Here is a 66,379-nt window from a genome sequence, read left to right on the forward strand (position 1 = left end):
TTCCTGGCTTCACGCTCAGAAATTGCTCCTGGCAGGCACGGGGGACCACATGGGACGCTGGGATTCGAACTGATGACCTCCTGCATGAAAGGCAAACACCTTACCTCCATGCTATCTCTCCGGCCCCGCCAGGAGCTATTTCTGAGTGTAGAATCAGGAGTAACAACTGAGCGCTGCCGGGTATGACCCAAAAACAAACAAAAAAAAAAATCACCTGTTCATTACGGCCACTGCATAATGTGGCCACTGCATACACGCAGATCTTGTCTCTAAATATAATCCCACATACTCCTTAGAAAAGTTGTTGTGAGCTGGGGCACACATTTTCCAACCATGGTCCCCTTTTAATCTTGTTTCCTTCCTATTCCCTCCAACTAGTATAGTTGGTCCCATAATCTTGTGCCATAACATCCCACCTTTATTTTTCATCTATGGCACTCTGAAGTATAGTAGGGACTCACAGGAGGTCATATGGCTCACAAGTGAGAAATGCTGCTTATAGAGAATCCCAAAGGCAAGGCAAGCAAGACACATACCCAGGATGACTAGGCTACCCCCTTCGACGTAGATATGGCCCTGGAAGGACATAGTGCAGTGCTAGACCAATATGGGAAACGAAATCAACTGTTACTGTCCAAGGAACATTGTATGTGCTGGCCACTTTCACAAGTCCTTTTCCAAACAAATTGTTGGTGGGCCCAAGAGATTGGAGATGTGCCACATGCAAGCATCCAATCCGCTATCTCTCTGGGTCTTTTAAATAAGAAAGAGCTCTAAAGGCCGGAGCTATAGCGACAGTGGGTAAGATGTTCGCCCTGCACACGGCTGAACGGGGTTTGATCCCCAGCATCCCATATGGTCCCCAGAGCCTACAAGGAGTAATTTCTAAGCAGAGTCGGGAGTAACCACTGAGTGCCGCCACGTGTGGCCCCAAAACAAAACAAAAAAAGAATTCCTACTAAAAGATCTAAAAGTACACTTCAATGAGGGACAAGAATGTTTTAAACTGGAACCAGCAGTAATGTACACAATCCAGACAAGCAATGTCACCTGAGCGAGAAGGAAGAACAGGGCAAGCAAAACAGTAGATTGATTTACTACAGACAGTCCATAATAACCAGGATGCCAAGGAGCTGACCACATAGGTCCGTACTGACAGTTTCTGAGCCTGGTGCTGTGCAGGGAAGAGAAACAATGGTCAAGGAATTTAACCTCCACTGAGGAAGGCACGCTGGACATGGAGTCTATGCAGCATGTCTGAACCCAAGGCCACTGCACACAATCCATTCCATTTCCCTCTCACTTAGTCTTCATGCTTCAGAACCCACCTGATTCCGGGGCCGGGCGGTGACGCTGGAGGTAAGGTGCCTGCCTTGCCTGCGCTAGCCTAGGACGGACCGCGGTTTGATCCCCCGGCGTCCCATATGGTCCCCCAAGAAGCCAGGAGCAACTTCTGAGCACATAGCCAGGAGTAACCCCTGAGCGTCACAGGGTGTGGCCCAAAAAACCAAAAAAAAAAAAAAAAAAAAAAAAGAACCCACCTGATTCCCAAGTCATCCCACTTCACCCAGAGATGGATGGCGCCATCCTTTAGAACAGTGGTCCTCAAACGATGGCCCGCAGGCCACATATTGTATTTGTATCTGTTTTGTTTCTTCATTGCAAAATAAGATATATGCAGTGTGCATAAGAATTCGTTCATAAGTTTTGTTTTTACTAGAGTCAGACCCTCCAATGGTCTGAGGGACAGTAAACTGGCCCCTGTTTAAAAAGTTTGAGGACCCCTGCTTTAGAACATGAAATCTAGCATCTATGCACAGGAAATTTCTCCTGAAATGAAACTAGGTAAAGAATTCAATGACTGACGGAAACAGCCTCTGGTGAAGGGACACTCTTCCATGAGGCAACAAACCTCATATTTTCCTTGGTATGACTCAGTCACTCAGGACCTCATTATCTCAGACTGCTGACAAAAACAGGACAACGGCTCAGAGAACTGGGGGCATACACCATAAAGAAGCTGTTACTAGTGACGCGCACTACTTTGCAATTTTTAAAATTGTATCAGAGTATCAATTTTTGCAGGGGTCTCTCCTACGAAACTCTGAGGCCACCAGAATACACCTAGTTTTGCTGGGGGGGGGGGGGCGGGGAACAAACCTGAGAAGCCAGGGAACAAATTCTTGATCTTGTCTGTACAACATGTTATTCACCCCTTTGAGCTAGCTCCCTAACCTCCACTTAGGCATTATGCCTGATCACCTGCACCCTGCTGTGTGTTTTCTGGGTAGAAAAGCCATGGCTGAAACTTCGGAAAATGTTCCAAAGCCTAAGTCTGCCCCGTCTGACATCAGGTACCAGCTGACTCCCAGAGTTTTCCCTCCAGTGGAAAACATAAACTCAGCAGATACAGGAATACATGGACTGAGTAGATCTTGGAGTATATGAGTTCAGAAGATCCAGGAATATATGGACTCAGAAGACCCTGGAATACATGGACTCGGTAGATCCAGGAATACGTGAACTCAGTAGATCCTGAGATAAGTGAACTCAGTAGGTCCTGGGATACATGAGCTCAGACCCTGGAGTACAGGGCACTCGGTAGGTCCCAGAGTACAGATTCAGTAGACCCAGGAGTGCGTGAACTCAACAGAGACACGTCACCACCCACCCGTTAGCTCCCCCGGCGATCGGAACCCGGGCTCGGCCGGTGGGAAGAGAGCGAGAGTCCCTGAGGCCCTGCAGGAGCTTCCAGAAGCCACCCGGCCGACAGCGGGGAAGTCCGCGCGGGCCGGGCCCAGCTCCCGCCCCCGTGGCCGGGCCGGGGCGCCAGAGGCCGGGCGGGCGCTCGGGGCCGGGCTGGGGCCCTGCTCGAGGGTCGCGGCGACCCACCCGTAGCGCTCCCGGCCACGCCCGCGCCCGACCCCGCCTGGCCCGGCCGCGCCCGCTTCGCCCCCCGCGCCGCCGCCCGACCTCCCGGGGCCCCGCGCCGCGCCGCGCCCGGCCCTCACCAGCGCCGAAGCCGAAGCCGAAGCCGAAGCCGGAGCCGGAGCGGCCGCCGCGTCCGACCCCGCGCGGCCTGCGGAGACGTGGCGGAGGGGCGGGGAGCGGCGCGCGCCGACCGGGTCCCCGGAAACAGCCGAGGCGCGACACCCGCGTTCCGCCCCGAAGTCCTCCGCCTTCCGCGCCCGGGGCCAACACCCGCCGGCTGAGGCTGCTCCGAGCACCCGGGCACTGCCGAGCCGCCGCAGCGGCCAAAGCGGATTCCACACACACGGAAGAGCTCGGGGCTTTGGACACGACCCGTGGGGACGCGACTTCCGGGCTCCTGGGCGCCGCTCCCGGAAACGTCACACGTACTTCCGGCGGAAGCGTGCCCGCTGCTGCACCCACGTCCCGCCTCTTCCGCCCGATAGTGGGCGTGGTTACGCAGGCGGCTCTTTTTAAGGTAGGCGTGGCTACTATGAGACACGCCTCTTTGGGGGCGTGGTCTGCGGCTCGCTGGAAGGCTGAAACTGATCAAAGTGTAGGAGGTGCGCCCCGGGCTCTGGTGTTTAAGTTTGCAGCCCTGGTTGTTGCGGTGCCCATTGAGCGGCTGAGCAAAAGTGCAATTCCCTGCGTTCGAGTTGCAGGCTGCAGGCCAACACCAAGACGTGAGTGGTTACAGGCATTTTCTCCACAGAGACTTAGAGAGCCTCAGGATGATGCTGCAACATCACTCAGGACTGGGGGTTTGCTCCAGGAAGAGAACTGTCAGGGCCGGAGTTATGACAGCGGGTAGGGAGCTTGCTTGCCTGGCTTGCCGTGGACCCAAGCTCCTTCCTCGGCATCCATCCCATCGGCATGTCCGAACCCGCCAGGATCCATCCGTCCGGAGTCGGGAGTAATTTCTGAGCACCGCCAGGTGTAGCCCAAAAGTGAAACAAATAAGCAAAAAGACCATTAAAAAAAAAATAACCTAAAACTCCCAAACAACACCTGGGCCCAGAGCGATAGCACAGCGGTAGAGCATTTGCCCCTTGCACGCGGCCAATCCGGACGGACCCGGGTTCGATCCCCGGCAGCCCATAGGGTCCCATGACTTTGCCAGATGAGATTTCTGAGCCCTGAGCCAGAAGTAACCCCTGAGCGCCGCTGGGTGTGGCCCCAAAACAAAGCAAAACAAACCTAACCATTTTGGAATTAGCCTGGAGCAGGGGTAGGTGGTTAACTAAGTCCTGCTAACCTCTAAAAGATCTAATGTTTCCCCCAGAGACCTCTTAGTGCGGAGTCCCAGCAGCAGACAGGATCTCCTCCAGCAGAACTGAAAATAGAGTTGGTTGGTGGTGCCTGTCACCTTCCTGTTCCATCGTGTAAAGCACTGCAAACTGTCTTAAAACTACACCAACTGTTCTCTGAATTGTTTGGGGTTTTTTTTGGGGGGTCACACCCGGTGACATTCAGGGGTTACTCCTGGCTCTGTGCTCAGAAATCACTCCTGGCTTGGGGGACCATATGGGACGCCGGGGGATTGAACCACATGCAGTCTGTCCTAGGCTAGCTTGCGCAAGGCAGACGCCTTATGCCCTGCGCCACGGCCCGGCCCCGGCCCATCTCTGAATTCTGGAAGTCAGACTTATATAGTATCATGGCTAAGGTCCTTCCCGAGGCCCTGTGGGAGGAGGTTTATTGGTTAGTATTAGGGATCTAGAGGTCCCCTCCATTGCCTACCTGCCTTTTATCAGAACCTTGCAGTTACCCTATGAGATAGTCCTGGGTGATCTTGTTACCTCAGGGTTCTTAATTTACCCAGAAAGAACTATATTTTCCTGGCAATTATTGGTTCCAGGGATTAAGACATGGGCAGCTTCTTCTTCTCCTTTTTTTTTTTTTGGGGGGGTCACACCCGGCAGTGCTCAGGGGTTACTCCTGGCTGTCTGCTCAGAAATAGCTCCTGGCAGGCACCGGGGACCATATGGGACACTGGATTCGAACCAACCACCTTTGGTCCTGTATCGGCTGCTTGCAAGGCAAACGCCGCTGTGCTCTCTCTCCAGGCCCTCTTCTCCTTTTTTTTTAAATAAATTTCCAGTGGAAGGGACCCATTCCAGAACTGACGCATGCAAAACATACGCTCCTGCCCTCAGTCATTTTCCCAGCCTAGCCTACAGCAGGTAATAGTTATAGCATCTTTTTTTTTTTTTTTTTTTTGGTTTTTGGGCCACACCCGTTTGACGCTCAGGGGTTACTCCTGGCTATGTGCTCAGAAATCGCCCCTGGCTTGGGGGGACCATATGGGACGCCGGGGGATCGAACCGCGGTCCTTCCTTGGCTAGCGCTTGCAAGGCAGACACCTTACCTCCAGCGCCACCTACCCGGCCCCAGTTATAGCATCTTAAGTCTGAAAACAAAACAAAAAAACCCTCACAATCAAACCCAAAATGTTTTTATATAATAAGGCTGTGATGTGAGGAGTGACTGAGGCATTGGCCTTGCCCTGCACAGCCCAGTGCAAGCCCTTGCACTATAGTTCCCTGAGCACTAGGATTGATCCAGGAATAATCCCTAAGCACTGCTTTCCCCCACCCCCAATCAACTATATAACCTGTTATAAGCTGTTCTGTTCCCCCAAAGCCTTATGTTGAAAGTCTGCCCAGAATTTCTGAACATGACTGTAATTAAGCCATTCAGTGTTCTACAAGGGCTGATATCTCATAAAAAGCTATCAAGGGTCCAGAGAGATAGAAAGGTTTTAAGAGGATTCAATGTGGATCTGTGATCAGTCTTCTATCTTTAAGACTGGAAGATCAGGGGGCTGGAGAAATAGCACAGCAGTAGGGTGTTTGCCTCACACGCAGCCGATCCAGGAAGGATGGTGGTTCAAATCCCGGCATCCTATGTGGTCCCGGTGCCTGCCAGGAGCAATTTCTGAGCTCAGAGCCAGGAGTGACCCCCTGAGCGCTGCTGGGTGTGACCCAAAAACAAAAGATTGGAAGATCAATTCCTTGTTTGAGAGATTACAGGAGGGAATATTGTCTATAAATGCTATTCTCACAACGCAGGACCCTGAGTCCTGGTCACATGGAGTCCTTTTTTGGTCCTCATGGATCACTCCTGATAGGGCTTGGGGACTGCTTGGGGTGCCGGGTTTGATATGTCAGAAGCTAGTAAGGTAAGTGCCCTATTTACTATGCTATCACTCTGGCAGCCCGAGAGCTTTTTTTCATGTTTTTGGGCCATACTTGTTTTATTCTTGACTCTGTGCTCAGGGCCCGAAGGGCTTAGGGGACCACCTGGGGTACCAGGAATCAAATTCACATCTGGGGTACCAGGAATCAAATTCAGGTCGGCCATGTGCAAGGAGAGTACTTCACCTGTTGTACAATCAGTATGGCCTCCCTCCCATTTCTGATTTTCGCATACTCAGAGACCTTATAAGATGCGGAGATTGAACATGGTTGCCGTGTGCCGCCCTCCCCACTGTGGTGGTGTTATTGCTCCAGCCCTCCTATGTGCTTCTTAATTTGTTTCTAATGTAACTTAAGAGTTCCAGGTGCTGCAGTTAGTACAGAGATAAGTCAAGTTCCAAATTTACGAGATTTGGGGGGGGGTTGGGCCACACCCGGTGACAATCAGATTTCTGGCTATGCGCTCAGAAATCACTACTAGCTCAGGGGACCGCATGGGACACCGGGGATCAAACCTAGGTCCATCCTGGATCAGCCACGTGCAAGGCAAACATCCAACCCGATGCGTTATCGCTCCGGCCCCAGTTTATGTACTATTTTAAAATAGCCATTGAGGTTACTTCACAACCCTGCTGAGATGGGAGCACTTCTGGGTGGACATGGAGACTCTTAGGCTCTTTCATGACTCTTCCTGCCTAGGCTAGCCTCACTCTGTGACTCATTAGAAATGGCAGCTCAGGGCTGGAGAGATAGCATGGAGGTAAGGCGTTTGCATTTTATGCAGGAGGTCATCGGTTCGAATCCCGGTGTCCCATATGGTCCCCCGCCCCCCCCCCCCCCCCCCCGTGCCTGCGAGGAGCAATTTCTGAGCATGGAGCCAGGAATAACTGCCGGGTGTGACCCAAAAACCACAAAAAAAAAAAAAAAAAAGAAAGAAAAGAAAAGAAAAAAGAAATGGCAGCTCAGGGGCCAGAGAGAGCATGGAGGTAAGGCGTTTGCCTTTCACGCAGATCATTGGTTCAAATCCTGGCATCCCATATGGTCCCCTGTGCCTGCCAGGAGCAATTTCTGAACGTGGAGCCAGGAATAAATCCTGAGCACTGTCGGGTGTGAATCCCCCCCCCCAAAAAAAAAGAAAGAAATGGCAGCTCAGGGACCAAAGAGATAGCATGGAGGTAAGGCATTTGTCTTGCATGCAGAAGGCCAGTGGTTCAAATCCCGGCATCCCATATGGTCCCTCTGAGCGCTGCCCGGTATGAAACCCGCCCCCCCCCCCCGAAAAAAAAGAAATGGCAGCTCAAATTCTCTACTAATCTACCCAGTGTCGTGGTCTCAGCAGTCTGACTGGCCCAATCCTTTCCCTTCATGGATAGATCCAATACAGTCTGAGGTAACTGTTCTCTTTTACCCATGAAACACAAAAGCAGGTAGAATATCTAAGGCAGTTATTTCACTTTTTGGTGAGGCAAGGGAGCAGGAATGAAAGGGGTGATAGGCAGAGTCTCTGGTAAGGGTAAGAACCTATGGTAGAGCCAGGCCACGGTGTGACCCTTTCGGTGCTGGGGTCTGAGACCCTAGGGGCCTTCTCTCTGCTGAGAAGTGGGCCCCACACTGGCCACTGAGGCTAATCCCACAGGGGTCATTAGGGATTCTTGGAAGTGGCCAGCAGGTCTCCAGAGAAGACTGCAGCCTTCCCGCTGGCACACAGAATCAAGCGGAGAAACGACATGGTGGTTTATTAGAGTGCAGGAAGAAGCCTCCTTCCAGAGTTTATCAAGAGCAAGACAAGAGCTGAAAATCGTATTCCTGAGAAGAAGCAAAAAAGTTACAATCTTGCAAACAAACATAACAGGTGATTTCAACAAAAGATAAAAATCCCGGGCCGGAGAGATAGCACAGCGGCGTTTGCCTTGCAAGCAGCCAATCCAGGACCAAAGGTGGTTGGTTCGAATCCCGGTGTCCCATATGGTCCCTTGTGCCTGCCAGGAGCTATTTCTGAGCAGACAGCCAGGAGTACCCCTGAGCACCGCCGGGTGTGACCCAAAAACCAAAAAAAGATAAAAATCCCATTTTTAAAAAAACAACAAAATTTCAAGTATTATTCAGATGACACAGCAAACTCAAGGGAGAGAAGGGCTGAAGCGAAGAATAGGAGGCTGCTGTCCCCCTCGAAGAAGGAATGAGAGTGTGGGGCAGTGCTGCAGGCCAACAGCCTCAGAGATTCACTTCCCTCCGCCTGGGAGGGGCTGGCAGTCTGTGCTTCCCGTGAATTCACGTTAACACACAGAAACATGTGCATTTTAGTCCATGTGTAAGTAGAAATAGAATCATTGTGCTATAGTCTGTGATATTTGAATCTCATTAGGAGATAAGCACCAAATCTATTAAAGTAAAACATCCAATAGTCCAATACTGGTCTCCCCATCTTTTGCCGCCTCTAGGCTGCGACTTCTGCTCCCTTCTCTTTAAACAATGTTTCTGACGAATTTCCCTTTCTCTCCCAGGAAGCTTTTGAAGAAATGTCCATTTTAACCGTAGTGGTGGAAGGTGCAATCAATCCTGTACATCGTCATCTCACCAGAATGATGACGATGCAGTTGGTCTGTCAGCTGCTCAAGGTCTCCAGAGAGTAATATGTCTCACTCCACAAAAGAAAAGTCACACCACGTGCCAGATGCAGAACCGCCCCAAGTCTCACGGGGGAACCAAATGCCATTCCAATGTCTGCATTCTGTATTTCCTGAAACTCTTGTTGTCTTCAATCCTCCAAAGCCATTTTGGTTCCTCCCTGGACACTTAGTTCTTGAACCTTGTCTGCTCACAGATATGGTTGAATTTCCTAGAGGCAGAAAAGAGCAAAGTTAAAAAAGAGGTTAACGGAGAAGGAATCAAATCTGAAACCACGTACTGGAAGAACCACACAAGGAAAAGAGGGAAAGACAGCAGTGGCTTTTTTTTCTTGGGGCACACCTGGCGGTGCTCAGGGGTTACTCCTGACTCTGTGCTCAGAAATAGCTCCTGGCAGGCTTGGGGGACCATATGGGATGCCAGGAACCAAACCTGGGTCTGTTTGGGGTCAGCTACTGGCAAAGCAATTGCCTTACCACTATACTATCTCTCTGGCCCCAAAACCAAACCACCATCAGTCCAGAATCAGCTGCTGGCAAGGCAAACACCCTACCACTGTGCTATCTCTCCTGCCCAAGCATTTTTTTTTGTTTGTTTGTTTTTTTGTTTTTGGGCCATACCCGGCATTGCTCAGGGGTTACTCCTGGCTGTCTGCTCAGAAATAACTCCTGGCAGGCACAGGGGACCATATGGGACTCCGGGATTTGAACCAACCACCTTTGGACCTGGATCAGCTGCTTGCAAGGCAAATGCCGCTGTGCTATCTCTCTGGGCCCTGCCCCAAGCATTTTAATGACATTTTAATATCATCACCAAAACATCTAAGATTTAGTCTGTACATAAGACGAATGACTGTCGTGTGTTTGTGTGTGTATATGTTGAGAGAGATGTAATTTTTTTTTTCTTTTTTGGTTTTTGGGCCATACCCGGCTGCGCTCAAGGGTTACTCCTGGTTCTGTGCTCAGAAGTCGCTCCTGGCAGGCTTGGGGAACCATATGGGATGCCAGGAACCAAACCTGGGTCTGTTTGGGGTCAGCTACTGGCAAAGCAATTGCCTTACCACTATGCTATCTCTCTGGCCCCAAAAGATGTGATTTTTATTTATTTATTTTTGGATTTTTGGGCCCCGTTGATGGTTAGGGGTCATTCCTGGTTATAAACTCAGAAATCACTCCTGGCTTGGGAGACCATCTGGGACGCTGGGGGATCGAACTGCGGTCTGTCCTGGGTCAGCGTGTGCAAGGCAAACGCCCTACTGCGTGCCACTGCTTTGGCCCTGAGATGTGATTTTTGTTTTGTTTTGTTTTGTTTTTTGGGTCATACCTGGCAGCGCTCCGGGGTGACTCCTGCTCTATGCTCAGAAAACACTCCTGGCAGGCTCGGGGGACCATATGGGATGCCAGGATTCAAACCACTGTCCTTCTGCGTCTAAGACAAACGCCTTACCGCTATCTCTCTGGACCCAAGATGTGATTTTTTTTTTTTTTTGGTTTTTGGGCCACACCCGGTGACGCTCAGAGGTTACTCCTGGCTATGCGCTCAGAAGTCGCTCCTGGCTTGGGGGACCATATGGGACGCCGGGGAATCGAACCGCGGTCCGTCCAAGGCTAGCGCAGGTAAGGCAGGCACCTTACCTCCAGCGCCACCGCCCGGCCCCAAGATGTGATTTTTAAATAAGTTTGTGTGTCCCTGTGTGTGAGGTATGACTCTAGTACTATCGATGAAACTAGCCCAAAAGGCTCATTTTGTATACAAGGATGTATTTACAAGGCAGAAGTGTGATTTTAAATGCATGTGTGTGAGAGCAAAAGGGGATGGGAAAGGTGTGTGATTTTAATATCATCAAATTGGTGCTGGAGAGGTAATACAGCAGATAGCATGCTTGTCTTGTATGCGTCTCACTCAGGATTGATCACCAACATCCCATATGGTCCCTCAAAAGCTCACCAGGAGTGACCCCTGAGTCCTGAGAGAAGAATAAGCCCTGAGTACTGACAGATGTGCCCCCCCCCAAACAAAACCAAAAAACCCAGCAACAAAATAAATCAGTTCTGTAGACTGCAACCCCCATTACCATGGCTGAAACTGAATTGAGAGAACCAATCTTCCTGCAAGGAGGCAGGTAAAGGCCGTTCCCTCTGAGTCTAAGCAATGTTTCTGTGGAGTAAAAGCCTCACTGAATAGCATGCACATGAGTCTATTTTATTGTACAGAAAGATCTGACTAGCCCTTCTTACTTAGTAGGAATGGGTAAGGTTAAAATTAAAGCATGCAAGGGGATGACTGATGGGGAGTGGGAGTGAGGGCACAAGGTGGGGACACAGTGCTTTAAAGAGGGGGCATGTTGTGTATGTAAATATTTGGGGGATTACTATGTTGCTCACCCTAATCTGTGCCCTACCCTAGGGTGTGACCTGGCATTATGCCCCCACCCTAGGGTAGGACCTGATTCTGCTTCCACCATTGGTTGGTATCTGATCCCACCATTGGGTGGGACCTGACTCTGGAGTATAAGAGCAAGGGTCTGTGGAAGGCGAGGAGCTTTTTGCTGGCTGGAACTGAATCTGAGTCTTTGGACTTCAGTTTTGTCCATCCGAATAAAGCAAATATTTCCACGAGCCTGATTGTCTGCGAGCTGTTTACCCGCCGTTTCACCTCAGAACCGTGGGCTAGACAGGGTGGCAGACGCGTGCTCCGAGCTGGAAGAAAAGGGCCCGAACAGCAGCTACCCACTCTTTTCCATCAGCCCTGGAGGTGGTCCTTATGGGAACACTCTGGATGTGCAACTATCTCTAAGGATCTCCTCTTAGAAAATGATCTGTTTTCTTTATTTTAAGATTTAAAGAGGAATAAAAACAAAATAAGGTAAAAGTAGGAGATAGTGAAATAAGCCTGAATGCATGCTCTGCATGCTGAAGCCTTGGGTTCGTTCCTTGACACTGCATGGCCTCCTGAGCACCACCAAGAGTGATCTTTGGGCACAAAGCTGGGAGCTCCTGAGCACTGCTGGATATGGCCCCTAAAAAAGAACAAACCAAATTTCTGGGGCTGCAGAATTAGTACAGTAGGCAGGTGCTTGCTTTGTATGCAATCAACCTGAGTTCCATCTCCAGCATCCTCTATGGTCCCTCAAAGCCCATCAAGTGACAGATCCAGGAATAAGCCTTGCACACTGCCAGGTGTGGCCCCCAACAAAAAATTACTAAAGCAAAAACAAGTGGAGCAGTTCATAACCATCTTAATTAAGTCTAGATGTTCCCTTGGTGAGAACCCATCAATCACTTGTTATTGGAACCTGAGCATCTTACTTCCTGCAAGAACATCAAGTACCCCGGCTGGCACAGAATTCTACCCGGCAGCATCTCACTCACATACTCACATCGCATGGTGTGCCTTCACCTGAGTGCGGCAGTTACGGCCCCAATAGCAATCAGGACGGGAAGTCACAGCCGCTAAGGGAGAAACAAAGTGTTGGTGTAATGAGATATTACACTTGCACACCAAACTAAGTGAGCTGAAGTCAAGACCCAAAGATAGGAACAGCACTGAAGCATGGCTGTCTGTCACACATCCTTCCTAACTAGCTCCCACAAACTGTACCAAGAGTTCAGGAGAGGACAAAAGTATATTTCTCTAAAAATTCAACTTACAAACTGAGGTCAGTCCAGTTGTCTATAGGATAGAGACGAGCATTTTGTTTTAGAAAACACAAGCATGCACACTGACCCAGTATCCAGGCTGACACCAGCCAGGTGACAACCCCAAACAGTCACACTATCACTTTCTCCCAGGTTGATGAGGACATTCAGGAAGAACACAGCAGAGACCCAAAGGTTTTCTCTGCACAAAAGTGAAATCCACAAAAGATGTTGGAAAAAAAAAAAAAAAAAGATTTGGGAAGGTTTCTTACCCGGCAACTCAGAAGCAGGAATGTTCTGTCGATACTGGTAAGTCAGCTCTCGAAAGCTTCGCAGGCCACAGCAGTAACACAGCACAGTGTTCTCCGTGATTCTGTAATCTAGAACAGAGCCTCATGTGGACACAGCTTGTTTATCAGGCAGCATGCTTCCAAAACTATGGGGGACATACTGACCACAGAAGGAAGGCCACAGGAAACTAGAACTATAACATTCCTGGTAGCAAAATTATTCTACTTAGATAAATAATTCACAGGCCAGAGTGATAATACAGGGTTAGGGTATTTGCCTTGCATGCAGCCAATCCAGCTTCCATTCCTGGCATTCTACATCATTCTTGAGAAATGCCAGGAGTGATTCCTAAGTGCAGAGCCAGGAGTAACCCCTGAGCAATGCCGGTGTGGCCCCAAAATCAAAACAAAAGAATTTAAACACTGATGGGTGGGACAGTGGTAAAACAATTGCTTTGCAACTGTGAACCCAAGAGTTTGGTCTCAAGTACTGCCCCACAAGCCATGTATGATACAAATTATGGTAGGATGGCCTTTTGTAGGCTCTGACGCCACTTCATGTGCAATCCCCATCATCCTAACAATGAGAAAGGAAGTAAGAAAAATAATGAAATAAATTTAAAAATTTGGGGCCACACCTGGTACTGTTCAGGGGTTACTTTTGGCTCTGCACTAAGAAATCACTCCTGGCGGACTCAGGATAAATATGGGATGCTGATGATAAACCCAGTTGGCCATGTGCAAGGCAAGCATCGATATCGATCTGACCCTTAATAAATTATTTTTTAAAAATCTTCTCGAGGGGCCGGGCGGTGGCGCTGGAGGTAAGGTGCCTGCCTTGCCTGCGCTAGCCTAGGACGGACCGCGGTTCGATCCCCCGGCATCCCATATGGTCCCCCAAGAAGCTAGGAGCAACTTCTGAGCGCATAGCCAGGAGTAACCCCTGAGCGTCACAGGGTGTGGCCCAAAAAACCAAAAAAAAAAAAAAAAAAAAAAAAATCTTCTCGAATGGGGCCAAGTGATGGTGAGAGCGGTAAGGCGTCTGTCTTGCACGCACTAGCCTAGGACAGACCATGGTTCGATCCCCTCAGCGACCCATTTGGTGCCCAAGCCAGAAGCAATTTCTGAGCACATAGTCAGGAGTAACCCCTGAGCGTCACTGGGTGTGGCCAAAAAAAAAAAAAGCTTCAAGATGATTTTTTTGTTTGTTTGTTTTTGGGTCACACTCGGCAGCGCTCAGGGGTTACTCCTGGCTCTATGCTCAGAAATCACCCCTGGCAGGCACAGGGGACCATATGGGATGCCGGGATTCAAACCACTGCCCTACTGCATGAAAGGCAAACGCCTTACCTCCATGCTCTCTCCAACCCCATCACAACATATATTAAAGTCAGTACTGGGACAAAAAATGAAAACAAACATCATATATTGGCCACATCCCATTTTTCAGCCAAAACAAATTAAAAGCATAAAACTTGTGAGTTATGCAATTAAATGTGGTGATAGAAAATATACTTGCAAAAATTAAAAAGTGTTGTACCTTTGGTGAATAAAAGCATCAAATCCAAATCCCCCAGTCCAGTAAGTCTTCATAAATGGGCATCAATCAAAAAGCAAATTATCCAAGATACAAATTTGTTAAAAAGAATAAACAGAAAAATAAATCAGAGAGGTGCTTGTTTGTACCTTTGGATTTTTAGTTTGGGGCAAAGAAAAAAAGGAAACATGGAGCCGGAGTGACAGCAGCACATGGCATCCCATATGGTCGGTCCACCAAGCCTGCCAGAAGTGATTTCTGAGTGCAGAGCCATGAGTAAGTTCTAAGTGGCCGGTGTGCACCCCCAAAACAAAAAACAACCCCCAACAAAATGCAGCTTGGCTATACTCAGGAATTACTCCTGGCTCTGCACTCAACAGTCACTCCTGTAAGGGTTGGGGACTATATGTATGTGGTGCCAGGGATCAAGTGCAGGTCAGCAGTGTATGAGGCAAGCAACTTTCTCACTGTTCTATGTTTCTGGCTTTTATCTTTTGAAATTTATCGTACTTAAAATTTTCAAATAAAGATGGCAGACTCAGGAAATCTTGCCTCAATCTCTGAGGCATAGATTCTGCTAGAATGGTCAGTGTGTATGGAGTTGGGGGGCTGGAGCAATAGCACAGTGAGTAAGGTGTTTGTTTGCCTTGCATGCAGTCAACCCTGGTTCAATCTCCAGCATCCCATATGGTCCCCAGAGCATGCCAGGAACAATTTCTAGAGCACAGAGCCATGAGTAACCCGAGTGGGGTGTGACCCCAAAACAAAAAAGAATAGTCAGTGGAATAAAGTCTCAACTATCCAACAGCCCTGTTAATTCACTTGTCAAGAGGACACATTGTTAAATCCACATTACAGGCTCAACAGCTTCAGTATTGTTTCAGAAAATGCAAGGATATAAATAACTTAAGACAAAAATATCTTGCATAAAGTCTCACTCAGCAAAGCTCTGAAACTGCTCACAGTAATTTGCTTAGAAAAAAAAATAAAAAATTAATTTAAAAATTAATGATTTTTCTGTACCCTTCTTCGTGATATAAATCACAATTCATAATGCACTGGTATTCTAGGAGAGAGGGCAGGCCTTGGCCCAGTCAACACACCAGGTTAACAAACAAAAGTTTTGAGAATGGCTACCCCAAGCCTCCACAGTGAAGGTGTGAGGCCAGCCTCTTATCCAGGTGATCATGGTACCCTCCCCCCCCTAATCCCCAGCCCTTCTGGATGAGAGAAAACTTTTGAAACTCATCATTTCAGCTCTAATCTAACTTTGTCTACTGTCAGGAGAAGCAGCAGATCAGCCTTCTCAGTGGTTTACTACTTTTGAGATGTCGTATGTTCATGGTAGAAAGAAGAGCAAAGGCAATGACAACTACCAGACAGCAGAAACACGCCCCGCTGTAATGCCACCAGACTTTCCGTCAGCATGTTCTTCCACGTCAAGCCCCTGGTCGCCAGGTAATTCTGTGATGGGAAATAAGACAAGAAGATAAACCAGCATGAACAAGCATCGCTAAAATGATGAGGGTGGACTTTTCCTAAAAGGCCATTGAAGATAAGAGCCACTGAAGGCCAACCTAGATGTGGTGAGCATCTGGAACCACCAGTGAGCACTGCATGCAGCTGTGTGGGCCTGGGTCAAGTTCACATTTTAGATACCCAGACAACCCCGTGGACAATACTCAGAAACTAGTGCATAAAAGCTCTTTTTTAAATTTATTTTATATTTTTTTATTTTTGGTTTTTTGGGCCACACCGGTGCTCAGGGGTTACTCCTGGCTATCTGCTCAGAAATAGCTCCTGGCAGGCACGGGGGACCATATGGGACACTGGGATTCAAACCAACCACCTTAGGTCCTGGATCGGCTGCTTGCAAGGCAAACGCCGCTGTGCTATCTCTCCGGCCCCAGTGCATAAAAACTCTTGTTGGGGCCCGGAAAGATAGCACAGCAGTCTATCTTAGCAGAGCATGAAGCTGCTGAGCATCCAGCTGGTATATGGAATACTTTCCATAGAAAAGGAGGCAAAAACAAGATTCTTCGTGAGAAACTGATGAACACAATCAGCACTGAAATTCTAAGAGCCAGATGAGTTTCCCAAATAAAGGGAACGAAGAGATCTGACCCACATCAATGTTCCCATGCCACCTCGGCCCAGAAATCCTTGGTGTAGAGCAAGCAGGAGCAATGGGAAATGATGTCTGTAGATTGTAGATTCATAGCAGGTATGGTGTGCACTGTAAGCAACACTGGTGAAGTAGTGAGCTTACAGATTCAAAATCCATCCATAAACCACTGCTAGGAAAATAACTCCAACAACTCTTTATTTTAGGTGGGGAAGGGATATTTATAATATGTCTCAACTAATCAGGTTAGGAGAAAAACAGGAAAAATAAAAAAACAGGATTCGGGGCCCGAGAGATAGAATGGAGGTAGGACATTTGCCTTGCATGCAGAAGGTCAGTGGTTTGAATCCTGGCATCCCAAATGGTCCCCTGAGCCTGCCAGGAGTGATTTCTGAGCATAGAGCCAGGAGTAACCCTTGAGCACTGCTGGGTGTGACCCAAAAACCAAAAACCAAACAAAAAACAAAACAAAAAAAACAGGATTCAATCAGATAAGGAGAAAACCAGTGTAAGTGCTCTATTTAAGGGAAAAATAAGATGCATACTTTATATAAAGGAAAAAAAAGATGTGAGTTTCATCTAAGGAGAAAAAGATGTTTTGCTCTGTTAGGCTCTGAGAGTTTAGCAACATGGTACAAGGAAAATTCTTATGTTTTAAGAGTCTGGGGAAAAAGCTATACACTAAAAACCCAGCCTGTAACTCATGTACAGAAATTCTGTTGGGCTCTGTTTAGAAAATGCAAGTAAGAGGGCTCTGAAGACGGTTCAATGGGCTGGAACACTCACTTTGCAAGCAAGATCCTATCCCTGACACTGAATGATTCCTACACGCCCCCTCAACTAATACCAGCCCTAACCTTCAACACTGCCAGGTAAGGCCTCAAAATTAAAAACTTAAAGGAAATAGGGCCGGAGGGATAGCAGAGAGGTAGGGCAATTGCCTTGCAAGCAGAAGGACGGTAGTTCGAAGCCCGGCATCCCATGTGGTCCCCCGACACTGCCAGGAGTGATTTCTGAGCATAGAGCCAGGAGTAACCTCTGAGTGCTTCCGGGTGTGACCCAACCCCCCCCCCCCAAAAAAAAAAAAAAAAACCTTAAAGGAAATAAAAGAAAATGAACAGATAGTAGGGTGAGACTATGATGAGGAGCTCTTCTGGACTCCACCTAATCCCGTGACTATGTTGAGTGCTGGTACCTTCAGGATGTCCGACTCGTAGTTGTTGTTGCTCAGCACTCCATCCAGACACCTGTCGCCCAGATTGAGTTCTGTGGGGATAGAAGTACCATTGTTTTAGAAAAAACAGTCATGAGAGTAGTGTTCCCCCAAGAACTAGGATCATCATTCCTTTCCTGTGGAGCCTTCCTTGATAAAACAGGCTAACAAACAGAAACCTCAGCTTTGCTCTGCCTCCCCAATGCAGTCTTGAAACAGTCTCAGCCTCACTTGAGATTGTTGTATTGTGATGTTCCTTATGCTCTGAGCCTAGAGCTCCTGTCTCATTTCCATCAGTGCTGGGTTTTGAGCTAGCACAGACTGGCACTTCTAAAATGGAAACTTAGCTAGTTTGGCAGGTACCGGAAATTACCTTGTGTCAAATAGTGAAGGTCTCCCCTCCTGCGAGGCAGAGATGCCATTCCACCCCATCACCACCCTCAAAGGCATCAAAGGATCATGCAAAGACTAAAGCAACTTGGCAGAAAGGCTGCTTTACCACAGAATGGGGCCAGGCAGCCCAAGCAACCGGTGCGGGCACAACCCCAGTATAGATGGCAGAAGGGCTGCAGGCAAACGGCACCTGTGGGCACAGAGCACAATCCACATCAGGCATTAGTGCTATAAGCCAAACTCAGGTCCACAGTTTAGCACACTCTCATCAAACATCCAGGGTGACTGTTGTGTCTGTAAAGGGCGGGTCTACAGTATTTGCATTCTTCTCATATTCATACATTTGCAATCTTCCCATACTGGAAGAAAGGCTGAAAGGCTAAGACACACAGAAGGAAAATCACCACCCTGTGCCAACCCTAGACAGAGCATGAATGAGGCTCTTAACAGCTCTAAACCCTCTGCTATTTGTCATCAATCCATACATTCATGTTTTACATGTGGTTACTTTACCTGCCTACCTATTATTTTGCAGTGTTTAACAATCTGGAGAACATAATTTCTGGAATGTAATATGATTCAATGTTCCATTATTGAATATTTACATCTTTTTTTTGTGTGTGTGTGTGGTTTTTGGGTCACACCGGCAGTGCTCAGGGGTTACTCCTGGCTCCATGCTCAGAAATTGCTCCTGGCAGGGACGGGGGACCATATGGGATGCCGGGATTCGAACTGAAGACCTTCTGCATGAAAGGCCTTACCTCCATGCTATCTCTCCGGCCCCTGAATATTTACATCTTTTTAAGTGTGGAATGACTTCACAAACACCCCTAATGTTTCCATTCTATATGGAAACAATTTTAATTTTTAAAATTTTTTTTATTTTTTTGGCCATACCCGGCAGTGCTCAGGGGTTACTCCTGGCTCTGCGTTCAGAAATTGGCCCTGGCAGGCTCAGGGGACCATAAGAGATGCCGGGACTCAAACCCAGATTGCCTGTGTCCAAGGCAATGCCCTACCGCTGTGCTATCACTCTGGCACCTATAAGGAAACAACTTTAAAAGTGAAGGTAACGGGGCCGGGTAGGTGGCGCTGGAGGTAAGGTGTCTGCCTTGCAAGCGCTAGCCAAGGAAGGACTATGGTTCGATCCCCCGGCGTCCCATATGGTCCCCCCAAGCCAGGGGCGATTTCTGAGCGCATAGCCAGGAGTAACCCCTGAGTGTCAAACGGGTGTGGCCCAAAAACCAAAAAAAAAAAAAAAAAAAAAAAAAGTGAAGGTAACATGGGGCCAGAACAATAGTACAGCGCTAAGGTATTTGCCTTGCAAGCAGCCAACACAGAATGGATCCTGGTTTGAATCCCGGCAACCCATATGTCCCCCGAGCCTGCCAGGAGTGACTTCTGAACACCACTGGGTGTGACCCCCTCAGCCCCCCCCCCCAAAAAAAAAGAAAGAAAAAACAGTAAAGGTAACATAGAGAAAAACATGCCACTAGCACATATTCCTATATTTCTCCTGAACCAGTACTGGCATCACACAGCAGACAGGCATGAGAGAGAGAAAACGAAACTTCCGGGGACTACAGGGTGGCATGCTGAGTAGGCCTCACCCTCACTCATAAGAACCATCTACTTAGAAAAGCCCTTTATTTTCTTTGAGAGCCCAGCACACATTTCGATCATGATAAAAGAACTGGGTTATTATGGACCCTCCTGCCAACTTTTGTGTCTCTATGACTGCAGTTCAGAGGCTGGCTGTGTACAACTCACTTCACATGGTCCCATCCTCTATAAAAAGGAAGAAAGGGGGCATGGAGATCGATCAAATGGCTCTAGTGTCTACTTATTTGGGGGGGGGGGGGGGCTTGGGCCACACTCAGTGACACTCAGGGGTTACTTCTGGCTATGTGCTGAGAAATCGCTCCTGGCTTGGGGAACCATATGGATACCAGGGGATTGAACCGCAGTCCGTCCTGGCTAGTGCACGCAAGGCTGATGCCTTACCCCTTGAGCCACCGCTCTGACCCCTCAAGTGTATACTTTTAGCATTCTAGGTTCAATTCCCAGAATGACATGGTCCCTCAAACACCCTGAGAACTACCCTTAAGCATTACTGAGCTAACCAGGTGTAGCAGTCACAAATGAAAAATGAAAAAAAATGAACAAAAAATAAAAAAAAAGGAGACAGAGAGGAAAAGACATTTCAATGAGCAATACATGAAAATAACTAGTATATAAGTAAACTCAATTTTAATTATAGCCTGAAACTGGGACTTAAGTAGTGTTATATTTCATCTATCAGAATTAAACACATTATAGGACTGCTGTGACCTAATACGAGACAGACAGCAGATGCTCCATCTGAATATGGAAACCTAGAGGAATTACTCACTTTCTTTTTTTTTCGGGCCACACCCATTTGGTGCTCAGGGGTTATTCCTGGCTAAGCCCTCAGAAATTGGCCCTGGCTTGGGGGACCATATGGGACACTGGGGGATCAAACCGTGGTCCTGATCCTTGGCTAGTGCTTGCAAGGCAGAAACTTTACCTCTAGTGCCACCTCGCTGGCCCCTCACTTTCACCCATATAAGGACAACTGGCATGCAGATGGAAATTGGTACTGGGTTCTCATGTCATACCACACACAAAGGGCAATAACAACAGTTTGGCAGCGGAGCCTCCAAGGAAAAACAGTCTCTGGTGGAGGCTCCTCAGGCACAGGCGCAAATGACTCACACTGCTGGGGAGCGATGCGGGGATCCAGCTCACGCTCTGCCCTCCGGTCGGGCATAGGCTGAAAGCAGCAGGTGCAAATGGCATGGCTTCCTTGCAAGGTGCACACATACTCCTGGGCTGCGGATCAGAAAGGGGGTTCAGGCTGGAGAATGCCAGGCACCAAAAGAAAGAGTCTGACCTAGCCCACATCTAGAGAAGCACTAGAAAGTACCCATGAGGAGAAAAATGGAAGATAAACCAGAGAGAATTCAGACCTAAACTGCCATGGGACAGCCCAATATTTATACCCAGGAGTTTAATAAAGTGAAAAAGAACTAAAGTTACTTTTCAGCTCAGCATGGGTCATTGCTGAGCGGACAAACTCATCTCAGGGGCCTTCCATGATGGTGAAGGTCACTTTGGCTTTGGAATACCAAATGCCTCAGGACTCAGTTCCCAGAGTGCCCAGAAACAGAGGCCACAAGCAAACAAGCCGATCATCTCATTCCCTAGTCCAAATCAGATCAAAAGAAGTAAACAGTCTGTTGGGACTTGAGGCAGTGACAGTTGCTCAAGGCGCACCTGTGGCATCAGAGCAGAACAGCAATAAGACAGAAGGTGGAGCTGTGAAAGTCTCACCTGTCCTGGCTCGAGTAGAAGTTGATGGTGCATCCCCAGGGCCTTGTGGCACTCCTGGCTCACTATCAGGTTCTGTGCAGGGAAGGGGCTGCCCCACCTGCCGCTGATACTCGGGACACTGTCTGCATACGACGTATGGCTGGCTGTAAGGGAAACACACAGACTGGAGGCAGGGCATAGTGAAGGCTGCTCTCCCCTCTATGGGACAGCGAAGGTGCCAGGCGCCAGGGAGATGGAAACCAGGTCCCTAGGTCTGGAAGGACCTTCTCTACTCATTCCCTTCAGCCTCAGCCTGGCACCATCTGTTGCCAGCCAAAGAGGAAGGATACAGGTCCCCAAGGCCCTTTGGACAGCAGCTGAGGACTCTTTATCTCTAAAGGCCCCCTTTCTCTTACCCCTCCAGTTCTGAGTTATCTCTTGCCAGCCCCTTGGACCAGATATCTTTCCCTTCTCTGGACTCTTTCAGCAAAGCAAAGAACTGGAAGGTACAAAAAAAACCCACAAATGTAGAATTCCACCGTAGCTCTGTTTCTGAATTTGGAATACTAGAAGGACTTCCAAATCATGGGTACAGTATACTTCATCACTAATTATTTGCAGGGGGTCCTAATGTTGTTTGGGGACCTGTGGGGCACTCACATAGCAATACTAGACCCAGCAGCATGGTCCTTTCAGCAAGGCGCTCAAGCCTGGAGGTGGTGCTAGGGGTGGGGGTGTGAGAACATGCACTTGGCAGAGACAATCAAACTTGGGGTCTTTTTCATGTCAGCCATGTGTTTTTGCCTTCTGAACACTCATTCCAAAGAAAAAGTCATTTATTTTTTTGTTATTGTTTTGCTTTGGGAGCCACACTGGCAGTGCTCAGGGCTTATTCCTGGTGAGTTCTAGAGATGATATGGGAAATCAGAGATTGAACCTGGGTTAGCTGCCTGCAAAGCAAGTGTCCCACCTGCTGTATTACCTCTCCGGCCCTGAGAAAAAGTAATCTCTAAGCATATTAATTTCCATGTTACTGGCATTGCCACCTGGCACTCCAAGGCAAAAGTGTGCCCAAACTGCTAAGCCGCTGGTAGGCAGCACCTGGACTCAGGAGCTCACCTTATGTCTGAGGATTCACTGTCCACATCTGACAGCTCCAGCACATCTTCTGAGCTCCCTTCCTCATCAGAGAAGGACTTTCTGACTTTGGGCTGCAGCATGTCTTGTGTGATCTTGTTCCTGGCTGCCATGCTCTGCATGTCTTCTTCGCTGCGACTCTTGTCTGCAATTCAAGATACAACCTGTTTGCTGGCAGGCCCCTGAGAGACCCACAGTTGTTCCAAGAGATGGATGGGTGTGTCACTTGCCTGGGTGCTGGAGAAGGTAGGCCTCCACCAGGTTGTTGAGGATGTGGTTCTTACAGATCCGTTCCACTGGACAGCGGCAGGTCGGGCACAGGGCAGAGCGCTCCATCCAGCCAGAGTAGCATGCGGCACAAAAGGTGTGCATGCAGGGCTGCAAGCTGGGGGCACAGGTACATCTTCAGAAGCTGCTGCAGAGCATCTGCACCCCCACTGGGGCCAGAGACTGCCTGACTCTCTAATCCACCAGAAACCATATGTGTAGCACCAGCCAGGGGACCCAAATGCTGCTCTTTTCTTAACTACCTAGTGGACAAATGCTCTCAGGTGAGAGAATGAAAGCCAGCCCCTGTGAAAGGACACTGGAAAATGCATGGTGCTCTGTGTCTGTCCCAGGAGTAAAGGAGGCAAGACCACAACCTTACGAGTGTAAATAAGCCAAGCAGAAGCTCATTCACGTTACCAGAGGGGCAACAACCTAGACTATGTTGGCAGGATGTTTCCTTAACTAGGAAGTGTTTAAATCTCACTTCAAGTTTGTTGGGCCTCTTGGTAGAATCGAGGACACATCACATCAGTCTCTGAAACTGCCTCAGTCATCAGCACCACCCAAGTGAAATAACAATGCCACCTCTGCAGACGCAACCCCGCAAAGCCCCAGTGCTTACTTCACCCCTGCGCCCCTGCCTAGAGCTTGAGACCTTGCAGAACAAGGACACAGGCTCAGACACAGTGTGCTCCTTGTCCTGTACATCAATACCTGACACAGTCATGCAGCAGGTCCTGGCAGATGATGCATGTGAGCGTCTCCTCCATCTTGTCTGGCTTCACAGCTGCGGCTCGGATACCCTCCGGGGTTGTCTGGGAATCTCGACACTGGTCTGCAACCAACAGGTGCAGGGCAAGTTCAGGCTCTACAACTGTAAGAGAAAGGAACACGCCAAGGATCACAACAATGCGGAGACAGACACCAGGTCTTGGTTACAAATGTCTTAACCTGTAGAAAGATACAATCCGTACCACTGTTTGTATTTTCAAGGACAGTTATTGACTGATTGACTGATTGGTTATCGGGCCACACCTGGCAATGCTCAGGGATTCCTCCTGCCTCTATACTCAGAAATCACCCTGGCAGGCTGGGGGACCAATGGGTGCCAGGAATCAAACCAGGTCCCTCTCGGGTCGGCTGCATGCAAGGCAAATACCCTACCACTGTGCTATCTCTCCAGCCACCTCAAGGACAGTTTTAAGAAGGCTCAAGACTAGTCTCATTCTCAGATGTGCAAAGTCTTGTTGTAGAATAGAAAATGAAATAAAAGGTACTCAGGAAAAGGAGGCCAGCTATCAGATTTTGAGTATGTCATTTTAGTTCAAACACAAAGTGACTTATGTATATTCAGAAAAGGACTAGAAAGTATTAACATTCAGATATGACTAGGAGCTGTCAAACTGTCCTTTCAAATACAGACAATGGCACAAGAAATGCTTATTTCCATGACAAAACATGTCTGACAATAAGCATGATGTGGCAAACAGGGAAGCAGTTCAGGGTAAGACCCCTTTGGAAAACACTGGACAGTTCCCAAGGTGTGGGGATGGGGGACCCTGAGGCACGCACATTGGACAATACACTTTTGAACCCTGAGAGTCTGACCTTTCATTCTCTTCTTACTGGGCTCTGCATCTGCCAGGTCCTGGGGTTCCAACAGAGAAAAGGGATGCCCCTCTTTGTTGGGTAGAGCGGAAGGGAAGCTAGAGGTTTCACCACTTGCCACAGATGGAACACAGCCTTTTGGGGAGGTATCTGCACCTCTGTAACCTATGAGGAACAAACAAATGATTATTCACCCACCTTAGAAAAAGTATGGGGCAATGGGAGACTGATCCAAACTTCCATACGTGACCTTGGTGCTACATTGTTTGTTTGTTTGTTTGTTTGTTTTTCTTTTCTCTTTTTTTTTTTTTTTTTTTTGCTTTTTGGGTCATACCCAGCAGCGCTCAGGGGTTACTCCTGGCTCCATGCTCAGAAATCGCTCCTGGCAGGCTCGGGGGACCATATGGGATGCCAGGATTCGAACCAATGACCTTCTGCATGAAAGGCAAACGCCTTACCTCCGTGCTATCTCTCCGGCCCCCTTTGGTGCTACATTGTAAGGAAGTTGACTACACTTGTTAAGTCAATTTATAATTGATGGTTCAATAGGTGGTTCAAACCTGAGTTAGCTAAATATTATCCCTGTACTATCTCTTCAGCCCTCAACTCACATTTCTTTGTTTGTTTGTTTGTGCTCAGGGCCTACTCCTGGTTCTGTGCTTAGGAATCACTCCTGGCAGTGTGCAGAGGATCTTATGGGATGCTGAGAATAGAATCTGGGCCAGCAACATGTGATGCAAACATTCTACCAGCAGTACGATCTCTGGTCCTTGAACTCAAATTTCTTTTTCTTTGGGGGAGGGGGGTCAAACCCGGTGGTGCTCAGGAGTTACTCCTGGCTTTGCACTCAGAAGTCGCTCCTGGCATGCTTTGGGGACCATATGGGATGCCAGGATTCGAACCATCTATTTGAATCAGCTGCGTGTAAGGCAAACACCTTACCACTGTGCTATCTCTCTGGCCCTGAACTCAAATTTCTTAGACCCTTTGTGTCCATCACTATGTAAGCTGGCACTAGGAGCAGACAGCAGTCTGACGTACTATAATGACAGCACTGCACTGACAGCCTGGGGGGGGGGGGAGAATTCACTTAATACTTAGACAACCCAGGTTTGAGCCTGGAGCTCCACCAGGAGTGACAAAATAAATAGAGTCAGGAGTAAGTCCTGAGCATCACCAGGTGTAGGCCAAAAATGAAAACCACCCCAACCCCCACAAGGGGAAAATGCAGGGCTGGTATGGTAGTTGTAAGGACAGAAGTACACGATTTACATGTGTGACCCTTTGGTATAATGTCCCCAAGTACTAGAGGGAACTTTCCAAACACCCAACTGAGTGTCACTAAGCATGAGCCCGGACCAAAGAAAAAGCAATGCAATTAGAATACTGGGGGAGGGGGACAGTTTGGGTCACACCGGGCAGAGCCACACCGGCTAGAGCCATACCGGCTGTGCTCAGAAATTACTCCTGGCTCTGTGCTCAGAAGTTGCTACTGACAGGCTAGGGGACCATATGGGATACCGGGGATTGAACCTAAAATGAAAAGTAAAGGGACTTGAGGCTGGAGCTGTGGCACAAGTGGTAAGGTGTCTGCCTTGCCCGAGCTAGTCTAGGACAGACTGTGATTTGATCCCCCAGCACCATATGGTCCCCCAAGCCAGGAGTGATTTTTTTTTTTTGTTTTTTGTTTTGGGTCACACCCAGCAGTGCTCAGGGGTTCCTCCTGGCTCTACACTCAGAAATTGCTCCTGGCAAGCTCAGGAAACCATTTGAGATGCCGGGATTCAAACCACTGTCCGTCTGCATGCAAGGCAAATCCCCTATCTCCATGCTATCTCTCCCCAAGAGCAATTTCTGAGCACATAGCCAGGAGTAACCCCTGAGCGTCACTGAATGTGGCCCAAAAACCAATAGATAAACAAATAAATGAAAATAAAGGGCTGGAGAGAAAGTACAGCAGGTCTGGCTGTTTACTTGCCTTGTATACAGCCCACCTGGGTTTGATCCCTAGCACCCCATATGGTGTCCCAAGCCCTGATAGGAGTCAGTCCTGAGCACAGAGCCAGGAGTAACCACTGAGTATCATGAGGTGGTGGTTCGAAAATCAAAATAACAAAATAAATTTAAAAAATTCAAAAAAAAATCTGATAGCACCACATGGCTTTATTTCTTGTTTGCTTAGGCACACTAAAATGGGAAAATACTATACATACCAATAAGTTCTTATCTAATAGAGATGGGAACACACAAATCTTGTAGTGCAATGAGACATTACACCCTGAACATTGACAGAAAGACCTGGTACAGGCCTCAGAAGAATGGGCATTCTCCATTAACCCCTGATCTAGAGAAGACATCTACAAAACATCCAAGGTTGTATATAACATCATCTGGAGGCATTCCTCTACCAGGGAAGAACCTACAGCTGCTCTGACATCGATCTACTCAAAAAAGACTTCCCTTAACACTAAGAAGACTTAACAAAAACAATGACCTGCTTACTGGACAGGGCTTGCTGTATTGCCCCTTAATTGTGAGGTTTGTCTATAACATCACCTGGAAGCAATCCTCTACCACGGGAGACCCTACCACTGCTCAGACATGACCTGCTGAAAAGAGACTTCCCTTAACAATGAGAAGACTCAATGATCTGCTTACAGGACAGGGCTTCCTGCATTGCCCTTTCATGGTGAGGTGAAACGAGAAGACACTCCACATCATGACTTCAATTTAGGATATGCAGATTCCAGAATCTTTAATACAGAAACATGATACCAACAACAGAGACTGTGTGAAAAGTGTGTTGGAACTACGGACAATGTCTTGGATTGGACGATAACTTGCCTGAAGCCTAGAGTTGGTCTTATGCCAGGAAACTTCAGGGGTAGGATCTCTTTGTATTTAGGCCAAGGTTATTCCTTTCCATGCCTCTCATATTTTGGTGGGCCTATGCAAACAACAATTGCCACTCTAACACCGTTTTTACTGTGCTCCTTTGACTCTAATCCTTAAAATGCACCCACTTAAAATTTGAGGTTAAATGCACCCACTTAAAATTTGAGGTTAACTTAAGCTAATATGCATGTGCATGGAAATGTAAAAAATACTATGCCTCTAATGTTTAAGGAGTTACGTAAGTTTTATGGCTTTAGATTGCCTTGTGTGCTGTTAAGAAATATTATAATGTGCTACAATCTGGAGACTTGAGGGACAAAGTAATTGTACATGGATTCTGTTTTATTTTTCTTAATGTTCTTTGGCTGAAAGTTCAAAGTTAAGATATCAGCAAGGGGACTTCTTCTGAGAATTATGTTATGGCTGATTGTCCTTCCACTGTAACTTTACCTTGTCCTCTTTCTTTGCATCTTTTGTTCTCATAATTCAAAATAAAAAAATTCAAAAAAAAATTTTTCAAAAAAAAATTCATACAGGGGCCGGAGAGATAGCATGGAGGTAGTGAGTTTGCCTTTCATGCAGGACGGTGGTTCGAATCCCGGCATCTCATAGGGTCCCCTGTGCCTGCCAGGGGCAATTCTTGAGCGTAAAGCCAGGATGAACCTCTGAGCACTGCTGAGTGTGACCCAAAAAAAAAAAAATCATAAAAAAAAATAATTCAAACAGCTATAAGCCCAACATACTCCTCTCACCAGAGCTGGAGGAAGGCCTTTGCTCTGTCGAGATCTGCTCCAGTGAAGAGGTAGAGGCCGTGGGGAAGAGGTCTGATGTGGATGTTGATGGCTGTGGTTCCTCCAAGCACGCCTGAGTGGTGGGTGAAGGTGGCAGGACCTGGGAGTCGTCCTCGCGTCCCGTACCTGAGGGCTCTTTGGTCACGTGGAACACGTTCTCCTTGTTGGCTTCTGTAACCATAGTAGGTTATGAGCACACATGTAGGATCCGGTGAGACAAGATCTTTCTCTGTGCTTTCAAAGTGCTTTCCTAGCTCTTCCACAAATATCCACTTTCCTTGATACTCTCACTTACCAAAGGAGTCTTGGATTATGTCTTGATTTTCATTTAAAGATTCGTAGAGGTATGCCACATCTAAAATGAGATTAGCAATATTAGAGACAAGTCAGCCAGGCCAGATCTCTTTTGCCTTCTTTCTCTCGATTCACTTAATCACTTTGTCTTTCTTTTTTTTTTTTTTTTTTTTTTTGTTTTTGGGCCACACCCAGCGTTGCTCAGGGGTTACTCCTGGCTGTCTGCTCAGAAATAGCTCCTGGCAGGTACGGGGGACCCTGTGGGACACCGGGATTCGAACCAACCACCTTTGGTCCTGGATTGGCTGCTTGCAAGGCAAATGCCGCTGTGCTATCTCTCTGGGCCCCACTTTGTCTTTCTTAACCATTTGATTCCTCAGTTAGTCATTAACACTAACCATTTTAAGAAATTATTTGGGGCCACAGTCAGCAGTGCTCATGGATTTCTCCTGGTGGGCTGAGGGAGGATATGGATGGCTGGGAATTGGCATGTACGAGGCAAGAGCCCTCTCTGCTGTGCTGTCACTCCAGTCCTCCTGTTAAGGGACTTCTAATCAACTTTAAAATAAATAAGGGGCCGGAGAGATAGCATGGAGGTAAGGTGTTTGCCTTTCATGCTGGAGGTCATCGGTTCAAATCCCGGCGTCCCATATGGTCCCCCGTGCCTGCCAGGAGCAATTTCTGAGCCTGGAGCCAGGAATAACTCCTGAGCACTGCCGGGTGTGACCCAAAAAACCAAAAAATAAATAAATAAATAAATAAATATCTCTGGGACTGAAGATAATACAGTGGAAAAGGTGCTCGCCTTCCTCAGATCAATCCCCACTGCCAGGTGTGATCCGGGAGTAAGTCGCAGTGGTCCTAAAACTACGGCCTGTGGGCCACATGTTGTATTTGTTCCCCTTTTGTTTCTTCACTTCAAAATAAGATATATGCAGTATGCATAGGAATTTGTTCATAGTTGTTGTTTTTACTATACTCCGGCCCTCCAACGATCTGAGGGACAGTGAACTGGCCCCGTTTAAAAAGTTTGAGGACCACTGGTAAGCATAGGATAGGCAGGTTGGTTAAAAAAAAAAACAAAAAAAAAAACCAGCAGCAGCAATAACAAAACTCAATAAAATAAAAACGGGGCCGGAGAGATAGCATAGAGGTAGAGCGTTTGCCTTGCATGCAGAAGGATGGTGGTTCGAATCCCGTATGGCATCCCGTACGGTCCCCGGAGCCTGCCAGGAGCGATTTCTGAGCGCAGAGCCAGGAGGAACCCGAGTGCTGCCGAGTAAACCCCCCCCCCAATAAAAGGGGTACAGTGGTAGGGTGTTTGCCTTGCATGTGGCTGACCCAGGATAGACCCGGGTTCGATCCCCGGCATCCCATATGGTCCCCTGAGCCAGGAGCAATTTCTGAGTACAGAGCCAGGACTAACTCCTGAGCATCAATGGGTGTGGTCCAAAAACCAACAAAGAAAAGAAAAGGAAGACCAAGGAAGGGCAGAGCAAAGACAAGAGATACCTTGCTTATTATTTCCAAATACTAGAGAGAGCAGCACCAGACACTTCTATGAGTATGGCGGTTGTTTTGATGATAGTGAAAGCAACCTAGGGTATAGTAGGTCCTTTCTCCCTATTTTTTGAGAAACCTTAAAAAAAACTCTCCCATTTTTCTCCTATACTATTCCCCCTCCCCAACACTCAAAGACACTCAAAGCTGAACAAAATACTAATAGAATCCAGGTTAATCTTTGTTATCTCTTGCAGTATCAAAAGTTAGACCAGGTGGTTCCATCTCTAAGCTCTACCATTTCCCTCCCTCTGCTGTAGTCCCACAATTCTGTTTCCCTCTACTACAACAACCTTTCCTTTCACTTTTCCTTGACTGCCACTTTGAAATTCACAACTTATGACAATATTGGTATTTTGAGGCATGGTTGGGCTCAGGCTGCAAAGGATATACCTGTCCTTGAACAGACACTTCTAAAACCAGAACATGTGGGGGCCACAGTGATAGCACAGCGGTAGGGCGTTTGCCTTGCACAATGCCAACTCGGGACAGACCCGGATTCCATCCCTGGCATCCCATAGAGTCCCCCGAGCCTGCCAGGAACACTTTCTGGGTGCAGAGCCAAAAGTAACCCATGAGCACCGCCAGCTGTAATCCAAAAACCAAAAACCAAATCATAATATGTAACAAAATATGGGAAGAGAGTCAGAGGAAACATTTGGATTAAGGCACTTGACATGTATGCAGCCGAACCAGGTTCAATACCTTGAGCACACAGTGATCCCTGAGCACAGAGCCAGAAGTAAGCCAGGCATACTAATAATCTAATAAATTTAGAGACTGGAGTGACAGTATAGTGGGCAGGGCATTTGAAAACCTGTGTTCAACACCTATCACCCCATATGGTCCCTAAGCCTGCCAGGAATGATTCTTGAACCCCTAAGCATCACTGGGTGTGTCATCAAAACAAAACAAACAATAATAACATAAAAATTAAAAAAGGGGGAACAACAGTTAATAGTGATATAGAAGGGACATAGCTGTTTTTTGACACTCACTTTCTGAATGTTTCCCAGCCATGGCAGCATTTTTGTTGGTTTGTTTCTTTCTGAACCAAACCGGCAAGAATGCTCCGGGGTTACTTCTACTTCTGACTCTGTACTCAGGAATTATTCCTGGCATGTTTGGGGGACCCTATTGGGATGCCAGTAATGGATGCCTGGGTCAGCCATGTACAAAACAAGCACCCTTCCTATACCCACCCTGCAATCTAATCTAATTTCTTTAGGGTTTCTGAGTCCTCAACCCATTGTAATCTAACCCAGTTTCTTTTTCCTTACTGTGTTCTGGCTCATTCTTCCGGTACACCAAGTAGATGACATCCCCAGTCTGTAGTGGACAAGTCTGCTTCTTAATGACCTTTAGCTTATTAATCACCGTTCCATTGGTACTGTGAAGACAACATGCAATATACTGCTTAATAACATGGGGTGTTATTTCCTTTTGTGCCACTAGTAGGGAAGTAGACCGATATGACCACTAGAAAATGACAAAACTCTCATTTTGCCATTAGTCTACAAGAGGGAGCAATCCAAGAGTATCACAATGATGGCTGGGAGAGGTGCAAGGCAGAGGAGTGCTTCCCTGAGGAAAACCATGTGGTGAGCTGACAGAAAAATCAGGAGTGACAGACAATATCCAACAGGTAAGTGAACAGTCTCCCACACAAAACCAAAAGGGCAACAGAAATGGGGGCCAGAGCGATAGCACAACAGTAGGGTGTTAGCCTTGCACGTGGCCAACGTGGGACGGACCCGGGTCTATCACCAGCATCCCATATGGTCCCCTGCACCTGCCAGGAGCGAATCCTGAGCCAGGAGCAACCCCTGGGTGCCACTAATGTGGCCCCAAAAAACAAACAAAAAACCAAAAAACAAGAAAAAAAAGAAGGTCCAGAACTATAGTCTCTAGCTTTTCTCATTTGCCTCTGTGAGGTACCTGCTAGTGAAAAGTACAGGCTTTCTGGTTCTATCACCACTCCACAGAGGACTCAGTTCCGCCACTGTCGCATGAAAGCAGGCTCAGACACTACGTAATTGAAGGTACTGTCTGCTCCCTGTGAAACTTCATTGTGCTCCTCCTGGTCATCTGTGCCTGTGGTTCCTCTGCTTGTAATACCTTTCTGCTCCATCTCAGCCAAGGAACACAACAGCCTTCAGAGCTTGTAAAGGTAGGGAAGAGATTCTCTCCTAGAGCTTCCAGAGAAAGCTCATCTTCTGGTACCTGAATTTTAGTTCAGTGAAACTTGTGTTGGATTTTGAATACTGAAACCTCTAAAACGCCAGCTATGCTGGGGCTAGAGAGATAGCTAGAGACAGAAGGCAGGATGCTTGCCACCTTGCACACAGCTGGGTTCAATTTCTGTAACCCCATAAGACCCCCCGAACACCACTAGCAGTGATCCCCAAGTACAGAGGCAGGATAAAGGCCTGAACATTTCCAGGTGTGGGCTCAACCAAATAAACAAAATGATGGCTATGTTTAAAGTTGCTAAGTTTGTGGTAACTTGTTACAACAGCCAAAGGCAGTCAATATTATCATGTAGCGAGTATGAGAAAACTAAACCATATATAAGAAGACAAATCTAGATGAGCCATCTGTTACTACTTCTGCTGAGAAATAACTTGATCCGCTAAGTGCTACCTAATAGAAGAGAAGGAGTATCCACTTCTTCCAATAAAACTGTTCCTAATCTTTTACCTCCAAAATCTATTACCAAAGACTCTCCTAGCGTCCTTTACAAAAAAAGATTTACTGGGAAAGGCACTCTCAGCATACTGCTGGAAGGCCATCTGCCACTCATAGCAAGTTTAAAATAGGCACATCTGGACACAACATTCCGTCCTAGAAATAAAACACCAGGGGAGGGCCCGGAGAGATAGCACAGCGGAGTTTGCCTTGCAAGCAGCCGATCCAGGACCAAAGGTGGTTGGTTCAAATCCCGGTGTCCCATATGGTCCCCCATGCCTGCCAGGAGCTATTTCTGAGCAGACAGCCAGAAGTAATGCCTGAGCAGCATCAGGTGTGGCCCAGAAAAAAAAAAAAAAAACACCAGGGGAATAATCAAACATGAATGCAAAGAATTTTCAGATTCAAGAGTCACCTATAAGAAAAAAAAAATGAATTTCTACCTATAGGCTAATAAGTTAAGTCATAACAATAGGTACCAGAGCAATAGCATAGTGGTAGGGTGTTTGCCTTGCACGCAGCCAACCCCAGACAGACTCCAGTTCGATTCCTGGCATCCCATATGGTTCCCCGAGCCTGCCAGAAGCGATTTCTGAGTGCAGAGCCAGGAATACCCTTAGTGCCACTAGGTGTGACCAAAAACCAAAAATAAAAAAAAAAAAGTCTTAACAATCGTGAAAAATATTTCTAGACATTCTGGAATGTTAAGTGCTCATAAACATAAAAAAATAAAAAGAGTAAAGTAAATAAGCAAATCTGCTTCAGTAATTCAGAATAAATCACATAATGGATGAATGTGATTTTGAAAGTTCTCACTTTCACATATTATGTTATGGAACAGTCGACTTGAGTGCAGAGGTTAAAATTCTTGCTTTATGGGCTGGAGAGATAGCACAGCAGTAGGGCGTTTGCCTTGCAAGCAGCCAATCATCCAGGACGAATGGTGGTTCAAAGCCCGGCATTCCATATGGTTTCCCATGCCTGCCAGGAGCGATTTCTGAGCGCAGAGCTGGGAGTAATCCCTTAGCATGGCTGGGTGTGACCCAAAAACAACAACAAAACAAAACAAAACAAAAAGATTCTTGCTTTATATGTGGCTGTGGCTATGGCAATAGTTTGAATTCTGGCAACACATATGAGCACTGCCAGGTGTGGTCCCTGAGCATTTCAAGAGGGAAGAGAATACACCCTCACCCTGACCCCCAAAAAAGTGAACTTGCCAGAGCGCACAGCTGGCTGAAACACATGTCCAAAAAGAAAAATAAAGGGATAAATGAGTTAATAAGTTTTTTTAAAGGGAAAATTAAATCTAACTTGAACAGATTTACAAGAATTATTACCATTAAAATTTCTGAGGTATTTTTGCAAAAATTTGAATTTGTTTCCCAATACCTTAAAAATCTTGCTAATGATAGTGTTATAAAAAAAAAAAAAAAGTTTTTTTCTCTTCTCCAGAGTCATTAGCTCTAATCTGGCTCCTGGAGCTCTATGAGCAATAGAAAACAAAGTTAGGGGCCGGGAAGGTGGCGCTAGAGGTAAGGTGTCTGCCTTACAAGCGCGCCAAGGAACGGACCGACCGCGGTTCGATCCCCCGGAGTCCCATATGGTCCCCCCAAGCCAGGGGCGATTTCTGAGCACATAGCCAGGAGTAACCCCTGAGAGTCAAACGGGTGTGGCTGGCCCAAAAAACAAAAAACAAAAAACAAAAAAAAAAAAAAAAAAAAAGAAAACAAAGTTAGAAAGAGCTCACCTGGTATCTTCTAGTGACACCTGACCAGATTTCTCATCCACTATGATTTTACAGTGATCTCCAGACACCAGTTTATTGCCAGGGAATGAAAGGTCACAACCTAAAACAGAGATGGGGACACATTGGATAATCAGGCACAAATTCGTTATTTAGTGAAACATCTCACTGGAAATTAGGACTAGCGCTGAACATACTTTAGGAAGGCGTTTAATCAAGGGTTGAAGAAAATTTCTAAAACATATTTAATTGTATATCCAAAGTAAAGTGACGAGGACTATGTCTTGAACCTTTCTGACTGTCACCTATCCCACAACCCCTCCAACTCCAACATCAACATCTTGTAGACAATTTTACAACACAGGCACATATGTAACTAATCTGATTAGATACTATGAAATGTGAAAAAATAAAAATTTGGGGCTGGAGAGATAGCACAACGGTGTTTGCCTTGCAAGCAGCCGACTCAGGACCTAAGGTGATTGGTTTGAATCCCAGGGTCCCATATGGTCCCCGTGCCTGCCAGGAGCTATTTCTGAGCAGATAGCTAGGAGTAACCCCTGAGTACCACCGGGTGTAGCCCAAAAACCAAATAAATAAATAAATAAATAAATAAGAATTTCATTGGGCCCGGAGAGATAGCACAGCGGCTTTTGCCTTGCAAGCAGCCGATCCAGGACCAAAAAAAAAAAAAAAAAGAATTTCATTAAGGGCCGGAGAGATAGCATGGAGGTAAGGCGTTTGCTTCGCATGCAGAAGGTCAGTGGTTTGAATCCTGGCATTCCATATGGTCCCCCGAGCTTGCCAGGAGCGATTTCTGAGCGTAGAGCCAGGAATGACTCCTGAGCGATGCCGGGTGTGACCCCAAAAAACAAAAACAAAAACAAAATAAAACAAAATAAACCTTTAACTGTTAACTTAATCACTGACTGACACCTTTGCAATCTTAATCACAAAGTACCACAAAATTGAAACAATGATAAAGTCGTGAAAAATATGGCTGAGCAAATTATATAAGATCATGGTCTGTTTGCATGTGTTAATTCTGCTTAGACTGCTAATTAAAAATACAAACCGGGCAGGAGTGATAGCACAGTGGTAGGGTGTTTGCTTTGCACGCTCCGCCAACACAGGTCGGACCCCGGTTTGATTCCTGGTATCCCACATGGTCCTGAGCCTGCCAGGAGTGATTTCAGAGCTCAGAGCAAGGAGTGACCCTTGAGTGCTTCCGGGGGTGGCTCAAAAACAAAAACAAAAACAAAAGCAAAAAAAAAACCAATGGAGCCATAGTGATAGCAGTAGGGTGTTTGCCTTGATGAGGCTGACCTGGAACAGATCCAGGTTCGATTCCCAGCATCCCATATGGTCCCTGGAGCCTGCCTGGGATGATTTCTAAGTGCAGAGCCTGGAATAAACCCTGAGTACCGCAGGGTGTGGCCCAAAAACCAACCAACCAAACCAAGATGCTTAAAAATAAATTTATTTTGGGGGCTGGAGTGTGGTACAAGCAGTAAGGTGTCTGCCTTTCCCGCACTAGCCTAGGACAGTCCGCACCTGTAGTCCCATATGGTCCCCAAGCCATTTCTGAGCACATAGCCAGGAGTAACCCGGGAGCATCACCGGGTGTGGACCAAAAAATCCTTTTGGAACCAAAGAAAGCTTAAGTGCTAAAAAACATGCCTAACATGTGCAAGTCTTGAGTTTGCACGTAATTAAAACTTGCCCAACCCTGTTTCCCAATGCTCTGCCAGGGACACCCCTTTAAAAAAGTAAAATTCATTTCTCAAAGTTCCAGAGTCTGAACTTCACCTGTGTGCACCATATTTCCATCAAACTGAACCCAACTGGCAGGTCAGTGAGTTTCTCACAGCGTAAGGGCCTTCCTAATGCTCAAAACTTCAATGTTCTGGGGCTGGAGAGATAGCATGGAGGTAAGGCGTTTGCCTTTCATGCAGGAGGTCATCGGTTCGAATCCCGGCGCCCCATATGGTCCCCTGTGCCTGCCAGGAGCAATTTCTGAGCCTGGAGCCAGGAATAACCCCTGAGCACTGCCAGGTGTGACCCAAAAACCAAAAAAAAAAAAAAAAAAAAAAAAAAAAACTTCAATGTTCTGATTAAGAGTGGAGACACAGGGCCGGAGAGATAGCACAGGGGTAAGGTGTTTGCCTTACATGACGAAGGTCGCTGGTTCAAATCCTGGCATCCCATATGGTCCCCCGAGCCTCCCGGGGGGGGGGTGATTTCTGAGTGTAGAGCAGGAATAACCCCTGAGCATTGCTGAATGTGACCCAAAAACAAACAAACAAAAAAAGAGTGGAGATGCTTTGAGCTCAAATTCTATTCTTGGTGTCTGCCTTGTCATTTAGCTGCTAATTACATCTCTCACCTGGTTTTTGACATTTCTGTCACTCACCAAGAATGGAGGAACTTCCATCACACATGTGATGAGCAGTCCCTTCTCCCACAATAAGACCTTGAATATACCGGGCATGCAGTTATTTTTAAAAATAAGTCTTATTAAATCATTTCACTTTTATGGAACATGCTTTGCACGTAGGAGCCCAGGGTTCAATCCCCAGCCCTTCTGGGTGTAGCATAAAAAAACAAAAAATAGGGCCCGGAGAGATAGCACAGTGGCGTTTGCCTTGCAAGCAGCCAATCCAGGACCAAAGGTGGTTGGTTCGAATCCCGGTGTCCCATATGGTCCCCCGTGCCTGCCAGGAGCTATTTCTGAGTAGACAGCCAGGAGTAACCCCTGAGCATCGCCGGGTGTGACCCAAAAACCAAAAAAGAAAAAAAAAAAAAAGAAAAAAAAATAAATAAAAAGACATGTCCCAAAGAGGAAGACAGGTCACTGCTCTTCAACCTGTCAGGACAGAGTGACAAGGCAGGACTAGGACTTTCACTAAGACTATGTCTTAGACTTCCAGTCTACAGAAAAGTGATAAACACAACCTGGTTGCTAAAGTATTCCAATTTTGTTATTTTTCCAATTTTGGTCTGGAAGCCTGAACAGAGAATAATAAAACCATCATTGTTTTTCTGGGAAGATGAAAACTTGTAGCAAGACTCCCAAGAAGAAATACATGCTCTCAATACTTTTGTGGAGATTTTTTTTTTTTTTTTTTTTTTGGTTGCTCAGGGGTTACTCCTGGCTGTCTGCTCAGAAATAGCTCCTGGCAGGCACGGGGAACCATATGGGACACCGGGATTCGAACCAATCATCTCTGGTCCTGGATTGGCTGCTTGCAAGGCAAACACCGCAGTGCAGTGCAATCTCTCGGGCCCTGTGGGGATTTTTTTTTCCTCCATACATTTACATATAAAATGTTATTTTAGTAAGTAAGCATTAGCATAACAATGGAGAGTTTTAGTGCAAACATTTAAGCCTGGTCCCCTCACCCCTAAGAATGGTCTGGAATTTTGGAAACCCAGGCAGTCTCCAGAACTTCTCAAGACACCAATCCTAAAAAAAGAGCGCAAGATCACCTTCCTAAAGCTATATAAATACTTCAAAGTTATTAAAAAAAAAAAATCAAACAAACTTGGGGCCGAAGAGCTACCATGGAGAAGTAGGGTATTTGCCTTGCATGCAGAAGGACGTTGGTTCGAATCCCGGCATCCCACAAGGTCCCCCGAGCCTGCCAGGAGCGATTACTGAGACTAGAGCCAGGAGAAACCACTGAGCACTGCCGGGTGTGACCCAAAACCCAAAGACACACACACACACACACACACACACACACACCCCAATACTAGGTTTATGGGTCCCCGAACTTCTAGAAGCGATCAGGCGTCCCAAAACCCAAAGACACACAGACACAGACACACACACACACACACACACACACACACACACACACACACATCCCAATACTAGGTTTATGGGTCCCCGAACTTCTAGAAGTGATCAGGTGACCCAAAACCCAAAGACACACAGACACACACATCCCAATACTAGGTTTATGGGTCCCCGAACTTCTAGAAGTGATCAGGTGACCCAAAACCCAAAGACACACAGACACACACATCCCAATACTAGGTTTATGGGTCCCCGAACTTCTAGAAGCGATCAGGCGTCCCAAAACCCAAAGACACACACACACACACACACACACACACCCCAATACTAGGTTTATGGGTCCCCGAACTTCTACAAGCGATCAGGCCTGCCAGTGGAAAAGAGAGAAGTGGGAACACCCTGGCTCTCAAGACAGGCCTTTTGCAACCTTTTGGGGTGCCCATTTGGGTCGGGCCGACCACTCCTCCGCCTGCAATTCCGGGGACAGCGGCCCTGGCACGCAGGGCGCCCCTTGTCCGGGGACGCAAGGGGTCCCGGGTGGGCTCTGGAAGGGCCTGGGAGCCCCTGCAAAGCAGGTGCCTCGACTGGGCGTCCCGGGACGCAGCACCGATCGGCCAGCACGGAGCTCTCCTTTCGGGGTTTGCCGGTCCCGGGACTGCACCCCGAGGGGGACAGGCTGGATGGGGCGCGCCTGCCCCCGCACCTCGGCGTCGCCCGAAGGTCCACTCCCGTTTGCGCAGCAGGACGTGCGGCTCGCTGTCGTCGGCGCCCAGGCGGCGGAGCCGGCCCCACGGCGGCTGCGACTCGCCCTCGGCCGGCGGCTCCATCGGGCTCGCGTCAGACGGCAGCCGGAAACGCCGGGGGAGGCCCGGCCCGGACCGCGCCGAACCCGGAACCGGCCGCGCCGCCGTCGCCGTCTCCGGACATCGCGGAGGTTCCCAATCAGCTGATCCCGAGGGGCGGGGCTAACGAGCGTCCGCGCCTTGCGATTGGTCGCCGAGGGCGCCCACCGAGAGCGGCGGCTAGAGCGGAGGTGAGCGCGGCCAACGAGAAAGGGACGGTGGGGCCCGACGGAGCTTGCGCAGATGGACGGACGGGCGGACGGCCGCGTTCGGGTGCCATGTTTGATGTGGGCCAGGATGACTTTGGTGTCGGGAGTATGACGGAAGTGGATGCTGTCGGCGCCATGTTGGATGAGGGCAGAGGGACGGGATCGCTTTGGTTGGTTCCGGTGTTGGATATTGAGCTAGGAACGCTGAGGGTCTGAGTCAGTGTCTGCTCTCTGGTTAAGGTCCCCGAAATGGGGTTTAAAATGTCGAGTTAGGGGCCGGAGCGATAGCCCAGCGGATCGGCACGTGTTCAATACCCGGTAGGAGGACCCCCGAGCCTGCCAGAATGACCCCTGAGCACCGCGGGTTGGGCCCTTCTGCACTCAATCAGGCCGGAGAGACTGGATTGGGATTATGGCCCTGCCCTCGTTTGATCCTCAGCACTTGTTCTCTCTACCCCAGCATTGCCAACAGCGACCCTAGAACCAGGGGTAATCCTAAAGCACCTCTAGGTGTGCCCCCAAAAGCAGAATTGTGATAATAATTGAGAATTTCCTAAGCCCTCTCCAGCAATTCCAGCCTGCCCTTCAGAATAAGGGTGTGAGTTCAGTGCTGGACTGGGAATGGGAAGGAGGTTCTGAGCACAGTGTTTCAGGGTCACCTAGGGATACACTAGGGACTCAGGGGTCCTCAAACTTTTTAAACAGGGGGCCAGTTCACTGTCTCTCAGACCATTGGAGGGTCTGACTATAGTAAAAATAAAACTTATGAATGAATTCTTTTTTTTTCTTTTTTTTTTTTTTGGTTTTTCAGGCCACACCCGTTTGATACTCAGGGGTTACTCCTGGCTAAGCGCTCAGAAATTGCCCCTGGCTTGGGGGGACCATATGGGACGCCGGGGGATCGAACCACGGTCCTTCCTTGGCTAGCGCTTGAAAGGCAGACACCTTACCTCTAGCGCCACCTCGCCGGCCCCATTATGAATGAATTCTTATGCACACTGCATATATCTTATTTTGCAATGAAGAAACAAAACAGATACAAATACAATATGTGGCCCGCGGGCCATAGTTTGAGGACCACTGCTAGGGTCCTCCAGGCAACATACGAGCAGCATTTTATTTATTTACTTATTTATTTATTTGTGGTTTTTTGGGCCACACCTGTTTGATGCTCAGGGGTTACTCCTGGCTAAGCGCTCAGAAATTGCTCCTGGCTTGGGGGGACTATATGAGACGCCGGGGGATCGAACCATGGTCCTTCCTTGGCTAGCGCTTGCAAGGCAGACACCTTACCTCTAGCGCCACCTCGCCGGCCCTAGGAGCAGTATTTGAACAGTTTCTAGGGATGCACCAGTGGAACTTGTGAAGGACCAGGGATTGAACTGGGAACTGGCTACAGGCAAAAACCCTTTAACCCTTTTTGTTTGATTCAGGTTCTGGAGAGAGTAGAGGAGTTCAGGCACTGTCTTCAGTCTTGCTGACCTTAGTTGGATCCTAGGTAACACATACAGTTCTCCCTGTGCACTAGAGAAGCTGTATGTGCTGAACTTAGAGCCAATAATGTCCTTGAGGACAGGGTATGGCCCAAGTATCTTCTCCTAAAACACCAACATTATGAGGTTGAGTTTGCTAATGATTCTGTACCTTTTTTTGGGGGGGGGGGCATACCCAGAATTGCTCAGGGATTACTCCTGGCATTCGGGGGACCATATTATAGCTGTTAGCAAGGGCAAACACCCTACCCATTGTATTATGGCTCCAGACCCTTATCTTATATTTATTTCTCATTTCCAAATAAGTTTGATCTCTGTATGTTATGGAAAAGGCATTTCTTTTCATTTTAAATGTAATCTTAAATTGCTATATTTCCTGTAATACCTTTTTTTTCTTGGTGCTCAGGAGTTACTCCTAGCTCTCTGCTCACAAATTTGCTTCTGGCAGGTAGGGGGTACCATATGGGATGTCGGGATTTGAACCCTCCGTTGGTCCCGGGTCTGCTACTTGCAAGGCAAACGCCCTACCGCTGTACTATCTCTCCAGCTCAAACTTATTTTTTGAAATAAAGTTTTATTTAGAAAAATGTAGGGCCGGCAAGGTGACGCTAGAGGTAAGGTATCTGCCTTGCAAGCGCTAGCCAAGGAAGGACCGCGGTTTGATCCTCTGGCATTCCATATGGTCCCCCCAAGCCATGGGCAATTTCTGAGCGCTTAGCCAGGAGTAACCCCTGAGCATCAAATGGTTGTGGCTCGAAAACCCAAAAAGAAAAAAGAAAAATGTAAGTCAAGGACTGGAACGCTGGCACAAGTGGTAGGGCATTTGCCTTGCACATGCTAGGACAGGCTGTGGTTTGATTCCCGGGCGTCCTATATGTCCCCCAGGCCAGGAGCGATTTCTGAGTGCAGAGCCAGGAGGAACCCCTGAGCGCTGCCAGTGTGACCCCCCCCCAAAAAAAAAAGAAAGATAATTGTAAGTCAGAGAAATTACACATCATATGTATGTTATGTGGGCAACAAAGATGTTCCTCCTCTAATTATCAGCCCCTGCCTGATTTTTTGGGTCACATCTGACTGTACCCAGGACCAACTCCTGGTCCTGTGCTTAGGGATCATATCTGTAAGACCATAGGAGGTGCTGGGGATCAGACCCTGGTCAGATGCCTGCAAGGCAAGCACTTTACATGTGGGGGGTAAATCTTGGGCTTGCAAGTTAACTGGTTTCCCAGAATTTGATGGCTGCTGCTGGCAGCTTGCTTTCATCCATCCTCTTGCAGTTTGTGATATTTACTTTGTTCATATTTGTGCTGATCCTGGAATGGACAGATTGGCTGTAAGGACTGGCTCACATTACACCAGACAGGAGTCACAGGAGAAAGTGTATTTTGGCTATGGGGAATTGAGCAGCTTCTTGTATCTTACTGAGCCAGTCAAGCTTCTCTCTCACTGCGTTCCCTACCACTTTTATTAGCCAGAGTTTAAAATAAAACAATAGAAGGTCAGGGTTGAGGTAATCAACTCAGAAAAGGTGAAAGTAAAAAGTAATTTTGCAGAATCACAGAATGACAACAGAAAGTCATAAAATTAAAGTCATTCAGTCCCTATACTTTGCAGTGCTCAGGGGTCCTTCCTGGTAGAGCTCAGGTGACTTTAGGTGGTATCTGATCCAACCAGTGTATGCTATATGCTAGTTCAAACACCTTATCCCAAACACTATATCTCCATCCACTGGAACAGTCAGATTTGGAAGAAATGTATACACAAGCTTTTAAAAATAAAGTCTTATAAATCCTTTTGGACAAAATAATTAAAGGGAGAAATAGTAAACTAATCATTGAGAATGTTATGCAAAATCACACTGGCAACATTAATATTTTAAAGTATTGTGAAAGCAAGAGGCCGGAGAGATAGCACAGCAGTAGGGTGTTTGCCTTACATGCAGAAGAATGGTGGTTCGAATCCTGGCATGGTCCCCCGAGCCTGTCAGGAGTGATTTCTGAGCATAGAGCCAGGCGTGGCCCCTGAGCGTTGTCGGGTGTGACCCCCCCAAATAAAATATTGTGAAAGAAAAAAAAAAGAAAAGAAAAATATTGTGAAAGCATTTATCTACAGAAATAGTATTGCATGGAATATCTGTAAAGATTTAATGCTGTTTCTGTGAAGAAATTCTCAATTGTAAACAGCAGGCTTTCATGGTTGATCATAAATAAGTTTTTTAAAAAAACATTTTATTTATTTATTTTTTTTTTTTTTTTGTGGTTTTTGGGTCACACCCGGCAGTGCTCAGGGGTTACTCCTGGCTCCATGCTCAGAAATTGCTCCTGGCAGGCACGGGGGACCATATGGGATGCCGGGATTCGAACTGATGACCTTCTGCATGAAAGGCAAATGCCTTACCTCCATGCTATCTCTCCGGCCCCTATTTTTTTATTTTTTAAAATAATTGTGCGGCTCAGGGGGTTACTCCTGGCTCTGTGTTCAGAAACTGCTCCTGGTTTCGGGGGTCAAATGGGATGCTGGGGATTGAACCTGGGTCTGTCCCAAACTGGCGACATGCAAGGCAAATGCCCTACTGCTGTGCTACCACTCCGGCCCCAGTTTTTAAATCTTTTAACATGTAAATAATGGTCAGGGATATGTTCTAGGATTATGAGATGTTTATTGTGACTTTCCTGATAAACACTATATAGCATTAAAAATATTTTGGTATTTTTCAGGCTAGAGATTCTACAGGTATTAGGTACTTGCCTAATGTGACCCAAGCATATGTGACCCAAGTGTCACATCATGGGCACCACGTATGATCCCCTAGCACTGCCAAGAGTAATCATTTATTTTTATTTTTTTTATTTTGATCATAGTGGCTTACATATCTTTCACATTAGTATTTTAGGTACATATTAACATTGAATCAGGGGGATACCCACCACCAAATTTGTCCTCCCCCCTTCCCCGTTCCCTTTCTGCAACCCATATCCCCCACCATCACTCCCCAGGCTGCTAGAGTAGGTGGTCCCCTCTTTGTCTAGCTTACTATCATCTGTTTGGTCCTGGTGCCCTCCCTTGTTTCTCCCTCTATTTGAGAGGCTAACCTAGATAAATCGAGTTATGTGGTTTTGTTTGAGGGAAAGAAAGGCAATAGAATGGGGTAAAGATTAAGCAAAAAAAGTTTTTTTTTTAAATAAATAAATTAAAAAAATATGCTGAAAATGGGTGGAATCCTTCTAGTGGCTATCAGCCTCAGTTTGAGAGAGGACATTAAAAAGGTAATTGAAACACCATAACAATACAAAAATAAATGTCAAATTAAATATCCAGTGATCCCTACAGCAATAAAGAGAAGCACCACACAATAGTCTCGGTTCTGAATTCATATCATGCCGGAGCGCAAAAAGAAAAAGATAAGACAAAATAATATAAAATAATAAAGGAGACATTAACTTCAATATCTATACCAAAATAAAGATGCCAAAAAAAATCAATAAATTATTTTGTGCTTTTTTTTTTCTTTTTCCCCCTGCATAGGCACAGTAATTATTGGGAATATTATAGAGGGAATTCCCTGGCCAAGAGTAATGTTAAGAACAGTTGAATATAGCCCACCTCCAAATGCCTCACCTCTGAAATATATTTTGATCAAAAATATTGTTCTAGAGGCTGAGGCAATATTACAACAGGTAGGATGATTGCCTTGCATGCAGCCAACCTGAGTTTGATCCCTGGCATGCCCGGGGTGTCTCAAGCCCCTCTAGGAGAGGTACCTAAATGCAGAGTCAGAAATATAAACCCTGGCACCTTTGGGTGTGGCCCCCAAAACAAATATTGCACTAGTAGATCTGGAACTGTAATACTATGGGTATTTTATAGCCATCCAGGCATTACTCAGGACTTAGTTCTGGCTCTTCACTTAGGGATCATTCCTGGCAGGGCTCAGGGGACTAACTATATGGAGTGCTGGAACTCAAACCCAGGTCAACTGCGTGCAAGGCAAGTACCTAACTTGTATTACCTCTCTGACCCCTAATTTGATAATGTAACTTCTTTTACATACATTTGATGATCTGTGGCCCAGTTTTCTTCATATTAAATTCTGATGATAGTTCTGTGTATTTTTAATCAGTATTATAAATAATGTCACTTTAATCTATGGAAGAATATATTTCTCACTGAAAATTCTATTAGTTTATCATCTTCATAATGAACTATGAGTTTCACAGTTTAGTGTCTCTTCTGTTACTGAGAGAGCATCTTTATCCTTTCTTTTTTTTTTTTTTTTTTTTGGTTTTTGGGCCACACCCTGTGACGCTCAGGGGTTACTCCTGGCTATGTGCTCAGAAGTTGCTCCTGGCTTCTTGGGGGACCATATGGTACGCCGGGGGATCGAACCTCGGTCCGTCCTAGGCTAGCGCAGGCAAGGCAGGCACCTTACCTCCAGCGCCACCGCCCGGCCCCATCTTTATCCTTTCTAAAGAAGTACCTGTCTGTCCAGTTATATTTGTGCAGTCATGACTTTCAGAGGACTTTTCAACAACCACATTGAATGTTTGCCTGCTATTGGATAATGCCTGCTAATTCTTTCAGGATTTCCGAGTAAATGTGACCTAACCCAAACCAAAAGGAAAATGTGGGTTCTACTGGGACTATAAACTAGTTCTGCTACGCTAATTGTAGGGGGATATTAGCTACTATCTTTTTAAACCTTTATTGATCTGTTTTATCTTTTCAGCTAAAAATTGTATTATTTTTCCTGAAGAAGTTAAGAAGTATGAGTGTCAGATTTTTGTAACAGAAGGACTCTAAAGGGGAGATGGAATGATGGTTGTAGTGGGTAGGGCACTTCTCTTGCACTTAACTGACCCAGGTTCAATCTCTGGTATCCCATATGGTCCCCTGAGCACTGCCAGGTGCCAGCCAAACACAACAAAGCACAACAAAAAGAGCTTTAAGAGCTTTCTCTGTAGGCAGTAAATAGGTAACAACCCTCAGAGATACATGGGTAGATTTTTGTTTTGTTTTGAGTGTGTGTAGGTTTCGGTCATACCTATCAGTGTTCAGGGCTTACTTTTTGCTCTGTACTCAAGAATCACTCCTGGTGGGTTTCAGGGTACCATATGTGTTCCCCGGATTGAATAGGGACTGGTCATATGCAAGACAAGCATTTTAACCTCTGTATTATTTATCTGGTTGCATGGTTTTCATCTGAAACAATAATCTAAGATGCTAAGATGAAAGATTTTAGTCCATAAAGTGAGGTAAAAGGACTACATTGTACACCAAAAATCTTTTGGCCCCTGATGAGACTTGGGGGACAGAGAAACTTGTAATAGGAACAAAATTACATTGGAATACATCCGACTATAGTCACAAATGTATTTTCTGTAGGAAAGTCCAAATCAAGACAACAATGAGATATCATCTTACACCAATGAGGATGGCACATACCAAAAATACTGGGAACAATCTCTGTTGGTGGGCTGAGGTGAAAGAAACTCTAATCTACTTGCTGGTGGGAATGCTGCCTGGTCCAACCCCTATGAAAAGGAGTTTAGAGAGTTCTTGGTAAACGCTTGGAGGAAGTAGGGAGCTCTAAAAAGTGAGAGATAAGTGAGAGAGAGAGAGTGAGTCCTGGGAAGATAGCCTACTTTCGGGTACTAATGGAACCTGCAGAGAACGCCAAGAAAAGAGAAGCGTAGTCAAGGGTGATACTGAAAGCTGCAAGGCCGTCTGGGAAACGTAGTAAAAGAGCGAGCGGGAGCCGCGGGGCCTTCTGGGAATTGTAGTCAAGGCCCCGCGCTGGGGCCGTGGGGCCTTCTGGGAATTGTAGTCCAATCAGGACAAACAATCGCTGGAGTCGTGGTGCTTTCTGGGAAGTGTAGTTCCCCTTGACCAACGTTCCTGGCAAAGCTGCTGAACTTGGGGATTAATTGCTCGGGGCAGCGTCTTTGGGGGCGCAGAGCTTTCGGGCTCGCGGTTGGTTCCGTGGCCCCGCAGGTCGCCGCCGCAGTGGCTTCCTCAGAGCCGGACACTTGGCCCACCGTCCCGGGCAGCGCGGGGCCTTGCGCTCTGGTCAGCCCTGCTGCGCCCCTCGCTCGGTGCCATGGCTCGGGTAAGCCTGGGCGTGCGGGCCTGAGTGTGGGTCCTGATGGTCCCGGGGTGCTGGGTGGGGGCTGGCGTTTCTCTGGGACCCCAGAATGCATCCAGCACCTCGGTTCTGATGAGCGCCTCTTTTTATTTTTATTTTGGGGGGGGGGGGTCCCCACACCCGGTGACACTCAGGGGTTCCAACTGGCTCTGCGCTCAGAAATCGTTCCTGAATTGGGGGACCATATGGGACGCCGGGGATCAAACCCTGGTCCGTCCTGGATCCGCTTTGCTGGGTCCAGTGCGGCAGATGCTTCTTTTCCCATCTTCAGATCAGGGGAAATGTCTCCAGCGTTGGAGAACTCAATGAGTTCGCTTCCCCTACTACAAGCACTACTGGATTTTATTTTCATTTCATTTTTAAAATAATTTTTATTTCGACCACAGTGGATTATAAATCTTTCAAAGTAATATTTTAGGTACATAGTGGCATTGAATCTAGAATTTTTTTTTTTTTTTAAGTAAAACTGAACTAGAACTTTGAAATACGCCTCTGTGGCTACTACTTGTTTAAGGACCTTTCAAAATCCCTATTCTTGTCTCATGTGGATCTCTCAAGTAGTCTTTAAGTCTGAAAAAGGGGCTGGAAAGAATACACCGGCAAGGGTGCTTGCTTGGCACAGATCAGATCCAGGTTTGATCCTCTGCATCCTATATGATTCCCTGAGCACTGCCAGGAATGGTTCCTGAGTGCAGAGCCAGGAGGAAGCCCCTGAACACCCCGTCCTGAAATAATAATATAAAAGATTATAAAACAGGGTTCCCTGATGTTGAGGGAAAGGGGAATTGTAGTCATTTCTTCTTCAGATGTTCCTTATACTTTTATTCTGCTTTGCTAAAACAGTATCTACCTTTTCCACCTTTCTTCGGGAATGGAGAGAGGATTGTCACAAACTTTAGAGCATGTTACCATTTTAAGTGTCTGCTACTTTTTGTTTTATTTTTTGTTTTTTTGGGGGGCCACACCTGGTGACGCTCAGGAGTTACTTCTGGCTATGCGCTCAGAACTCTCTCCTGGCTTGGGGGACCTTATGGGACGCCAGGGGACCGAACTGCGATCTGTCCTAGGCTTGCGCCTGCAACGCAGATGCCTTACTGCTTGCGCCACTGCTTCGGCCCCATGCTATTTTTTTTTTATTTTAAAGCATGAATTAAAATAGGGTGGTATTGGATCAGGGAGATAGTGAATACACAGCATGTTGAAGGTAGTTCTAAGTTTGGTTCTCAGCACTCTGGGTGTGTGTCAAGCCCCCAAATAGATTCACATTAAGAAAAACATGAAGGGGGCCGGAGAGATAGCATGGAGGTAAGGCGTTTGCCTTTCATGCAGGACGACGGTGGTTTGAATCCCGGCGTCCCATATGGTACCCTGTGCCTGCCAGAAGCGATTTCTGAGTGTAACCCCTATACTATACTGTAACCTATACTGCTGCCGGTGTGACCCAAAAACCAAAAAAAAAAAAAAATTACAAGCATTAACTGAAGTTAACAGAACAATTATTTCATTGTATAGATGTCTTAATTAATCACTGATATTTCTGGCTCAACTTTGGTTGTCTGAGGATACTGTAATTCGAACTCTGGTTGTCCGGTGGATCTCTGATTCAAACCTTCGTCATCAAGGGATATTCCTGGTTGACAGGGGAATTTCTGATATAGAACCTGGTTGTTGGGTGCCACTCTGATACAGAACCTGGCTTCAAGAGTACTCTGATTCCAACTTTTGATTGTTAAGGGAGCCTTTTTCCAAGTTCACTCAACCCCTAGTTCCTTATTCCTGGAGGGCAACAACTTTGATTTTATTTCTGAGTTAACTCTTTCTCTGCCTTCAGCCAGGAATGGAAAGTACACTTTACTAGGGGTTGGGCTTATCTGAGTCTAGAGTTCCTTATCATGGATTTATGGGGAGAATCTTGGTTCTTACATGGGCTCCTGAGCCTACAGGTGTATCTTCTGAGTGCAGAGCCAAGAATAAGCAGAGCAGTGCCAGGTGTGGCTCGCCCCCCAAAAAAAGAAAAAAAGAAAAAAATTCATTATCTACTTAATACGAGGGATTTGTTTTCAGTATTCATTCATAAAATGTAAGAACCCAAGAACTTTTACAACCAAAGCCAGGTATTTTATCCATATGTATAGCCTTTTTTATTTTTTATTTTTTTATTTTTTTGGTTTTTGGGTCACACCCGGCAACGCTCAGGGGTTACTCCTGGCTCCAGGCTCAGAAACTGCTCCTGGCAGGCTTGGGGGACCATATGGGATGCGGGGATTTGAACCAATGACCTTCTGCATGAAAGGCAAATGCTCTACCTCCATGCTATCTCTCCAGCACCCACTTTTTTTATTTTTTAAACTTTATTTATTCATTGATTGATTGATGAGTTTTTGGGCCACACCCAGCAGCGCTCAGGGGTCATTTCTGGCTCTGCACTCAGAAATCGACCTTGGAAGACTGGATGACCACATGGGATGCCAGGAATCTCTCTGGCCCAATCTGTGTAGCCTTTATTTTTCACAATATTTAAATTACTTGAAGAAAAAAAACCACACTGGTTTTCTCTCTTTTTTTTTTTTTTTTTTTCTCCCAGTTATACAACATAACAAGGCAGGCTCTTAATTGTAGTTTTAGTAATTATTCAGAATTTTGAAAATTCCTACCTACCCCTTTCTTCCCTGTGGGACTTTTTTTTCACTTTTTGGTTATTTGGCCTTGCTCAGACATCGCCCCTGGCCCTGCACTCAGGAATCACTCCTGACCATGTGAACTGTTAGGGTTCAAACTTGGGTCACCTGTGTGCAAGGCAAACAGCCCACCTGCTGAAACATCATTCTGGCCCCTTATTTCACTCCTTGATCAAAGTCTCTTGGGAACACGGACAATGTTTGTTAGTTATCTTATGTCATTTCAGGAATCACTGACATTCACAGATGTGGCCATAGACTTCAGCCAGGAGGAGTGGGAATGGCTTCAGCCAACTCAAAGAGATTTGTACAGACATGTAATGTTGGAGAACTATGACCATTTTGTCTCAATAGGTAAGTCCTTCTCATCTTCCCTAAGTTAGAACTTGACCTTTTGGGTGACTATTGTGAATCTTGATTCTTTGATTTACTATTCCCAAGGCATATGTGTCATTTGATTACTGATAATTCTTTTTGGGTGTTCGTTTGTTTTGGGGGCATAATCAGAGCTTACTCCAGATTCTGCACTCAAGGATGACTCTTGGCAAGGCTCAGTGGACCATTTGGGGTGCCTTAATATCAGAGTCATGTTGGCCATATAGAAAGCAAGCAAGCACCCTGCTCTCTGTACTATCTCTGTGACCCCTTTATTCTGATAGAATAGTTCTTAAGATAGTGAGTCTAGCTTCACTGAGTATTTAGATGTCTTTCATATTTATATTTGACATTGCTTTAATGGCCCTTTTCTGAGGACTCAAGAACAGATTTTGAATATATTTTATTTTCTGCAACAGGTCTAAATATTTCTAAGCCAGATGTGGTTTCCTTATTGGAACAAGGAAAAGAGCCCTGGATGGGAAAAGGAGATGTGAGCAGAGATCTGTTTTCAGGTGAATGATTCAGAAGATGATGGGGAACTTTTTAAAAAAAAATAACTACACTGGTTAGTGAGAGAGAAGATTGTATGTGTTAGAAAGTTTCTCCTTAAGAATAGTGAGATAGGGGCTGGAGCAGTGGCACAGGCGGTAGGGCGTTTGCCTTGCACGGGCTAATGGTTTGATTCCCCCAGTATCCCATATAGTCCCCCGAGCCAGGGGCAATTTCTGAGCACAGAGCCAGGAGTAACCCCTGAACATCACCAGGTGTGACCCCAAAAAACAAAACAAAACAAAAAGAATATAGAGCTAGACTATGAAATCTTTTTTTTTTTTTTTGGCCACACCCGGCGGTGCTCAGGGATTACTCCTGGCTGTCTGCTCAGAAATAGCTCCTGGCAGGCACCAGGGACCATATGGGACACCGGGATTGGAACCAACCACCTTTGGTCCTGGATCGGCTGCTTGCAAGGCAAACGCCGCTGTCATATCTCTCCGGGCCCTAGACTATGAAATCTTTTTTTTTTTTTTTTTTTTTTTTTGGTTTTTGGGCCACACCCGGTAATGCTCAGGGGTTACTCCTGGCTATGCGCTCAGAAGTTGCTCCTGGCTTGGGGGACCATATGGGATGCCGGGGGATCGAACTGTGGTCCGTCCAAGGCTATAGCGCAGGCAGCAGGCACCTTACCTCTTGCGCCACCGCCCGGCCCCTAGACTATGAAATCTTGCCAGCTGCTCTAGAAGGGTCTGTTTTATACCTACTTAACTTTCTGCCTGACTTTAATCTTTCATAACACTAGTTAATTACCACTAACTCTACTAAGTGTGGCCCATATAAAATGTGGTAAAATTGCCTTTAATTCTACTACTTTAATATTTTCTCTGTGATTTGAGGTGGAGATGAGAGACATCACATCTAATGGTGCACAGGGGATCACTCCTGGCTTTAAACTCAGAGATTACTCCTTGCAGAGCTCGGGATACTATGTGATGCTGGGCATTGAACTTGTTTCCTATGTGTGAGGCAAGGACCTTAACCACTGTACTCTCTCTCCAGCCATATTTCTTGCAGTTTTTGTGTTTTCCTTCTAGTACTATTTTTTTTTTTTTTTGGTTTTTTGGGCCACACCCGGCGTTACTCAGGGGTTACTCCTGGCTGTCTGCTCAGAAATAGCTCCTAGCAGGCACGGGGGACCATATGGGACACCGGGATTCGAACCAACCACCTTTGGTCCTGGATCGGCTGCTTGCAAGGCAAACACCGCTGTGCTATCTCTCCGGGCCCTAGTACTATTTTTTTTATCTTTTATTTTGAAATTACACAATGCATAAAAACAAAATCTGAAGGATTTATTTTAAAAAGTCATATTTTTTTATTCTCTCCCCGTATCTTTGCTTTTGTTGAGAATGTGGTGACCAAGAGTTGCACACATGGCTGTGGTGCTGATGTGTTTTCATATCAGGCCACAGTACTTACAAGCTTGACTGTGGTGTTCATTAGGATTTGTCCTCCTCTTTTTTTAGGGGGTTGAGGGGGGGCTGAGGTCACACTTGGGATTTACTCCTGGATCTCTAAGTAGGGTTCACTCCTGGTTGTAGGATGCTAGGCAAGCATCCCACTTTCTGGGAAAACAAATTTGGTTTTGAGACACTAGTTTGGAAAGTTGATTTATATTAGGACCATAGAAACCATTTAGTTTTTTGGGTTCACCTAGTGGTGCCAGGGGCTTCACCTAGTTCTGTGGTTGGGGGGGGGTCGGTCCTGGTGGTGCTCAGGGTACCATGCAATGTTGGGATCAAACCTGGGCCTCCTGGGGCCAGAGAGATAGCACAGTGGTAGGCCATTAGCCTTGCATGCAGTCGACCCAGGATAGATGATGGTTTGAATCCTGGCATCCCATATGGTCCCTCAAGCTTGTCAGGTGTGATTTCTGAGCACAGCGCCAGGAATAACCCCTGAATGCACCTGGGTATGACCCAAAAAACCAAACAAAAAACAAACAAAAACTTGGGCCTCCTGCATGGAAAGACTGTATTCCTATGCTCTGCTCTATTGTACTTTTTCTAGTCCCAGATGCTGTTTTACCCCATTACCCCAGTGAAAACTTGTACTTAATTATATAGGATGTTTTGATAAAATATTCCAGAAGTGCTAACAGTCTGGTATCTTAGTGGGACCCAATAAATACTTTTTTTATTGGCATCATTATGAAATTGCTATTTTCAGGCATTTTCTGGGAGCAAAAATTAAATAGAGATAGGAAGACTAATTTCCTGTCTTGGCTTTCTGATATTTTTCTCATCTTCAATTAAAGCCATTCTTCTTACTCTCTATTGTTGTTCTTACTATTGTTGTTCAACAATTAGTGTTCTTACTTACTATACTTACTCTCCTATTGTTTTCTGATATTCTATGTATACTGCTAGGTTTCAGAATTGTATGTGAACCCTAAGCAATGCACTCCGAATATATTGAAAAAAAATTGGAGGGGGGGTTTGGGTCACACCCACTGACACTTGGGTTACAACTTCTGGCTCTATGTTCAAAAATTGTTCCTGGCAGGCTCAGGGGACCATATGGAATGCCAGGACTCAAACTGGGGGTCTGTTCAGGATTGGTTGTGTGAAAGGCAAAGGCCCTACCACTATGCTATCGTTCTGGCCCCAAAATTGTTAAATTTTAATTCATTAGGGACAGAGAGAAATGGCTTTTTATCAATACAGGAAAAAAATTCATTTACTTTTTATTTCATTTTCAGAGTCAAATGGTACAGTCAAAGAATTTTCTCCCAAAAATGTCATAAAAGAAGTTGACTCATCTGGGTATTTAATTATGGAAAGAGTTCTAAGCAAGCACCCTGCATATTACAGTTTTCAAGCAGGCTGGAAGTGTGACGATAACCTTGAGATGCAAGGAAGTCAGAAATTTATCAGACAAATCTCTCATCCAAAATCCCTCTCTCAGCATTTGAATATCAGTACTGTGGAAAGGCCGTACGGATGTCACGAATGTGGAAAATCTTTCAGTCGGCGCTTTTCCCTTGTCTTACATCAGAGAACTCATACTGGTGAGAAACCTTATGAATGTAAGGAGTGTGGCAAAACCTTTAGTCAGATCTCAAACCTGGTGAAACATCAAATGATCCACACTGGAAAGAAACCCCATGAGTGTAAGGATTGTAGTAAAACTTTCAGTTACCTCTCATTCCTCATTGAACACCAGAGGACACATACGGGGGAGAAGCCTTATGAATGTGCTGACTGTGGGAAGGCATTTAGCCGTGCCTCAAACCTCACTCGACATCAGAGAATTCACATAGGCAAGAAACAGTATATTTGTAGAAAATGTGGGAACGCCTTCAGTAGAGGCTCAGAACTTATCAGCCACCAGATAATTCATACTGGAGAGAAGCCTTATGAATGCCTTGAATGTGGAAAGGCATTTCGCCGTTCGTCCCACCTTACTCGTCATCAAAGCATCCATACTACCAAAACTCCTTATGAATGTAAAGAATGTAGGAAAACTTTCCGTTGCCAATCATTCCTACTTAAACATCAGAGAATTCATGCTGGAGAAAAGCTGTATGAATGTGAAGAATGTGGTAAAGTTTTCTCATGGCATGCCTCGCTTACACAGCATATGAAAATTCATACCGGAGAGAAACCCTATGCTTGTACTGAATGTGATAAAACATTTAGTCGGAGCTTCTCCCTTATTCTACATCAGATAACACATACTGGGGAGAAACCCTATGTATGTAAATTATGTAATAAATCTTTCAGCTGGAGCTCAAACCTTGCTAAGCATCAGAGGTTACACACCTTGGAGAACTCCTCTGAATATGAAAATTCACTTAATTACCATGCATATTTTACTGAGCACCAGGCGATTCATACCATAGAGAAAATCTAACGAAGTATGGATTTTTTTTTTTACCACATCTGGTTATGTTCAGGGGCTATTCCTGGTTCTGTGCTCAGGGCTCACTCCTGACTCTGCTTGGGAGACTATTTGTGGTACCAGGGATGGAATCCAGGTCAGCCACAAGCAAGGCAATCACTTTACCTCTTGTTTTCTCTCCCATTCATTTTGGATTTTCAAAGTAGCAAATGCCTTACTTTGACTTCAGAGAACTGTTGGTAAAAAGCTTATGGAAATGTGTTGAATGTGAAGAATTATGAATCATTTTACTTAACATCCTGGGGGAAAACCCAGTAATATTTTAGAAGCCATTCATAGATTTCATTACTATTATTATTTTTTGATATTACCAGAAGATAAAAATCAAGATAGGATTCCTGTAGTTTTCACTAGTAATATTTTTAGCAGTGTTATGGATTCAATTTAGCATCTCATGCTACTGAGCTACATCTTTACTCTACATTTGTAAAATTTTACTAAGATACACATCAAATGTGGGAGCCTTCTAATTACATTTTTGTCTTTACTGAGTAAGCTTAATCAGGTCAGAATGTTGGGGCCAGAATGATAGCACAGTGGGTTGGGTGTTTGCCTTGCACAAGGCCAACCTGGGATGGACCTGCATTTGATCCCATATGGTCCCCTGAGCTGCCAGGAGTGATTTCTGAGTGCTGCTGGGGGTGGCCCAAAAGCCAAAAACAAACAAACAAACAAAACAGGACAGAATGCATGGGAAAGGATATACAATTTCTTGGACATCAGAATGTTATACTGAAGCAAAGTTTTTCAAATTGATTGGGAATGCCTTCTTGTACCATGTAATATTTATTCAAGTTGTTTATATGTAGAAGAAAAAGCAACTCTAATGAACTGATGATAGGTTGACTGCAATATTTGTTTTTGACTGCAATATTTTAACCCCACAGAAATTTGCCATTGAAAACGTACGTAATGAATATGATGTAATTTTATAGTTTTGAAGAGTTACTGAAAGAATTCTGAGGAAAATTTTTTTCTTTAAAAGAACTTTTTTTAAAGCATATCCAAGGAAGCTATGAGTAAATCATAGCTTTAGAGTATTTTTGATATATGGTATAATTTGGTATTTGCTGAGCTTTAGCCATAACATATATGTAGGGGCCAGAGTGATAGCACAGAGGTAAGGTGTTTGCCTTAGATGCAAAAGGACGGTGGTTCAAATCCTGGCATCCCATATGGTCCCCCGTGCATGCCAGGAGCAATTTCTGAGCGTGGATCCAGGAGTAACCCCTGAGCGCTGCCAGGTATGACCCAAAAACCAAAAAAAAAAAAAAAAAAAAAAAATCATAACATATATATAATTCTGAAAATACAACTATTAAGATATTGATACCAGGGGCTGGAGAGATAGCATGGAGGTAAGGCGTTTGCCTTTCATGCAAGAGGTCATCGGTTCGAATCCCAGCGTCCCATATGGTCCCCCGTGCCTGCCAGGAGCAATTTCTGAGCATGGAGCCAGGAGTAACCCTGAGCACTGCCGGGTGTGACCCAAAAACCACAAAAAAAAAAAAAAAAAAAAGATATTGATACCAGGAATGAAGGAATAGGCTTTCATAGGAACATTACATAAACACAAACATTTTAGATATTTTATGATTTTAACTTTTTTTTATAGTAGGAAGGATAAAGGTATGAAGCAGGTGTCATGCAGAACTCAGAACATTATGAGCATGGGGCCGGGCGGTGGCGCTAAAGGTAAGGTGCCTGCCTTGCCTGCGCTAACCTTGGACGGACCGCAGTTCGATCCCCCGGTGTCCCATATGGTCCCCCAAGCCAGGAGCAACTTCTGAGCACATAGCCAGGAGTAACCCCTGAGCGTCAAATGGGTGTGGCCCCCCCCCCAAAAAAAAAGAACATTATGAACAGGTTTAGACTCACAGAAAGTTTCCTTTGTCTCTGTTCCCTCAAACCCATACATGTGACCCACTGAAATTTTTTTCTTAGTAAATTAACAGGAGAGAGAAGTATCTGGGATTTATGGAAGAATTTTATTTTGGGGGACATCTCAATGGGTGTCTAGGAGTTCTGGTATCCCCTCCTGGCAATTTTTGATCAACCTGGCTGGCAGTTGGATACATAAAGATGCAAATGATGCTCAAGTCTGGAACTGTTGAGGATGACCTATTAAATGCTGCTGGATCTCTTGGACCACACCTGGTGGTGTGAGGGAGCCTCCTGGTGATGCCTTCACTTGATGATGCCCAGGGTCCATATGGTGCTGGGATTGAAACAGGGTTGACTGTATTCAAGGCATTCACCTTAACTTTAGTGTTTCTCCTGTCCCTTATATATACTTTTTATTAAATATAAAATATAAATATGTATACATATTATATGCTGCCACGATGCAATGGATGGCTCTTTCCACATCAACACATTCAGGGCTGGCAGCACAAACCTTGAGAGAGGCAGGGGAAGGAATGCAAGTAATAGAACATATGCCTAGCATCTTTGCTCTCCAACTCGGATCACTGAGATCCCTCAGACTTTCTGAGTACTGACAGTGGACTTGGTGGCTCCTGAATATTACTGAGGTGACCCTGTGGCCCTTGGGCATAGTCAGGCTTGTCTTGCCACTGGGCTGAGCATCGCTGGAAATGGTTCTTCCTACCCATACTGAAAAACGGGCCTCCTCCTTTGTCAATACTTTTGTACTATTCTGGGGCCACACTGGTGGTGCTCATGGGTTATTCCTAACTATGCTCTCAGGATCGCTCCTGTGATGGTTGGGATTGAACCCAGTCAGCCACATTCAAGACAAGCACCCTCCCCACTTTACTATTGCTCTGCCCCCATACAAATACGTTTTCAGGTATTATAAAGAATCCACAGTGGACAGAACACTAATCTAGGAATGAGGACTGGATGATGGCCTGAGTGATTTGGGCCTGGTAGGGTAATTGCTTCTGGAACTGTTACTATTATTATCTGCTCCCTGTCTACACATTTATAAATAGCTGTTTCCTTCTGGGAACTTACCTGATACTTTTTACCTACTTTGAGCAATTATATTACAGCACAAAGTAATTTATAGTGACCCTTTTTCAAATGAAAATTAAAAGTATGTAAGAATATGTAAATTCTCAAGTATGTAAGGGATGGTTTTAATGTAACATTCGAGAATCAAGGAAATACCAATATATTAAGGACATTTGGGCCTCCAATATTTATCTCTTGTTCACTCAGTTGTGAGCATATTCTTTGTTTTTTTGTGTTTGCTTGGGTTTTTTATCCTGTCCCCCTCCACCTCCCAAGCTTGTTTGTTTTGGGGCCACACCCAGAGGCACTTATCGGTTACTCCTGGCAGGCTCGGGACCATATGGGATGCCCAGATCAAACCTGGGTTGGCCATGTGCAAGGCAAATGTGTTGCCCACAGTGCTACAGCTTCGGCCCCATGAGCATCTTTTTAAGCTACAAGGAATGGTTTAGTTTTAAAATATTTTTGTACCATCTCAATATCTGAGTCTTAGTTATCACTAACTTTTCTGCCATTTTCCACTGTGAAGATTGATGTTATTTGCTTCTCGTCTAAATTATGGGTTGTTAAAATTACCAGTACCATTTTGACTTTTAACAAATTGTGATAAAAGCACATAGAATTTACCATGATGGGTGGGAAAATAGTTCAAAGGGTTTGGGTGTGTGCTTTACATGCTGGATCCCCGGGTTCTGTCCCAGATACCACACATAGTCTCTAGACACTACTTGGAGCAACAATTAAATGCTGAGCTGAGCTGAGTAGTTGTCCCAGCACCACTGGGTGTGACCCAAAATAAAAACAACACCCCAGGGCCGGAGAGATAGCACAGCCGTTGCAAGCGGCCGACCCAGGACCAATGGTGGTTCGAATCCTGGCATCTCATATATGGTCCCAGAGCCTGCCAGGAGTGATTTCTGAGCAGAGAGCCAGAAGTAACCCCTGAACTCCACCGGGTGTGCCCCTCCCAACACCACCCCCAATTTTTATTTTAACCTTTTGTTTTGGGGTCCCTCACACATGCTAATTGTAGTGACCTATATTCTCAACCTTCAACTTAATTAGTGTTATCAACAAGATGTGAAATGCTCTATAAATGTAAACCAGAAAGAGTGAATCAATATGATCTCAGGCAATACAAAATTTTTGACATATGAAAAATTGTCATGATGATGTGGACTCAATGGCTGATATTCTACCAACTGGCTTATCTCAGGTAGCCTAGGCCTGTCTTGCCTTCCCTCGAAGAAAAGAATTTTAGCAGGAGGAGAAATAGTGAAGCATAATAGTTTTGACTGAAGACTGGAGAGATAGCACAGCGGTAGGGCGTTTGCCTTAAATGCAGCCGATCCAGGACAGACGGTGGTTCGAATCCTGGCATCCCATATGGTCCCCCAAGCCTACCAGGGTCAATTTCTGAGCTCAAAGCCAGGAGTAAACTCTGAGCACCGTCGAGTGTGACCCAAAAACAAAAAAACAAAACAAAGTTTTGATTGAAATACTTAAAGTGTGCAAGGAGAGAAAAAGGAACACATTCAGATGAGAGCACAGACTTCTTTCTCCAGAGTAGGAAAAGCCCATTTCCCCCACTTCAATTTTTTCTGTTTGTTTTTTTTTTGGGCCACACCCGTTTGATGCTCAGGGGTCACTCCTGGCTAAGCGCTCAGAAACTGCCCCTGGCTTGGGGGGACCATATGGGACGCTGGGGGATTTAACCGCAGTCCTTCCTTGGCTAGGGCTTACCTCTAGCGCCACCTCACCGGCCCCCATTTCAATTGTTATATTGCCACCCCAGGCTGTGCTCAGGGATGACTCCAGGTGAGGATAGTCCAACGCCGTCCCTCCACAGTCTTTATTTTTTTAAGCTCTAACGGTTTTTTTTTCTTTTTGTTTGTTTTTTGGTTTTTGGGTCAGAGCCGGCAGCGCTCTGGGGTTACTCCTGTTCCATGCTCAGAAAATCGCCCCTGGCAGGCACGGAGGACCATATGCTATGCCGGGATTCGAACCACCGACCTTCTGCATGAAAGGCAAACGCCTCACCTCCATGCTATCTCTCTGGCCCCTCTGACGGGTTTTGAGCCCTGATTTCAGGGGTGCAAGCCATTTTTTTTCCAGAACACAGAAACCCCAAGGAACAAGGAGGTTCCCTGCGATCAGGGCAGAAAGTGTGGCTCGATGTTGAACCCAGGGTAAAGTCTGCAACTGGATCTCAAACAGCTGCGCAAGCGGGGTTCATTCTGGCATGCCAGAACGTTGGTGGTAATCGATGGTAATCACTTCCTTCGGTCTTTCAAATTGCTCCGTCCTTTGGCCCTCTGGGCAGAACGCCTGGGTCCCCCCTACTCCCGTGACCTAGGGGGCCAGGGCCGGGCCTTCAGACCTCGGGCGGCCAGTCTTTGCAGTCTGCAGGTAGGACCAGAAAGGGCTTCCCCGGAGAGGAAACTCGGCTCAACGCCCTGGCTGCCCTTTCTCGTCCTTTCGCCTCACGGTCCGTGAAGAGGGAAGACGGGAGGAGGGAGGAGGGGTCCCTGCAAGCGATGCCTGGGGAGGCGATCCTGGGGTGACAACCTCAGTGAGGAGGCCATCCCTGGGAGAGGCGATGCCCAGGAGTCGAGCGGCGGCGCGGCTGGAACTACATTTCCCAGGAGGCTCCGCGCCCAACCCGGAAGCGCCTCAGGCCTTGTGGCATGGCAGTGCGTCTCAAGGGAAGGCGCAGGCGCCGCACGGGGGTCGGTCCTAGGAGTGTGGCCGGCGAGCCGCTCGCCTAAGGGGCCCGATCGGGGGGCGTGTGGGTGCCGCTCGCCAAGCGCATGCCTGTGCCCTACGGGTCCCGACTCTGCCGTGAGTGAGTGCGTGCGCGCGCCCGGGAAAACCGAGACACCGTGCGCGCGCCCTGCCTTTGTGACGGCCTCGTTTCTTAGGCAACGGCCGGGTCAACGGGGGTTGCGCGCGCGCCCCCGAGACGCCGTGCGCGCGCCCTGCCTTTGTGACGGCCTCGTTTCTTAGGCAACGGCCGAGTCAACGTTGTTGCGTGCGCGCCCCCGAGGCGCCGTGCGCGCGCACTCTGCCTTTGTGACAGGCGCTGCTGGTTCCCTAGGCACCGACCTGCATCCGCCGTGGGCCGCGCGGCTCTTTGTGTCTCCGCCCGGAGCCGATGCCGGGCCGCGGGGGGTCTCCGGCGCGCCTGCCCTGCCCTGCCCTCCCCGCCTTCTCCCGCTGCGGCGAGCCGCGTCCGGGGTGAGTCGGCGCCCGGGCGACCGGAGGGGGCGGCGGGGCGGGGATGCCACCCCGAGTGCGAGGCCCACCGGGTGCTGGAGAACCGGGCTCTGGAGGCCGGGCCGAGTTCTCGCTTGGGCCGTCCCGGGGGGCCCCGCTGGTGCCTGGCATGGAGCCCGGGCCCAGGCATGCCAAGCCCGGGATCAAGAGATGCTGCTGGCTGCAGTTAATGCTGGATCTGGCCAACACCATTTCCTCTTTACTCCTTTCCAAAAAATGTTTATATGTGTGTAAGTTAGATCAATTCACGCCTATGCATATAAATATACACTTATAAACATAAAATAAAAATACATTAAATAAAAACTATGTATATATACATACACTCACTGACGTCCTATTGTGTTTGCACCAAGTGCTGGCTCTGGTGCTCAGGGCTTGCCACGGATCCAACTGGGAGTGCCCACACCTTTTTAATTATGGTGCTTGCTGGATTGTGACCCTTTTCATTAATTTTGATATTTGATTTTTTTGATATTTCAGTGTTCAGAGGCCGCTCCTGGCTGGATGCTTGGGGGTTGCTTCTAGGAAACCATGTGGTGTCCCCAGGGGATGGAACCTGCGGCTCTACATGCTAAGTTTGCGTTTCAATCCACTGAGCTATTTCCCCAGCCTTCCTTTTTATTTTATGAAAATATGGGGCGGTGTGTGTGTGTGTGTGTGTGTGTGTGTGTGTGTGTGTGTGTGCGCGCGCGCGCCTTCAGAGTGGTGCTCAGGGATCTTGGGGCCACTCTTGGCCACCCAGGCTACCTCTGCTGGTGGGTGCACAACTTAGAATTCATTGTCCCTGTTCTGCAGGAACTGTATAAATACATGCAGATTAGTCTCTTGCTATCCTCAAGTAATTTTCCTGTTATCTATTAACACAGCTCTCATTTATTATGCTTATCATATATTTAAAAAGTAAATTTGGTGGGGCCAGAGAGAGAGCACAGTGGTAGGGCGTTTGTCTCGAAAACAGCCGAACCAGGACCAATGGTGATTTGAATCCCGGCATCCCATATGGACCCCCAGCCTGCCAGGAGCAATTTCTGAGCTGAGAGCCAGGAGTAACCCTTGAGCACCACTGGGTGTGGCCCCTCCAAAAAAAAAAAAAAAAACCACCAGGAAATTTGGAAAGGAAGGGACTGTCTGAATACTAACTTTTCTATTTTTAGCCGTCAATATTATCCTTGGCATATTGTATGTATGTGTTTATATATATATATATATATATATATATATATATATATATATATATATATATATATAGGTGTAGCCCCCAAACCAAAGGCAAACAAAAAGAAAAAAAGAAAAAGATAACTATCTCAAAAACAAACAAAAATGGACAAAGGAAATTTTTCTTCCATGAAAGAACAAAATAGAAAAGAACTATAAATGTAAATTTGTGAGAACTAATTAAATCTAGTAATCAGTTAGGAATTAATAATACAACCTGGGCTGGTGAGATAGTAAAGCGGCTAACGTACACAACTTCATGCTGCTTCCCCAGCACCATTTGATCAGCTAAGCATTGCTGAGTACCGAGGGTCCTGAGAATAGTTTAGTTTGGCAAAAACTGAGCAGCGCCACATCCATGGACCCTTGCATTGAACTTGGTTGGTTGGTTAAGAATTGTTGGGAATGGGGGCCAGAGCCGTGTCATGAGCTGTAAGGTGTTTGCCTTGTGTGAGTCTGCCTAGGATGGACCATGGTTCCATCCCCCGGCGTCCCATATGGTCCCCCAAGCCAGGAGCGATTTCTGAGCGCATAGCCAGGAGTAACCCCTGAGCATCACCAGGTATGGCTGAAAAACCAAAAATAAATAAATAAATAAATAAATAAATAAATAAATAAATCGTTAGGAATGGGGCCGGAGTGATTGCTCAGTGTTAGGGTGTTTGTCTTGCACTTGGTTGACCCAGGACTGAAGATGGTTCGATTCCTGGAATCCCATATGGTCCCCTGAGCCTGCCAGGAGCGATTTCTGAGTGCAGAGCCACGAGTAATCCCTAAATGCCGCCGGGTGTGGCCCAAAAACCAAAAAACAAACAGAATGGTTGGAAATGACCACCATAGTCGTCTGAGTTCTGTTTGGGAGCTCCCACCTCCAGAAATAGAGTCCTGTGGGCCAAACAGTTTAGTGTGCTGGAGTGTATGCTTTGCAGGCTGGAGAGCCAGATTAGACCCCTGGCACCACAAGGTCCCCTAAACACTGAGGTATCAATAGTTTATGGATAAAAGTTTTTGGATAGTATGGCCCAGAGCAGATCAGAAAAATAAAACCTTGACTTAACAGAAGGTTGAAGTGCTGTATAGATAGATTTCCTCTTTCAGCTAAGGCAAAGTAACTGGCTATTGATTTACCTTTTTTTCCCCCCAAAATAATAGCAACAGTGATGAAAAGACTTGATGTATATGAAGCATTCATTTCAAGACATTGGATCTCAGCCAGTAAAGGACAGTCGTTCCCAAGAGATGGAAAGTCCATGAGGTAAGCCTGCTGATTGCCTGTGTTTGTGTCATTGTGAGGATCTTTAGATTACATAAAAGAAGGGAAAGTAATGAGTGTGATGATCAGCTTACATGTGTGAAAAGTGCCCACAGCCAGGGAAGGAATCCTAAGAAGGAATAGTATGTGACAGTAATTTGCATAGGAATATTGTTTATTCATATCAGCCACATTGGAAATTTGCTAATTTTCAGAACATTAGTTCTTATACTTCTTGGTTTTTAGCTAAAGGAAACAGGAAGTTGGACAGATATTTATATACTAGTTCACATCACAATACACAGCATAGTTCGCAGTTCACAATTACCTCAAATGGAAGCAGCCTCGTTGTCCAAAGCTAAAGAATATTGTGGAGAGAGCTAGGTGGGCTGGAGGGTTGCTTTGTATGTAGGAGTTCCTGTGTTCAACCCGCAGCATTAAGGCATTGTCAATAGAAATCCTGAACATTGAACTACAGGTAGTTTCTGAGAAATGCCATTATTCAATCATAAATGGGAATAAAAATATAAAAAGTGGGGCTGGAGCAATGGTGCAGCAATACGGCGTTTGCCTTACACGCAGCTGACCTCTGACGGACCTCAGTTTGATCCCCGGTGTCCCATATGGTCCCCCAAGCCAGGAGCGATTTCTGAGCACATAGCCAGGAGTAAGCCCCGAGCATCACCGGGTGTGCCCTCCCCGCAATTATATATAAAAATATAATTTACTGGGGCTGGAGAGATAGCATGGAGGTAAGGCATTTGCCTTTCATGCAGAAGCTCATCAGTTTGAATCCCGGTGTCCCATATGGTCCCCCGTGCCTGCCAGGAGCAATTTCTGAGCACGGAGCCAGGAAAAACCCCTGAGCACTGCCGGGTGTGACCCAAAAACCACACACATAAAAAATATATATAATTTACTAAAACATGAATGAACCTTAAAAATATGTTGAGCATGGACAGGGATATAGCTTAGTTACAGAGCATGTACCTTGCATGTATGAGGCCTTCAATTCAATTTTAATTCGTGTGGCACCATACACAGTAAAAAAAATTGGTTTTGGGCCACACCTGACAATGTTCAGGTTACTTGTGGACCTGCACTCAGGAATCACTCCTGGCAGATTTGGGGAACGATATGGGGCCCCAGGGATTGAAATCAGACTGTGTGCAAAGCAAGCATTCCACCCGATGTACTATTGCTCTGGCCTCTCAGAAATTAAAAATAAAATAATGTTAAAGGAAGTAAACTATAACAGTAGGATAAATATTGCATAATTCTATTTTTGAAAGTTTTAGAACAGGCAAATTAATAGAGACAGGAAGTAGATTAGAAGTTTTCAGGGTGATGTGAGAAAGGACTCGGGAGTAATTAAAATTACAGCTGCTTTTGGGGGTATATTAAAAGTTTGGGAATTCATAGTGATGGTTCATAACATTGTGAAATACAATTGATGGTAACCAGACTTTTCACTTAGGAATGATTAAAAATAATAAATTTTGGGGCCGGAGAGATAGCATGGAGGTAAGGCGTTTGCCTTTCATGCAGGAGGTCATCGGTTCGAATCCCGGCGCCCCATATGGTCCCCTGTGCCTGCCAGGAGCAATTTCTGAGCATGGAGCCAGGAATAACCCCTGAGCACTGCCGGGTGTGACCCAAAAACCACAAAAAAAAAAAAAAAATAAATAAAAAATAAATTTTATGTGTTTATATTTTACTACAGTTTTATAGATTAAAAAAATGCCCCAAACCTCTAAATTTGGAACTTGAGTTGGTTGCTTGTGTAGTGTGTACATTATATATATATATTTTTTTTTTGTGTGTGTGTGTGCGTACATTATATTTCAACAAAAATGTTAGAAAAGTAAAGGTAAAATGAAGACATTGTTATACAGAAATGAAAGAATATGTCACCAGCAGCATTGTAAGAACTGATAAAAAATGTCTTTCAGGGAGGAACAAAATGGAATCAAATGAAAATATGAATCTGTACAAAGCAATAATTAGCACTGGCATTGGTAACTATATTGGTAAATATATTTATCCTTAATTCCAAGCGGTTTTTTTTTTGTTTGTTTGTTTGTTTTTTAGTATCTTTAAAAAACTATTGAACATCTTGTGCTGGTTAGATTTTCTTTCCAGTTCAAATTGTTTTCTTGTTAATAAAATATTTCTAAAAAAAATAATTGACTAATTTCTCATTTATAATAATAGGTTATCATAAACTGCACCTTCAAAAGAGATCTCCTAATTCTGGGGCAAGACCCATTTCCCTTTTTTCCTTTTTGGGCCACGCTTGGACACTTGGAGTTTACTTCTGACTCTGTGCTCTGAAATATCTAGGCAGGCTCGCAGTCTATATGGGATACCAGAAATTGGATTCTGGTTGGCCTCATGCAATGCAAGCACCCTACCTGCTGTGCTATCGCTCTTTCCTCTCCAAGTGCATTCTAATTGCAGCTGTATTGAATAGTGATGGGACTCAAGATTTCTGTTTCCTGTTGGCTAACAGCTTGATGTTGTTTTAGCTCCCACACTCCTGGCCACATGCCATCTGTTATCTTCAAACTAATAAGGGCTCATCACATGTATATGTATTTTTTTTTGGTTTTTGGGCCACACCCGGTGGTACTCAGGAGTTACTCCTGGCTATCTGCTCAGAAATAGCTCCTGGCAGGTACGGGGGACCATATGGGATGCCGGGATTTGAACCAACCACCTTAGGTCCTGGATTGGCTGTTTGCAAGGCAAACACCGGTGTTCTATCTCTCTGGCCCCTCATCACAGATTTCTTTGTTTTTTGGGCCACATCCGGCGGTGCTCAGGGGTTACTCCTCGCTGTCTGCTCAGAAATAGCTCCTGGCAGGCACAGGGGACCATATGGGACACCAGGATTCGAACCAACCACCTTCGGTCCTGGATTGGCTGCTTGCAAGGCAAACGCCACTGTGCTATCTCTCCGGGCCCTCATCACATATTTCTTATACTTCAAATCTCTGGCTGCATCTGTGACATTTGTTTTCTTCTGTTAGAATGTTAGACAAATTCAAATTTTGGTTTTTGTTTCCTCCAAAAAGGATTTATAAAATTTAAACTCAAATTCATCATGGAACTCTAGAGACGAAATTGGGGTGTATGGAGCAGGAGAGGCAGCCTTATCATGCCCCTTTTTTTCCTGTGAATTATGGATATTGTCACTGTATTTTTGGAATATCTCTGATTTTTCAGTTTTTTTCAGGTTTTTTTTTTTTTTTTTTTTTTTTTTTTTTGGTTTTTCGGGTCACACCGTTTGATGCTCAGGTCAGGGGTTACTCCTGGCTAAATGCTCAGAAATTGCC

At 46.2% G+C, this 66,379-nt stretch overlaps 1 protein-coding gene across 1 annotated transcript; it reads right to left on the reverse strand.

The window, feature by feature from the left end:
* Nucleotides 1-8,221: 8,221 nt before the first annotated feature.
* Nucleotides 8,222-39,010, reverse strand: CHFR (checkpoint with forkhead and ring finger domains). Its single transcript, XM_049769276.1, has 17 exons — nucleotides 38,820-39,010; nucleotides 34,318-34,417; nucleotides 31,160-31,269; nucleotides 28,321-28,380; nucleotides 27,987-28,196; nucleotides 24,326-24,504; nucleotides 23,446-23,597; nucleotides 22,692-22,846; nucleotides 22,444-22,606; nucleotides 21,346-21,488; nucleotides 20,728-20,844; nucleotides 18,098-18,181; nucleotides 17,581-17,651; nucleotides 15,637-15,724; nucleotides 12,706-12,813; nucleotides 12,175-12,247; nucleotides 8,222-9,006 (listed from the first exon to the last, which is right to left on the reverse strand). Exons 1-17 carry the CDS (start codon nucleotides 38,941-38,943, stop codon nucleotides 8,964-8,966), a joined length of 1,980 nt encoding a protein of 659 aa, XP_049625233.1. The 5' UTR covers nucleotides 38,944-39,010; the 3' UTR covers nucleotides 8,222-8,963.
* Nucleotides 39,011-66,379: the final 27,369 nt, after the last annotated feature.

This window comes from Suncus etruscus, chromosome 2 (assembly GCF_024139225.1).
Source record: "Suncus etruscus isolate mSunEtr1 chromosome 2, mSunEtr1.pri.cur, whole genome shotgun sequence".
Lineage (NCBI taxonomy): Eukaryota > Metazoa > Chordata > Mammalia > Eulipotyphla > Soricidae > Suncus > Suncus etruscus.

Excerpts from the sequence above, each read along its gene's own strand:
- CHFR (XM_049769276.1), bottom strand. The coding sequence starts at position 38,943 with ATGGAGCCGCCGGCCGAGGGCGAGTCGCAGCCGCCGTGGGGCCGGCTC. Across the intron at positions 22,847-23,445 it reads CTGCTGCATGACTGTGTCAG|CTTGCAGCCCTGCATGCACA; the intron begins GTATTGATGTAC and ends CTGTGCCCCCAG. Across the intron at positions 20,845-21,345 it reads TTCTACTCGAGCCAGGACAG|CCCAGGAGTATGTGTGCACC; the intron begins GTGAGACTTTCA and ends TCTGATCCGCAG.